This window comes from Macrotis lagotis, chromosome 3, assembly GCF_037893015.1.
Source record: "Macrotis lagotis isolate mMagLag1 chromosome 3, bilby.v1.9.chrom.fasta, whole genome shotgun sequence".
Lineage (NCBI taxonomy): Eukaryota > Metazoa > Chordata > Mammalia > Peramelemorphia > Peramelidae > Macrotis > Macrotis lagotis.
In genome coordinates, this window is record NC_133660.1 from 302,867,950 (window position 1) to 302,940,038 (window position 72,089).

At 33.0% G+C, this 72,089-nt stretch overlaps 3 protein-coding genes across 3 annotated transcripts; all 3 read right to left on the minus strand.

Moving 5' to 3' along the window:
• Positions 1 to 89: 89 nt before the first annotated feature.
• Positions 90 to 1,001, minus strand: LOC141517043 (olfactory receptor 4C11-like). The gene has a single exon (XM_074227978.1). It carries the CDS (start codon positions 999 to 1,001, stop codon positions 90 to 92), a length of 912 nt encoding a protein of 303 aa, XP_074084079.1.
• Positions 1,002 to 26,024: 25,023 nt separating this feature from the next.
• Positions 26,025 to 26,939, minus strand: LOC141519667 (olfactory receptor 4C11-like). Its single transcript, XM_074231842.1, has one exon. The coding sequence runs from the start codon at positions 26,937 to 26,939 to the stop codon at positions 26,025 to 26,027; it is 915 nt and encodes a 304-aa protein (XP_074087943.1).
• A 15,552-nt stretch (positions 26,940 to 42,491) lies between these two features.
• LOC141517044 (olfactory receptor 4C11-like) lies at positions 42,492 to 43,415 on the minus strand. The gene has a single exon (XM_074227979.1). The coding sequence runs from the start codon at positions 43,413 to 43,415 to the stop codon at positions 42,492 to 42,494; it is 924 nt and encodes a 307-aa protein (XP_074084080.1).
• Positions 43,416 to 72,089: the final 28,674 nt, after the last annotated feature.

The window sequence follows — 72,089 nt, forward strand, 5'->3', positions numbered from 1 at the left end:
CATTTTATCATTTAGGAAACAGGCAGAAGGCTGTGAAATGGCATGCAAGACATTTTGGGACAGGAGGGCTATGTATGCTATTTTCCATGTTAATTTGTTCTTTTACTCCATAGCTTCTTCATAGCAGTTTTTACTTCTGCATTTCTCAGTGTATAGATCAATGGATTGAGCAAAGGTGTGCCAATGGTATAAAACACAGACACCAACTTATCCACAGGGAAGTTAATTGGGGGCCGAGCATACATAAAAATACAAGGGACAAAGAATATAATGACCACAATGATGTGAGTGGTACAGGTGGACAAGGCTTTTCGCTTCCCTTCAGCACTATGATTTCTAAGTGAATAAAGAATTAACATATAGGAGGACATGAGAATTGCAAAGCTCACCATGCATACGACCCCACTATTGAAAAGAACCAATAATTTTATCCAGTATATGTCAGTGCAGGCCAATTTCAACAAAGGCTGCAAGTCACAAAAATAATGATCTATCACATTGGGTCCACAGAAGGGTAAATTCAATGCAATGAAGATCTGGCTAAAAGAATGCAGAAAAGACCCTATCAAGGCCAATATTACTAAATTCCTACACGTCTTCTGATTCATGATGACTGTGTAATAGAGAGGCTTACAGATGGCCACATAGCGGTCATGAGCCATGACAACAAGGATCAAGACTTCCATACATCCAAAGAAATGTGATGCAACTAATTGGGTCATGCATTCATCAAAGGAGATAGTCTGTTTTTTAGAGAGGCTGTCTACAATCAGTCTGGGAGCTGTATTACTGGAGAAACAGAAGTCTGCAAAGGATAAATGGCTAAGAAAAAAATACATGGGAGACCCAAGTGTGGGACTAGTCTTGATAGTGACAATGATCAGTAGGTTTCCTAATGCAGTTGCAGAATAGAAAACCAGGAAGATGACAAATATGATCTTCTTTTTCACGGGATCTTGGGTCAGTCCAAGAAGAATAAATTCTGTCACATTGTTTTTCATTTCCGTGTCTTCAATGAAAAAGGGAAGAATATATGTGAGAAGTAATCATTGCATAAATGGAAGACAGTAGTAGAAGGAAAACAGGTATAGAGTCCCTATGTTACAGAATTATTGTCTTTGCCCAAGTATTTCAGTGTACATAATTTATTTGTACCCTTAAAAACATTAAATAGGATCTTACTAATAACACATGGTTGCCATAATCTATTTCAATCCACTCTCCTTATTTCTCTAATTTGTTTATGAAGGATTAAATTTTATGTCAGTTAAAAGGTCAGAGTATAACTTTCCAACTCATTGAAATTAATATTTGATGAATATTGACACCGTCTTTACATATTTCCTATTAAACTGAAAGGGTCAATCTCATTTTTCCTGTTATTATATTTCACATGTGTAATTCATAAGAAATGCACCCTTTCATCAAACTGAAAGATATATCTTTATAACTTATAGCAAATATTTCTATGTTTGATTGTTTCTATATCTCATCAATGGAATAAATTAGGGGGTAAAAATTTCTTCTTTTTCTATGACAATTCTTTAAATGGTTGTAGATATTTTCATATCCTCCTTAAACCAGTTGTTTTAATGAAAATAATTCCAGGTAATTTAAATAATTAGATGATATATAGTATGAAGTATACTCACCTTCTTTATTGTCAGCCTATGGAAGTCTTACAGTTTGTTAAAATGTCTTTATAAAATATAGCATATTGAACTGAACTGGATACTCCAGATGTGGTCCAATAAGATCAAAGCACAGTGTTATTTTCAAGATCTTCATTTTGGAAAAAAAATCACCTATAAGACAGGAAAAATTTCAATAGACATATGTAAATAAATGATTATTTACATGTTTAACAAAATTCATTAATATATGCATACATTCCTAGCTGTGTGGCCTTGGGCAAGCCATTTAACCCCATTTGCCTTGCAAAAACTTAAAAAAATATATATGCATACATTGCCAAGTGTATAGGTTATATTTATATATATAGACACATATGTATTCACATATAAATGTTTGTATGCATATCTATATATTATCAATTCACATATAAATTCATTAGTAATATAACATCATTTTCATTCCATTCACCTTTCATTGTAGTGATCATATAAAATAGGAAATAAGAATTGTATCATGTAAGTTGAACCTACTGACCTTCATTGTTTCCAGTTTATCAATGCATATCCTTTATCAATAGATTTTGTATATCCTTCATGAATTCAAGTCAACCTCATTGGGTAATTTTCAAGAAACAATCTCTTTCTCTTTTGAGAGAATTATTTCCTCTTTATTAAGAACTAAAATAAAGCATCTTCATAAATCTATATTTGGAACTAACCAAATAAAACATTGCATTCAAATTCCTCTTTTTTTATAAAAAGGGAAAGAAACTGTGTATAAAGAGATTTTAAGTGAATTTTCAAGGTCACTTAGGCAGCAAGGGAAAGAGCCAAGAATCATATTTGTTATCTCTGACTCTAAATTTGGTCATCTTCCCAATTTAGCATTGTGTCTTTCAAATAAGAATATAAACTGATAGCTTTCCAGTGAAGAATTAAAAGTAGTTTATTGTCATTTGAAAGAAATGTTCTAAATAAGTTTTGACAAGAGGAATGGAATTTAAAGCAATCTTTTAAACCTACCAGTTTCACTAAAATGTTGAAAGGAAAAAGCAAATAATATTGGATGAGATGTTGAAAAATTCAGATATAAATTCATTGGTTGTGCAATTGAGTATTTATCCAATCATTTTGAAGAGTAATGTGAAGTTATGCCTAAATAATTATTAAAATGTCTATAACATTTGATTCATCAATATTAAACTTATGTTCAAATTCCAGAGATGACTGAGGAAAATTAAAAAGACCTATATTTTCTAAAACTTTTTAGCACTCCTCTTTGTAGTGGCAAAAAATAAACTGAAAAAAAAAATCTGTATGGTCACCTATTGAAGAGCAGCTGAAAAAAATTATGGTGTATGATGAGATAGAACAGTACAGTTCTATGAACAGAGATAATTCACCACTGCTATAGGAAATATGAATTCAATGATCTTAGGGAAAACATGGAAAGACTTTCACAAAATAAGGAAAATAAACAGAATCAGCCAAAAATTGTTTAAATTAATAGGAATGTTTCTTTAAGAATCATTTAAGGCGATCAGTTATTCTGAATATTATAAATACTCAGATAAATTTTGAAAAATACATGAGTAAAGATATCTTCCCCAGAGAAGAGATTAATAGATAAAAATGTATTAAAAAAACTATGTAAATAATTATAATCATAAACGTGTATATTCACATCTATGCAAATACATATCCATATATACACAAATATACTTATGTACACATATGTGTATATTTATGCACTTATTTATGTTCAAGGGTAGCCACATCAAGGGCAGAAAGGGAGGGGAGGAAAAATGAATTGTATATGATGACTTTATTTTATATTAAAAATGATTAAATTTCATGTAACAGTTTTGAGTTTTATTTGTACTCACCATTGTATTATGATCTGATATAAAAATGCTTGTTTTATTCAAAATATTTAAAATACATTTAAATAATTATGTCATGTAATACATTGCCAATTAATTGAAAATGAGCATATTCACATTGATTAGATATATTAACTCTCTGAGGTTATAGATATGGGGAAAAGTATGTTAATGAAAAATAAATAATTATTTCTTTCAAATTTATAGAGGCAGCTAGATGGTACAAATTGATAGAGTCCCAAAACTAAAATCAGTATGTCTCATTTTCTTGAGGTTAAATCTGGTCTCAGACACTTGTTCTACATATAACTCTCATCAAGCCACTTAATTTTACCTGCATCTGTTCCTCATCTGTAAAAATTACTTGGAGAATGAATGATACACCACTCCATTACCTTTGCCAACCAAATTCCAAAAAAGGTCTTTAGGAACAGACACATATGAAAAATGAAAACAATATATGCAAAATGTTCTTCCCATTTCCAAATGAGTTTGTGATATTAGCAAATTAAAAAAAAACTTAATGCAAAATTTCACTTTTTTCATTCCTTCCTCCCATTGATCCTGTCTGCATTCCACACTATACATTTTATAAAATTCTAATAATCTGATATTTACTGGGAGAAGAAAAGGAAAATGTTATAAAGAAAGTGATAAAATTGTGGTGATCATCATTCAAAATCACTCTGAAGGTTATTTGAAAATGACACAGTCGTGAGATTTTTAGATACATCCTAAATATCTTATACCTTGAACATTATACAGTTCCTTAAAATTTGTATTTTGTTGCTGTTGTTTTGCTGTTCCTCCAAGCAAAACTAACAATTTAGACCACAAGGATCTTGAATGATGTCCATGGAAACAGTTGCAAGATTTCTATCTGGACATCTATGAAAAAGGAAGATATGATTTTTATTTTCCTAGTTCAGTGACCAGAATAAGGTTCAGTTTGAAGTGAGTGTTCCTGTGCCTAAATATGTTATTTACCCAAACACTTGCAATTCAAGACTGACTTCAGTCTCATTCCATCTCTTACAGTGCTTTGGATTAGTGGTTTCCCCATACTTAAATCATTCTCACTCAAGTAGGTTTACATACCTTTTTGTCAGGAGAAAATTGGACTGTTTCCATTGCTTTGCTGGTGACTTTGTTTCCCAATCCTTTGCCAGCTGCTGCAAATCTTATTTCAGTCATGTCATCCTAGGATTTACCGGTATGGAACCATTTAATACTATGTTGTGCTGTGTTTAAATTATACAACCAAATCTTGGCAAAATAAATAAAAAAAACCAATAATGTCAATAATGAACTATTATTTGTGATATAATGAGAACAAAAAAGAAGAGAAGAAGAATAACACGAAGAAAAAACTAGAATGAGGAGAAAAAGAATGAGGAGGAGGAGAATAATGATTAAACAGAGTTTTCAAAAAATGGATAATTTCTTGCAAACAGTAAACAATGTTTTTCTCTAAGGCTTTTCTTCACATTTTCTTTCTCTGTAATGTTTCAATGATTAGAATATGAAGATGTTTAAGAGTACGTTTTCATTTTTATGATATTTTCTTAATTATTATTTTTCTGTCTTTATTTTAAAACTTTGAATTGGGATTTTCTCATTCAGGAAACAATAATTTAATAAGTTGTACAATTTTATGTACCTCTTGACTGTGTCCCAGTTTCTTTAGACAGAGAAAAAAGAAAGATGAGAGTGTAGAGCCCTTTCAAGTATTTGTATCTACTTTTGTAATCATGAAATAAAATGCCAAAACTTCAAGGAAAGAAATTGATATTATAGTTATATTTTAGATTATTATAAATTATATTGTTATAGATAGCAAAACACTGAAAAAATCCACAAGTATCATGTTAACAAAAACTGACTCAGAGAGAAGCCTTTTCCAAATCCTTGTGTGCATACGTTTAAAGGGTCATAAAACTTGTCAGTTTATAGGCAAAATTCATACTGTCCATTAAACTGAGAACAATACTTCAAGCAATTCATATGTTTATGTCCTGTATTGCCTTCTCCCTGAAAGAAGGGGAGCTTGTGGATCACTTGATGGTTAATTTGAATTATACTTTTGCAAGCAAATTAATTGATTATACTTCCAGGCAGTAAAAAAAAAAATTATTGGGCTCACCATGAAAAATATTTTATCTAGAATCATCAAAAGAGAAAGTTTAAGAGGTTCCTACCTTTGATGGTAAAAGAATCAGGAACATTTTGTCTTGCAGTTCTCAAAATTTTTCAAGGCCTCAGAAATAGCTAGTATTGAAGCATCTACTTATTCATTGGTACCAGTCCTCCTGCTTATACCTTGCTCTCTGACAAAAAAAAATGACCAAAGTGGGTAAACTATTAGATATTTATATCAAACATATCAAAGTTTATGAGCTCAGAAGAGTGCCCCTGAATCTCCAAGGAAATAAGAGAACTCCTGGCTGGCAGGGTGCATATCTAAAGTTCATATGAGTTTACCCCAGCATTTGGGACAAACTCTCATTTGGGAAATAGAACATAATTTTTTATTTATGTTTACTTCCATTTTTAGAGTGAAAAAATAATTTACAACACAGTTACATGGATCAAAGGAAAATATAATGGGTCATCGTGGAAGCCTGCCAATGCCAGGGTCTTATCACAATAACACTCAATGTACTTTTGATAGGACTTGTGGACATGGGGACCTTAAATTTCTTAGTTTTTAACTATTCCAGTATAATTGGTCTCTCTTAATTCTATGAGCTTTTATTTATGTGTTAATCTGACATGCCATCAATAGCTTTTACCAGACTATCAATGAAATATAAAACCTTTAAGAATGACAGTCCTAGACCTCGCATAACCTCTTTAATCCTGTGGACCTTAAGCTTTTCTAGGATGAAGATTAAAATATTCACATTTTCTCACCATCCTCTTAATTGCTATTTTCCTTTTCACTGTCCTGCAGCTATAACAACAATCATCTTTGTTACAGCATAAGCATCTTGAGAATCTTCAAATAGGAGATTATCTCATTGATCAGATGGCATAGCTTCCTCATTTCACAAAAGGGAAATTCTGGTCCACAAAAAATTTTGTCATCTAAAAATGTGGGATAGAATCGTTCAGGATCAAACTAGATGTTATCCTTTGAAAACCACATTGAGCTATACTGGCTCATTTTGAAGAAAAGAAAAAAGTGATTTGCTGAAAAAACTTTCCATCCTTAATATATAACAATGTTGCTTTGCTTTGTTTTTGTTAATTTTTATATACTTTTTCATGAACTTTTAGGTGTAATGATCAGAAATTTTTATTTCATATATACATGGGATATTATAACCTATTTTAGACATTAGACTTTGTGTTGCATAAACTTACCAGCTCCCCTTAAGTAAAGAACCATGCTTTTTAAAAACCAGCATGGCTTATATCTACTTTTCTAATACCATTGGACATCATTGTCCCTTCATCTATGCTCTGTGATCTGAGGAAAACTTCTCTAAGCTCATAAAAAATGATGTTCTCTCTCTCTCTTGTCCCTTGTCCAAATCTTAATAATGGTCATCTCACATTCTTTAACAAACTAGCTTCAAGAACTTCTCTCATCCTCTTAGATGCAATTCAGGCACCATCAACTGTAAATCTCTTCTGGACCCTCAAAATCCACTATCCCTCCACCTATCCTAAAATGATTGTTTGATTCAATATTTTACAGATCTGTGATTTAATCATCCTTTTATTTGTTTCCTAGAAATAGCCTACAGTTTTAATTTAATGACATTTCCATATAAGAAGAATAAATAATCACTGTCCTTCTACAATACAGTTATTAGGCTATGTTGGTCAGGTCAGTATCAGACAGTTCATCAATGGATATTGAGTAAATCTTTTATCTTTTTTAGAACTTGAAAACATGTGATTAATTGCCATAGACTCTGAGTTTCTTGGCTTATTCAGCATCATTAATTTTATACAATAAATTTTAAAGTTGAGTGTCTATTCTTTTAATGTTCTTTTCTAATAAAGAGCTCACAGAATAATTCTACTACCACCATTTCCACTTTTAGTGCAATACTAATGATGTTTAGTTTCCTATGAGGAAATTAAATTTTCATTTAGTATCTAAAGTTTTCATACTTGCTAACTAGACTTAAATGTTAGGGACAAAAATGCTAATATAAAAAAGTTCAATGATGTCATGGAACACTATTGTTCTGTTAGAAACCAGGAGGGATGGGAATTCAGGGAAGCCTGGAGGACTTTGCATGAACCAATGCTGAGCAAGATGAGAAGAACCAGAAAACCATTGTACACCATAATAGCAACATGGACATGATGATCAACCTTGATGGACTGACTCATTCCATCAGTGCAACAATCAGGGACAATTTGGGGCTGTCTGCCATGGAGAATATCATCTGTATCCAGAGAAAGAACTGTGGAGTTTGAACAAAGACCAAGTACTATTACCTTTAATTTAGAAAAAAAAAAACTGATATCTTATTATCTGATCTTACTATGTCTTATACTTTATATTTCTTCTGTAAGGATTCGATTTCTGTCTCATCACATTCAATTTGGATCAATGTATACCATGGAAACAATGTATACACTGGAAAATTGCCTTCTGTGGGGGGCGGTGAGGAAAGTAAGATTGGGGAAAAATTGTAAAAATCAAAACGAATAAAATCTTTTTTAAAAGTTTAATGTCAGTTTGATTTTCTGAAAAAAAAATCAAGTCCATGTGAAAAATAAAGAACCCTCTACTTGTTTTAGAATCTTAGGGGTCTTCATTGTAATCGTGAGGTGACTGGTATCAAAAGTAGAAATCATCTTGCTAATGATGGGCCTTGAAGGGATGCCACATAATTTAGAAATGTGGGATGATTAGGTATGAATGCTTTTTCTTTCATTAATTCTCTAGATAGTCTTGACCCTTTGTTACTATTTATTCTAGCTTTGTGACATAACTTTTTGGTATCATGATTGGTGTGTCATTGAATAAGTAATTAAATTTAGGCTGAATTTCCATTTTTGTTATATTAACAGTCTACTTCTGAGTAATTGGAATTTTTTTCAGTGGTTTCATTTGACTTTTTTTGTGTGAAAAGTGTTTTGCCATTATATTCATATAGTTTTGGAGTTTGCTTTGGAGGTAACTTCCCAAGTAATTTTTGTTGCTTAGAGTTACTTTAAATGCAATTTCTCTTTCTGTCTCTTGCTACTGGGCTTTCTAGGCAATATGTAGAAATATTGGTCATTCATTTGGGATTATTTTATATTGTTCATTTTTGTTAAAGTTGATAATTGTTTCAAATATTTCATGGCTGATAATCTAGGATTCTTGAAGTATATGATCCTATCATCAACAAAGAGTGAGAGATGTGTTTTCTCATTGCCTATTCTAATTCCTTCAATTTCTTTTTTCTTCTTTTATTGATAAAATAAACATTTCTTAAACAATATTGAATAATAATAATGACAATGGGCAATTTTGTTTCACCCTTGATCTTTTTGGAATCTCTCCAGTTTATCCCCATTGCATATAATACATGCTGATGATTTTACATAGATGCTACATATTACTGTAAGGAAAACTTCATTATTTCTTAAATACCCTCTCATGTTTTTAATAGTATTGAGTATTTTGTCAAAGTGTTTTTCATCAATTACTGAGATAATTATATGATTTCAGTTAATTTTTCATTGATATGGCCAGTTATGAAGATTATTTTCCATCCTTGTGTTTCTGGTATAAATCGTATGCATCTTATTGCTAACTTGCTAAAATTTGCTAAAATTTAAATTGAAACATTTGCATCAATATTCACTGGGTTTATTGGTTTGTAATTTTCTTTTTCTGTTTTGACTTTAGGGATCAGGACCATACTTGTATCACAAGAGGAAATCCACCTATTTTTAAACTAGTTTAAGTATAATTTAAACTAATTTCCTTAACTGTTAGTAGCACTTGTTACTCTAAAGATTGTTTTTCTTGAGGAGTTTAGTTGTAGTTTGTTTAATTTGCTTTTAAGAAATGGTTTTATTTAAGTATTTTATTTCCTCTTCTGTTAATATAGTCATGTTATATTTTTATCATATATTCATTTGTTTAAATTATATTTTCAGATTTGTTGCCCTTCAGTTAGACAAAATAGTTCTGAATTATTAATTTAGGTTGTTTCTTATTGGTGATGAATTCATCTAGGTCATTTTTGATATGGTAGTTTGGTTTTCTTATTGCTTTTTTACATCAGATTATCCAAAGATTGATTCATTTTATTGGATTATAATAAAACCAATTCTTAGTTTAATTTCTTAGTTTATTGTTTTTCCTGCTATTAAATTTGCTCCTCTGATTTTCAGAAATATTAATTTAGCATTTAATTGGGAATTTTTAATTTGTACTTTTTTTCTAACCTTTTTAGTCAAGTGCCCAATTCATGGATTTTCTTTTTCTCTTCTGTTAATTTAAGCATCGTGGCATATAAAATTCATCCTAATAGATACTTTGGCTTAATCCCACAAGTTTTGACATGTCTCATTAATGTTATTTTCTAGGATGAAATTGTTGACCATTTCTAAGATTGATTGTTTGTTGCAATCAATTTGAAAGATTTATTATGTTTCTTGTGAAGAATGGATTAAATATTAGTGATTTTTAAAAATATATAATATTTACATGATTAATGATGATGATTCCAAATAATTTCTTCACTAGAAAATTTAGTTGTTCATTTGAAATGATTTATTGAAAGAGAGAGGAAAGTGGACTGCGTGTATGCCTTAAATGTACAAACATAAAAAGAAAATCATGTATACATCCAAGACATCATGGGTAAAGAAAAATAATGAACAAGAGAAGTATCTGGGGGAAAATGATCAACAATTGGGAGGAGAGAAAGCAGGAGGAAATTGTGAGAGCAGGAAGACTTTTATCATTTCACAATGAAATTGTATTACCTCTGTCATTCTTTTATTATTTATTTATTTTTCACATTACTACAATTGTCTTGTAAAAGTAAACATAATCCACTTTCCTCCTCCCCTCACAATGATAGAGAAATCTCAAGAAAAAAAAGTTTGAGAAAAAAAGTGAGCTTCATTATGTATAGAGTTACCACAAACTCTGTCTCTGGCATGATATTCTTTGTCATAAGTCCATGAGATAATTTACTTTGATATTTTTCCCAAAATGGCTATAGCTAGCTGTATTTCCCTCCATCCTATCCCTCCACATTTCCATCAATTCTATTCTCTCTCTCCTTTCATCTTGTCCTTCCTCAAATGTGTGTTGTATATTATACCCTCTCTTATCTTTACTATCTTCCATTACCTGAAATCCCTTCTCATCCCTTTTCTCCCATCCCTTTTCTTTCCTAATTTTTTTTTCTCTTGAGTGAGATAGGGTGTATGTTATTTCCTCTCTGAGACACTTCTGAAGAAAGTGAAGGCTCACTTATTCCCCCTCTCCATCCCCCCCCCTTCCACTCTGTTGTAAAGGCTTTTCCTTGCCTCTTTTATATTAAATATCATTGTTCATTCTAACTCTCCTTTCCCTTTCTCCCAGTACATCCCTTTCTCACCCATAACTCCTTCTTTATACTTTCCTATTCTTCTCCCTCCTGTACCTTGCCTGTGTGTGCATGTTTATATATATATATATATATATATATATATATATATATATATATATATGTATATATATATATACATATATATATACACATATATTTATATGTTCCCATGCAGAAGGACAAGCAGACAGTCTACCATTATTAAATCTCTCTTAATTTTCCTGAATTTTTTATTGCAGATCAGACTTTCTATTTAACTCAGAGTATTTCAACAGGAAAGTTTCAAAGTTCCCTATATAATTGAATGTCCATCTTTTCCTCTGAAAGAGTATTTTCAGTTTTTCTGTATAGCTGATTCTCAGTTGCATTCCAATCTCTTTTTTCATCAAGAGAAATATATCCCAAGGCCTACCAGGCCTTATATAGATGCTGTTAAATGCTATGTAATTCTGACTGTAGCTTCATGATATTTGAATTGTTTCTTTCTGGCTTCTTGGAATATTTTCTCCTTCATTTGGGAGATGTGGAATTTGGCTCTATTATTACTGGGAGTTTTTATTATAGGATTGCTTTCAGGAGGTGATCTATGGTTCCCCTCTATTTTTATTTTACACTCTACTTCTAGGATATTAGAAAGTTTTTCCTGGAGAATTTCTTGAAACGTGATGTCTAAACTCATTTCCTGGTCATAACTTTTGGGTAAACCAATAATTTTTAAGTTATCACTTCTGGACCCGTTTTCCAGACAAGTTGTTTTATCTAATGATATATTTCATATTTTCTTCTAGGTTCTTTTGTTACTTATTTTCACAAAGTCATCACCTCCCCTTAACTCCATTCTATTTTTGACAGAATTATTTTCTACAGAGAGTTCTAATCTCCTTTTCCATATGGGCAATTATGTTTTTTAATGCATTACATTTTTATAACATTTCAATTCTGTTTTGCATACTATAACCAGGGCTGTCCAAAAAAGCAGCCCACACAATCTGAAAGCCCACAAGGCAATTTTACACCTGCACCTCTAGGGCAACTAAATACTTTAGTAAACAAAACCCAGTTGCCACAGAGCTCAAGAAAAAGGCAAATCATACTATATTGACCATTGTTTCAATATAAGTTGTTTTTATTATTTATTTAAGGCAATGGAGATAAGTGACTTGCCCAAGGTCACAAAGGTAGGCAATTATTAAGTGCCTGAGCTGGATTTGAACTCAGGTCCTTCTGAATTACTTTTAAAAGTAAATTTGGGCAGTCCTGCAATAGTTAATGATTGAGGAAAATTATGCATTACCTATACTAGATAAGGAAATAGACATTGAGGTCAGAAGAGTAAGTTTATGTGTTATGAAGTTTCAGATTTATTAGTTGGAAAGAAAAAGACTTTGTTGGACAACTTAGTTGAGAATGATCACTTTTTTTTCATCACACCATATTATAGCTGTTTAGGAAAGATGATTGTAGAATTTGAAATCTCAGATTATGTAAAGTATCAATGTAAGAAACTACTTTTTAAAATCTAGGGAATGTTAGGATCACTTCAACATATTTCTTAAAAGTTTTCCTAATAGAAGTAATAAGGTAAAATCTCCAAGGAATTGCTTACATTGTCTAGATATGAAATATTAATATATACATATTTTCATGCTTTCAAAGAGTTGCAAGGAAAAGGGATGAACTCATAAACTGTGGTTTAATCCATCTATTCTTAAACTGTACTTCTGTAATAATTATTTAGAGTAAAAACAATATCTTTAAGTCAATAAGAGAGTTGATAACATTCTTGTCTAAATCCATGAACTGGAACAATGGCCTCTTGGTTTCTCAGCCTTACATAAGAAAATTGTGTTTACAGGCAAATCACATTTTTTCACCAAAAATCAAAGACCCTGATAAATTAATCCTTATTTATTTTGCATTCATGCATCAAGTATACTATAATCAATGATTTTCTTTGACAGCTGTTATTTTTCCTCTTTTCCTTGGGAATCAAAATATATCACACTAATGTGATTGAGCATGAGGTAATACAAATATTTATTTGGATGAAAAAAGGCAATTTTAAATTTACATACTTTATTTACTAATGTTTCCTCTGTTATAACAATTATTTTCAGATACTCTCATTTCAAAATACATGAAATGTTGAAATCTTTCTAATAGTGTACTAAATGCTTGGGATATAGAAGGAGAGTCCTTGCCCTGAAAGAGGGTACAAATACATGGTGCAATAAATAGAGTGTTGATCTTGAAGCAGACATGCCCTCTTTTTTCTAAAAGTATAGATGAAGGGATTTAAAAAAGATGTAAAAAGAGTGTAAAAAAAATTCTTCCATATTGTCAAAGAAGGAAGTGGTGGGAGGACATTTATAGTCAAATGTGCATGGAAAAAAATAATGTAAACACAACTGTTATATGGGAGTTGCAAGTGAAAAGGGCATGCCATTTCCTTCAGTGATACTTGTTCACAGAGTATACAGGCTGACCAATAAGAGACAAGAAATAGGGAAAAAATTCAAATACTTATGAACCCACTATTCGCTATCACCATAAATCTACATTCACTTATATCAGTATAGGGTAGTTCTAGGAAAGAGGGAAAGTCATACAAGAAGTGATTGATTATATTGTGACCTTCTAATGGTAATGTTAAGATGAAGGACATTTGGATCACAGAGTACAGGAATCCTCCTGCCCAGATCAGTCCTATAAGCAATAAACTTAGATGTCTGCTCATAATGGTCACATAGTGCAAGGGTTTGCAGATGGCCATGTACCAATCATAGAGTATGATTGTGAGGACAATTATCTTAGCAGCAATAAAATAAATATTTTGCAAAAACCTGAGCCATGCAACCTTCAAAAGAGATGATTTTTTTCCCTCATAGAAAGAGTCTGCCATGACTTTGGGAGCATTGTCTGAGGAGAAACATGCATCTAACAAGGACAAAAAGCCTAAGAAGTACATTCAAGAAGCAAAGAGCTGAAATTAGGCAATTTCATCAAAATCCTAGGCATAATATTAACCCTGCTTGCCATATAGCATCTATTTATCTATTTCTGTCTTCTCTGTCTCCCTGTGTGTTCATCTATGTCTATCTTGCCTCTCTGTTTCTCTTTATCTATATCTATATCTATGTATTTCTGTCTATCTCTTTTGATTTATCCCTTTCATTTTTATCTTGATAGTTTCATTTTCCACAATTGCATATCAATAGAAAATATTTTGAGAATCATTTTACAAGGATATTGTATTCCAATTTTTACTCATTTCCTTCTCATTACCTCTTTGGAAAAAATAATAGGCTTAAAATACCTTTTTTTACTCCTGCAGTCTCAGTTGGAAGAAAAAATTGATCAAATAGCAAATAAAAACAAAAAACTTGAAAACATAAGCTTCAATCCTCATTCATAGTCCACCAGCTCTTTATTAGAATACGAATAGCATTTTCCTTCATGTATCCTTTCTACATGTCTTTGATCATTGCTTTGCAGAGACGACCTGTCTTTCTTTTTTTAATAAATCTTTTTTGTTTTACAATTATACACAAGTTTCTACTACCTATCATTTTTGTAATGTTTTGAATTTTGCAATGTCCCCCTCCCTCTTCTCTCACCCTCCTCCCTCAGAAGACAGTCCAATAATCTGTACATTGTTTCCATGCTATATTGATCAAAATTGAATGTGTTGAGAGAAAAAAAACACATCCTTGAAGAAAAAAATAAAATATTGGATAGCAAAATTATGTAGTATATAAGACAACTTTTCTAAAACAAATGAAGGTAATAGACTTTGGTCTTTGTTCAAACTCCACAATTCTTTCTCTGGATAGAGATGTTATTCTGTCACAGATACCCTAAAATTTTCCCTGATTATTGCTGGAATGAGCAAGTTAGTTAAAGTTAATCATCACCCCAATGTTGCTGTTACAGTGTACAATGTTCATCTGGTTCTGCTCATGAGCTGAGTCTTTCTTAATTGATTATCTCACAATATCACTGATACTATGAAGAATGTTCTCCTGATTCTGTTCCCTTCACTCAGCATCATTTCATGTCTTTCCAGGTTTTCCTGAAATCTGCCTTTTCATAATTTAAAAAAAAATCGTATTCCATTACATTGATATTCCACAATTTGTTCAACCTTCCCCAATTATTGACCATTTTCCAATATATGATTTCATGAAAAAGGATGTTATAGATATTTTTGCACATGTAGTTCCTTTTGCCATTTTTATAAATTTGGGTTACAGATCTAGTAGTGATATTGTTGGGTCAATATCCCTTGATATTCCAAATTTCTACTAAAATGGTTGGATTATCTCACAATAGATTTTGTTATAGTCCTTAACTTTTACTCTGTGTCTTTATTTTATGCATGTTTCCTGTAAATAACACATTGCATGTTTGTAATTTTTAAACTACTTTAAAATCTACTAATGTTTTAGGGGAGATTTCATTCCATTCTCATTCACAATTATGATTACTCCTTCTCTATTTCCTTACATCTTATTCTTCCTCACATTTATCCTTCTCATCAATGGTTTGCTTCTATCATCTTCCTTGATCTCCTTTTATCAGTCAGAAATCATTCCACTTCTCACCCCTTTACGTAATCTTCTCCTCTCCTATTTCACTCTTGGGTAAGATAGATTTAACTAATAGTGCATACTATTCCTTCTCTGAGTCAATGTTGATGAGAGTAAAGTTCAAGCAATGCTCATTGCCCACTCTCCCAATTCCCCTCAATTGTAATGGGTCTTTCGTGTCCCTTCATCTGAAATAATTTACTCCAATTTACCTCTGTTCACTCTTCCCTCATTGTATTCTTCTTTCTCATCTCTTATTTTTTCTATTTATGATTCCTTCAAATTCCCTTATTTCCACAAACTCTATCTATGTTTATTCCATCTAGCTGTACAATTAGTGAGCAAATTTTAGGAATTAAAGAGTCTTCTTCCTGTGAAGGGATGTAAACACCTAATTTCTTTGGAATCACTTTTTTTTCTTTTCCCAGTTTTACTTTTTTTCTTCTTTTTATGTTTTCTCTTTGGTCAAATTTTTGCTTCATTAAATGACCATTTTTCATTTTATGCATTATGCTAAATTTTGCCAATTATGTGGCTCTTGATTATAGCCCTAACTCTTTTGCATTCCATAATATCATTTCCCATGACCTCTGTTCCCTTAATGTTTGAATCAAATCTTTAATTATCTTTATTTTGACCCTGTGATATTTGAATAAGCTGCTTTCTGTTCAAAAGCAGAATTTTTCTTTTGATTGGACAGTTCTGCAATTTGGCTATGATGTTCATTGAAGTTTTTATCTTATGATTACTTTCCTGAAGTAATCAGTGGATTAGCTCAATTCGTATTTTGCCCTCTTGTTCCAGGCCATCAATGTAGATTTCCTTGATATCATTAAGATGCTATACAGGTTCTCCTTATAATGGCTTTCAGGGATTTTATTGATTCTGATATTGTGTCTCCTGGATCAATTTTCCAGGTCACTCCCCCCCCCCCCACCATGAGGGATTCTATTTTTTTTTCATTATTTTGAATTTGTGTCATTGATTCTTGAAGTCTCAGAAAGTCATTAGTCTCCACTAAATATTAATGTATTATTTTCTTCAATTAAAGTTTGTACATTCTTTACCATTAGACCAATTGTATCTTTTAATTCTTTTGGTGCTAATTTTTTCTTTTTGTCTTAGTTCAGGATATTTTATGCCAAATTTGGACTAAAATACGAATTTCACAAGGGATCAATTATAGTGGAAGTTTATATTAGTTTCTTCCTATTATATAAATAAATCAAAAATAATTAAATAAGAAATAAAACTTTCAGAAAACATGTATATCTTCAACTTAATATGCTCCTGTACAGAAATAGTTAAGGCAGTGTTTTCCTGAGTTATTTTTTTAACTACATTTTATTTGATCACTTATTTTTTAAGCAGTCATCCAAGTTGTAGACTATTTTCTTCATAATTCTGGTGTAAAACTTTCATTTCTTTTTCCATTTTTGTCAATTTTCACTCTTACTCTACCACCTTTTTTGTAAAATTAGCTTTTATATGAATTATTTCTGAACTTGAAACTGCTTTGCATTTCCTTTATGTTTACTATAGGGTTTTTGGAGGGGAGGAAGAAAGGCAAAAGGGCTAAGTGACTTGCCCAAGGTCACAAAACTAGTTAATTATTTACTGTCTGAGGCTGGAATTGAATTCAGTTTCTCCTGATTCTAGGATGACCTAGCTACCCATGGGTGTTTTAACATTTTTTATTGTCTTCTGAATTTTGTCTTGATCTTCTCTATCACTATAATAACTTTCTATAGTCATAATATTTTCAAGTTTTGTTTTGTTTTTTACATTTTTGACTCTTTTCCTTTCTTTTAAATTTGGACCCTATTCCCAAGTTGGAAGGGACACTGTCTCAGACTTTGTGTTCTAATGGCTTCAAGCCTTGACCTCATGTTAGTAATGATGTTTCCATGAGACTGATAAGGGACCCTCATGTCTGGTGGTACACTGAACTGGTGAGGTTTAAGGTTGCTGGTGCCATTGAAAGTCATAGGTGTCTATGAGTTTATCTGGGGCTATCAGGTCCTAGTGGTGGCTTCAAGTGTGTTTTGATGCTGGTAGGGCATTTCAAAATTTCTTGGGACTGCACTGAAGTACATGGTTCTTGTAAGTACCTTGTACTAAGAGAATGTTTCATCTACTCTTTATATTGGTTCTAGTGTTCCAAGATTTGCTTGGGGACACTATTTTATGGATATTAGGAGGTGAATATGTGAGAATTAAATCCATTTATTGCTTACTTTGCCATTTTGGCACCCCATCATATCATATAAAGAAATGTATTCTGAGTTGGAGTTGTCCAGGGATGTTTTTTAAATGACCATAATGGAATTTTTAATTTTTAATTTTAATTTTTAATTTAATAACTATTTCTGAAGTAAAGAAATTACAAAGTCATTTTGGTTCACTTAAATATGAAGGGCATGATAAGTGCTACCATTTATCTGAGATTTCTCAATGCAGAACTCTTGGAGTAATAAGTGAATTCCTCTTTTCATGCCTTGTCTTTCATATTCTACCTCTTGACATTTACTGCTCATTAAAGATAATCAAGTCAATCCCATTGATTTATTCATACATCTGTTCTAACTAAAGACTTGTCAGTCCAGCTCAGACTTTGTTCTACTCAAAATATTCTTTCCTTCATAAAGGCATCAATCTCTGGATTGTTTCATACTATAATAATTATTGATCTGATAATGACAAAAGAATAAAAACTTTAAAAATCTTAAAATAACATGAAAATTAAGGTTATTACAAACTGGTTATTTCTTGCCTTTAATCATTTATTCATTTCACCTTCCTCCTTAATTTATAAAGATAATTAAACCCTTATGGGTAAAAATGTGCTTTAAATCCATCTTTGCATTTTTCAATAACATTTTATTTAGGTGAAGTTAGGTGGCACAGTGGATAGAGCACCAGTCCTGGAGTCAGGAGGACCTGAGTTCAAACCTGACCTTAGACACGTAATAATTACCTAGTTTTGTGACCTTGGGCAAGTCACTTTACCCCACTGACTTGCAAAAAAACAAAAAACAATTTAAGTACTAATAAATTTGGTGTCAATAATATTGATGAAGAATCCTAGACCAATTGAAATCTTTTGTGTGACCTTAAGAACAAACTTAAAAGTGGCCTTATGAATGATATAATCTCTCAGACTATTTTCATGTCTATAAAATGAGGGATTTAGGATAAAATAAATCAAATTTTTTCACCTATGAAATTTTTTCACCTACAAAATAATCTTATACCAATGATTGGTGCAAAGTACTACAAAACTTTATCATTACCTATATGTGTTTTGATTTTAGTTGAAGAAGTAAAATGTGTGAAAGTCATATCATAAATGAGGGGAAATGTTTCAGGAGATTTTTCATTTTGTGTATGAAGGATAAATAATCTTTTGATCTCTAGACTTTAGTGTGAAGTTAAATGAAGCTTCTCTTTTTATCTATTGAAGAGATCAGTTTAATGTTACATATTTTGATATACTTCCATATAAAATACATAAACAAGTAAATAAAAGTCTAACTGAAAATGTTAGTTTGGAGAATGCTGATTACATAATTGCCAACAATGGTGCAAATTATCATTGAATCATCAAGTCAAATTATGTCTACCATTCCCTCAAACCTTCTGTGTTTTCCATCTCTTTCCTTCCTTCATTATTTATATATCATTCAAAATAAACTCATTCCTCTATAAAAGATACTCAGAATATTAGTAAATCCTTATGCACATCAGATTTATAAAATAGCTGTATTTTATCTGCAATGCTTTCAGAGGATTGTTATAATCATAAAATTGAAATAGTATTTGTATAGTTCCTTAAAATCCTTATAGGACCAAATAAAATGACAGCTATTATTTTTATTCCAAGATGAAAATGCTAATGAATGAGAAAAAATTAATTAGTTGAAAAAAAGAAACAAGACAGTCTTATACATCTCATTAGTGGTAACAACCACCATCAAATATAGTTCAAAGAAATTGGGATACCAATAGTTTTCCAAACAAATATTTGTTTAAAGCAAATATCATCCCTTTGCAGTTAACAACTAGTATATATTCATTTTCTTTTTTTAATTTATTTAAGGCAATGAGGTTAAGTGACTTGCCCAAGATCATATGGCTAGGCAATTTTTAAATGTCTGAGGCTGGATTAAAACTCCTGACTCCAGTAACAGTGCTCTGTCCACTGCACCACCTAGCTTCCTCTAGTATATATTCATTTTCAAAAAAATTTAATCATATATACTAATTATATATATATATATATATCATATATACTGAGTATATAGTCCAGATAAAATTTAAGAAGCAATATATTAAAAAAGGATCAATAAAAAATCATCCAAAAAATCATAAATTCTTCAAGAAAATGAATAAATAAAAATTCTTGACCACCTTAATCATTATTGGTCTTAATCTTTCAGCTCAATATAGAATGAATAATAATAATGAAAAATTATCACATGAAAATGAATTTAAATTAGGAAACCTGAATTAGATATACTTTCATTCTTTGGGAATGACAACAATATTATATATCAAATGGAAGAACAGTCAAATAGGGAGAAAAAATTGCCCTCCTACACCTAAGATAATATACTCCTTTGTCACCTTCAGTCACTAGGTCAGAGTAAAGTCAGTTGAAGCACATTTTTATAATATCCATGTGCCTAGTAATTTTCTTCCCTTAGAAATATAAGTATAAAATGTCACTTAGCAAATGTTCCAGTTAGAGAATCCAAAGTCTGAACAATTGTTTTGGTAGTATTGGAGAAAGACATGAGGATCCATGGCTGATCTATAAAAGCAAAATTTCTCCTGGGAGGATCAACAAACTTTCCAATGTTCTCTTGCCATGAACAAAATGATATCAGACAATTCAAAGACAGAATCAACCATAGTTAATTATGAGAAAAATATCAAATATATCAAGAGGTCTTTATTAGAATATATATATATATATAATTTATAAACATACATATATTCATATATATACAAAAATATAGTTCAGTATATATAAATGTACCTATATAATATACTATATGTGTGTATATGCATGTGTCTGAATGTATATATGTATATATACATAGATTATTATACATAAATACTTATATATTTAAATAAACATTTTAAATAAATGCCAAAGTTAGATAGGGCACAGGAAATAAGGACCATCAATTTATTTTGTCTTTTTGTTATCAGCTCATGAACTTCTGGACTACTTCATATTTCTGACTTTATAATAAAATAAAAAAAATAATTCTTTTGTCTCCTCTTCTTTGTCCTCTTTTATCATGTTATCTTTTTGGTTTTTTAACTATATCCCTTTGCACTCTAGTCTCTGCCAAATGAAAGTATTATAATTCTTCTGTTAGACAAGCCCAATCTGAATCTATAACCAGCCGGTATAACAAAATTTTCTCAGTTTCTCACATTGAGTTTTTTGTTCAGGTTTTAGTAGATAACAACAACAAACAATTAAATAAAATTTCCAAGCCATTGGCAAACTAATTGTTTTTAGTAACTCTTTTAGATAGGATTTACCTGAAACTTAAAGCAACTGAGTAGGGTGACTGAAGAGTCAGAATATTGCTTCAACCAATTCAAACCATGGAATCAAATGAAGCAAAAAAGAATTTATTAACATAAACTATAACTATATTGAGTTTGGAGAAATGAGATCAACTGCTATTTTCAAGTTACAGGAGGTAATTTCTAGACAGAATCTTGAATCATCATTTAGATATGAACAGAACTGAAGAGTGTTTCAAAAAGATAACAGGATCAAGGGGAGTAAAGTAACCTCAAGATATCCATGTTTATAGATGAAAATACTGATGGTCAGTTAATAACATTGTAAGGTTATTCTAAGCCTCCATAGATCTTGTGGAACAAAACTTAATTTATGTACTTTCCTTAGAGGATTTAATGTTTTGCAACAGTGATGGGGTTTTGATCTACAAGGTCATTTCTATTCATCAACTATAGACAGCGCCCCAGTAAGTCAGGGTTTTGCTAACCTTTCTTAGATCTCTCCTCTCTGATAGACACATTACTCTAGCCACATTATTACTCAGAGTAATCAAATGGACTGTTATATAATCTGGACCTAATTGATTGAGGGCCCACTTACTGACTGAATAGTGGGATATATATTTTCTCCTTTTTTTGGTGCTTCTTACCAATTATTTTAAGCTAACAACAAAAAAAAAGTTAAATTCTAAAGTGATAGAATTTTTCATGTGACAGTTAGTTTGTCCTGAGCAGAGATGGTGTAAAAATGGCTTCTTCAACAAATTTTTCTGCTGCTCTATATATCATCTTACTTGTGATAGGTATAAGATATCATATTTGTAAAGAATTTTCATGAACTATTTCTTTTATTATAGATCAGGGATGAAAAAGGAAGTGCTCTGATCTTGAACACTTATTCCTGAAAACCCATAGTAACAAGGTAAGGGGAGGGAAGATTTCAGTTAAGAAATGAGATTGATCTGATTCATTCTGAGTTTTCTGGAGAGCCCCTTGCTCAGGGATGAACACTCTGCTGGATAAGAAAATGATCTATAATAGTCAGCATATTTATACTTTTATGACTATCTTCCTAATGATGGAATTTCTCAAAATTTCAATCACTTTCTTAATATTGGTTGTGAATATCTATTTTCCTAGGTAAAATAAATCAGAGTTAAACATAATAACTGAGAAAACAGATTAATGGGTTGGCTGTGTATTCAAAGTAGATGATGATGGTGTTTGGCCTTTGTTCTCAAAGAGAACCATGACATCAGGGAGATGATGCCATGATTAATACTTGCATTGGATTTGAGTGTGGGGAGTGCTTGCTATGTCATCAGTCTCACATTCCCCTCCAGGGTCACTGGGGTCCTGTGGCCAGATATGAATCAGGATGACCAGCAATGGTTCTGGATAAAAGGATCAGGTTTAAATGACTTGCCCAGTTAAAGTGACTTGTCCAAGGTCACATTAAGTATCAAGTGTCTGTGGTGAGATTTGAACTCATTTGCTCATTAATCCATGGTCAGTACTCTATCCACTCTAACATCTAGCAAAGTAGAAGAGATCATGGAATAGATGACTTCTAACTACATATAGAATGGTGAAAATGTTTTTGTAAGCAAAATAGATTTTCAGAAGGCACATTGGAAAGAGAATCAGGGTAGAGAAAAACAAGTCTCGATTTCAATAGAGTTGGTATAAAAATGATGGTAATTGTACAGTTACCTCTCTTTTCTATCTGATTTTCATGAACAGTTAAAGAGAATAGGTAGCTTTCATTGATTAGATTCCAGGTCTTAATTGAATATATGGACACTTGGACATGGTGGATGGACAAGAACCAAGATAAAAAAATGTTTGCTATAGGATTCTTGAAAGTTTTTTCTCAAGACCAATTAGGCAGTTAATGTTATGCCCATAAGCAGATTTTCAAATTCTAAGTATATTTGATTTTTTTAAATTGTATAGTTATGAGATTAAGTGACTTGTCCAAGTTCATAGAGCTGGTAAGTTTACAGTGTCTGAGGTCAGATTTAAACTCAGTGTCTCAGGACTCCAGGGCTCTACACACTATGGAACCTCATTGCCACAAATTCTATGTTAATTATAAAAGATAGACAGGAGAAATCTTTTCCATGAATGTATTATGAACATTTGCAGGCAAAACTTTCATTTCTTAAAAAAATATAATTCCTGGACCTTGGTGAAGTTGACAGTGGCCAGTCTAACCACCATTCCCAATTCACTCATTCATGATAATGAGTTCAGTAGCAGCAAAACCCTTCCACAGGAAAACATGTCATCAATAGCATCAAAGATATTTTTGAGGAATCATTAACATGTATGTGCATGACTTCATGGAATGCAACAATTAAAGTTTTAATTATGGATTATTATGAGACTTTTAATTTCATCAAAAGATGCCATCCTCAGAGTGAACTCTCAGCTTTGGTTTCTTCACATCCCCAGTATCAGAAACTATTTGCCCAGTAGTTTCCATTATGAGGGAATTATGTTGACACATAACTTTCAAATATCAATAATTGCTTATTGTTTTATAAATAGATTTTCTTATAGCATATCAATTCTATAATCAATCAACTGTGAATGAGAAATTATTTGTCTTTCAAATTTGAAAATAAACTTTGATTCCTGTGATAAGTTCCTGTGATAAGTGTTGAAATCACTCCAAAAAGTTTCACATTACATATGAAATTTCAATTGTCATTTTTATTTTGAATAGAAGATTCTTCCACTTTTGTAATTAATGCATAATAATTTGTTAGAATAAAAAAGGTCAAAATTTGATTTTAAATATTTCTTTGTAACATTTCAAAGACCTTTCACATCTGTAGTTTTAGGCTCATAAGATAAATGTTGATATATTTATTTCTTGGTATAAAGAATTTTTGTTCTCTTTTCAGTTTATGATGATTGTAATCATTTTTCTTAGTATTGATATGCCATTGAATTTTTCATATAAATCCCATTCGGGAATAATGAAAAACTTTTCTGTCATTTTTTTCTATAGGTTGCTTATTTTTTTAATTTAAAAAAATGCACATTGAATAGAGATTTTTTGCTACGTTTCTCATAATTTTTTTTCTCTCTCCAATTTCTCCCCCCAATAATCTTGACATTTGTAAATTTAATTTATGTAAATGAGACATGATTACAAATACAAAATACAAATCACCATATATTGTAGAAGAAATTGATAATTTGATTAACCCTTTCTACCAAAAGAAACAGGAAAATTTCCTTCTTGTCATATGAGCAGAAGGAATGAGAATAATTAACAGATAGCTAAAAATTCAGTGTCATTTTGTTTTGGAAAAGATCTTATGGCACCATTTCTCAGAAACAAGCAGTACATCAACCATGATGACATTTCCTGAGCATGGCTTTTCCTATATGCTTTCCAAATTACCATTTTCAGCTTCTCTGTAAAAGAGGTACAAGTATTCATTTTTTTTTATTTCCTTTAAAAAATGCTTCATTAGCTATTTGGGTTTCTTACTTAAAATAATTTTGATCCTAATTTGTGAGAAATGTTATGTCAAGACCAGTTTATATAACAAAAAAATTCTAGAAATGTCATGGAACTTCTTTAATTTTATTTACTCCACATTCTTTGTCCAGTTGCAATAACACAGGTGTTTCTTTTTCAATTGTAAAGGACCCACCCATTATTGCATTTTTCATTATACATTCAGGTAATTCACTTCTTTCCATTATACCTGATGTGTTGATTATCTCCATCAAAATGCAGAGGGCAGTTTATGAGTAGAAATTATTTTATACACTTTTGTATTGGTATCTCTACCACATAACACATTGACAGACATATAGTAAGTGCTTAATACAATGTTCTCTCTCTCTCTCTCTCTCTCTGTATTCGTTTTTCTAGCTATTTCCCTATGAACCCATTCTTCTATATATCTCTATATATAGTAGATATATAGATCTATTTAATTATCGATTAATTCACCTATCCATTCATTCATTTGCCTATGTATCTACATATCTATGTATCTATCATGTGTCTGTGTTTCTGTCCATCCGTAAACACATTCACCCACTCACCCATCCATCCATCCATCCACCCACCCATCCATCCTTCATCTATGTATCTATCTATCAGTCTATCTATCCTTGCTTTTCATGTCAATAGTATTTTTCCCATTTAATATCACTCCTCCCAAGAATTATAATTGATTTAATATGTTTTGTTTTACTAAATTGGAGTGAACACTTTCTAGTAAACGAAATCATGTCACTTCAGCTTTGCAGATGCTCCTGGAATTGTTTCAAACATCAAATAGGGAAGAGGAGACAAGGAATATGGTGAATTCCCCCAAAATCTCAGAACTATATCCATATTGCTGCTTTATCGTACATAAAAAAGCACCACTATGAGATATTCAGGCACCAGTCATAATTGGAAACTGTAACCATGCCTAGTGCTCTCATTATGTTAATATTTTGGGCTGAGAATATTAGAATCATTGGTCATTCAGTATTTAAAAGACTACGTATTATGCTTTAATCAGATATCAGGGAAAAGTCCAAGCACATAACATCACTTCTCTACACTGGCTAAATATTCTTGGAAGGGGAAGAAATTAAAAATCATTTATAAAACATCAGTTATATTGCAAGGACTGGGTGAAGCATTTTACAAATATTACCTTGAATTCAAAGAAGTGAGTCATGTGTAATAATTCCCATTTTATAGTTGAGGAAACTGAGGCAGACAAAAGTGAAGTGAGATGCAAAACATTTGGGAGAGAAAGGCTTTGTCTCCTGTTTACCATGTTAACCTGCTTTCTTGCTCCATAGCTTCTTCATAGCAATTTTTACTTCCGCATTCCTCAGTGTATAGATCAATGGGTTGAGCAAAGGTGTCCCAATGGTGTAAAATACAGACACCAACTTGTCCACAGGAAAATTAATTGGGGGGCGAGCGTACATAAAAATACAAGGGACAAAAAATATAATGACTACAATGATGTGAGTGGTACAGGTGGAGAAGGCTTTTCGCTTCCCTTCAGCACTATGATTTCTTAGTGAATAAAGAATTAACATATAGGAAGACATTAGAATTGCAAAGCTCACCATGCATACGACCCCACTATTGAAAAGAACCAATAATTTGACCGAGTATGCATCAGTGCAGGCCAATTTCAATAAAGGCTGTAAATCACACCAATAATGATCAATCACATTGGGTCCACAGAAGGGTAAACTCAATGCAATGAAGATCTGGCTGAAAGAATGCAGAAAAGACCCCATCAAGGCCCATAACATTAAATTCCCACACATCTTCTGGTTCATGATGACCGTGTAATATAGAGGCTTACAAATGGCCACATAACGGTCATAAGCCATAAGGACTAGGATCAAGACTTCCATGCATCCAAAGAAATGTGCTCCAACTAATTGTGTCATGCATTCACCAAAGGAGATGGTTTGTTTTCGAGAGAGGCTGTCTACAATCAGTTTGGGGGCTGTATTACTAGAGAAGCAGAAGTCTGCAAAGGACAAGTAACTCAGAAAAAAGTACATGGGACTTCCCCCAAGTGTGGGACTGGTCTTGATGGTCAAAATGATGAGTAGGTTTCCTATTGCAGTTGCAGTGTAGAAAACCAAGAAGATGACAAATATGATTTTCTTTTTCACTGGGTCTTGTGTCAGTCCCAGAAGGATGAATTCAGTCACGTTGTTTTTCATCTCTATGTCTTCTATGAAAGTGGGAAGAACATATGTGAGGAGTAATCATTGCATAAATGAAAGAGAATAGCATAAGTAAAGCAGACCTAGAGTGCTTATGTTACAGAATCATTGTCTATGCCCAAGTATTTCAATGTACATATTTTACTGGTACCCTTAAAATATTCCATGGTATATTACTAAGAACACACACTTGCCATAAACTATTACTTCCACATTTCTCTAGAATATTTATGAAAGAATAAGTTTTATGTCAAGAAATGATTTTGACTATGTAACTTATTGATGAAAACTGACACTGTACTTGTTTATTTCCTATTGAATGCTAGAGTCAATCTCATTTTTCCTTTTATTATTATATTTCACATGTCAAATCCATAAGAAATATTTTCCTTCATCGAACCTAAATATATATATATATATATATATATATATATATATATATATATATTCATACTTTATTGCTATCATTTCTACTTCTGATCTGTGGAGTAAATTAGAGGAACAATTTCCTCTTTCTGTATGACAATTGTTCAAATGCTTGAAGAAGTTATCATATCTTCCTTAAATCTTTTATTTTAATGAAAAGATTTCCTTGTAGTTTAAATTGCTAAATGGTATATGGTTTTCAATATACTCACCCTGTTCATTGTCAGTCTATGGAAGTCTTACAGCTTGTAACAATCCTTTAGAAAATGTAGCACATTAAACTGAACTGAATACTCCCAGTGTGGTCCAACAAGGTCAAAGTGCAGTGTGATTATCAAAATCCTCATTTTGGAAAGTCTCCTATAATTCAGCAAACATTTCAATATGTATATGTAAATCGATGTTTATATACATGTATAACAGATTCTACAAATGCATGCATATATGAACATGTGTTTTTATATGTATATATACTTGTATGTGTACATATCTATCAATTCACACTGAAATTGATTTGTAATGTCATCATTGTCTTTCCATTCACCTATCACTATATTGATCATATTAAAATAGAAAATAAAATGTTTCATATAAATTGATCTTACTGAACTTCATTGGTCCCAGTTTATTAATACATATTTTGAGAATGAGCACAAATAATACATGCTGCATATTCTTCATGAAATCAAGTTAACATCTTTGTTTAAATTTCAAGAAACTATCTTTTTCCTTTTTGAACAAATCTTTGTTTATTTTATCTAAAAGGCAGTAAAATGTTATTAAAAATTCTGTTCACCATGAGTTTCATTTTTATTAAGTTGGAAAATATAGCAGTTTCACAAACCAATATGTGGAATTGATAATACAGAATATTGCATTCATTTTAAAGGTCAATAAACTGTTTTTAAAAAGATTTTAAGTAGTTTTCTCAAGGTCACTTAGGTGGCAAATGAAAGAATCAAGATTCATATTTGTAGCCTGTGATTCTAAATATGGCCTTCTTACCAATTTACTATTATGTCTTTCAAGCAAAAATTTCATAAATGCAATTTATAAATGTTCAAAGAATATGAACAGACTATATTGTGTTGAATAATTCAAAGCAATTTATTGTAATATAAAAATGCTCTAAATAATTGCTGATTGAGTAATGGAAATTATAACAAACTTGAAAAATATTTTTATCTACCACATAAGCTAAAATGTTGAAACTAAAAAGTAACTTTTACTGGATAGAATGCTGAAAATTGAGACATTAATTCATTATTTGTGGAACTGAGCATTGATTCAGTCATTTGGGAGAGCAATGTACAATTTATGACCACAAAATTATTAAAATGCCTCAATGATGTTAGAAAACACATGGAAAACCTTGCACAAAATAAGAAAAGGAAAAATAACAGAATCAAGGAAACATTGTATAAAGTAACAGCAATATTCTTTTAACAGTGTCTTTAAGAGAATCAGTCATTTTGACTATTGCAAATAATCACATTGACTATAAAGATCATATAAAGAAAGAAGTTATTTGCCTCCAGAGAATGGATTAATAGATATGAATATGTATAGAATAACTTTACGAAAATAGAAGAGTGCCTATTAATATATTAATATACATCTATTTAATTTATAATCTATTAATTTACATCTATTTATATATCTATTAATAATAATAATGCACCTATTAATATACACATATAATTCTATATATATGCACCTCTGCGTCTAATGGTTACCATCTCTAAGGCATGAAAAATTAATTTTACATGATGACTATTATATATTTTTAAAAACTTGTAAATTACATAAGAATTTTGAGTTTCGTCTGCAAACATCCATTTTATTTTTTCTCTGATATGATATTTCTTATTTTATTCCATATATTAAAAATACTTTTAATTAGTTATACCATGTAATACATTGAAAATTATCATTTCCCTATCAGTTGAATAAGATTATATTCGCATTGATTAGATATATTTTCTCTAGGATTGTGAGTGGTATAAAGTATGTTAATGTGACTGATTGTGATATCAAATTTTTAGGGACAGCTAAGTGAGTACCAAAATTGAAATCATCAACTGTAATCTTGTATTTAAATCTGGTCTCAGACATTTGTTCTTTGTAACTCTCATTCAGTAACTTAATCTTGTTTGTATCAGTTACTCATTTCTAAACATGACTTGGAGAAGGAATGACAAACCATTCCATTACCTTTGCCAACAAAATTCCAAGTAGAGTCACTAAGAACAGACACGAATGAAGGAGTGACAACAACAAATCCAAATCATAAATGCAAAACTTTTCCTCCCATTTCCAAATTAGTTTTTGATACTTATTAACAAATAAGACAAAAAAAGTTAAATTTCAAAATTACACTCTTTTCATTTCTTCCTCCCTTAGATAATGTATGAGTTCCAGACTAAAAGTGTTACAAAATTTGTATAATTAGATATTTATGGTGAGAAGGAAAAAGTCAGAGAATATAACACAAAAACAAACAAAATTGTGGTGACCATCATTAAAATTCAGTCAGAAAGTAACTTGAAAGTGACCCAGTTATGAAATATTTAGATATATACTAAATGGCTTTATACCATGAATATTGTATAGCTCCTTAAATTTTTTTTATTGTTCTTAGTGTTGGTTTTTTCCATGGAAAACTTTTAGCCCAGAAGAATCTTGAATTATCTCCATGGAAACAATACTAATATTTCTATGATGACATATCTTTACAAAGGAGGAACAGATTTTGTTTTTCCTAGTTAAGTGACTGAGACAAGTTTCAGTTTGAAGTGATTGTTCCTGTGACTAAATTTTTCATTTAACCAAATCACTGCAGTTCAAGACTGCACGTATTCTAACTAGACTGGGATATCATCACCTGACTGCAATCTCATTCAATCTGTTACAGTGCATTGCATCAGTGGTTTCCCCATACTTAAGTTATTTTCACTTAATTACTTTTCCATACCTTATTGTCAGGAGATAATTGGACTGTTTCCATTGCTTTACTGGTGACTTTGCTTCCCAATGCTTTGCCATATGCTGGAAATCATATTTGATTCATGTCAACCTAGGATTTACTGGCATGGAACCATTTAATATTATGTTGTATTGTGCTTAAATTGTGCACCCAAATCTTGGTAAAATAAAAAATCAGTAATGATAACAGCAACAATGTCAATGATAACTATAATTTTTGAGATAATGTGAACCAAAAAGGCAAAGAACAAAAAGAACAAGAATAGCATGAGGAGGAAAAGGAGGAGGAGGGAAAGAATAAGACAATCAGGAGGAGAGTAATGATTAAACAGAGTGGATTGGAAAGGGTTAATTTGTTGCAATGGCAAAAAATGACTCTCTGAGTCCTTTTCTTTCTCATTTCATTTTTCTTTATGTCATGTTTCAGTGATCAAAATATGAAGAAGTTTTTTTAAGACAATAGTTTCATATTTGTGATTTTTCTCAACTGTTATATTTATTCATCTGTATTTTAAAACTTTGCATTGGGATTTTCTCTTTCAGGAAAATAAAATAAGTTAATAAGTTATATAGTTTTTGTTCCCCTGAATTGAGTCTCAATTCTATATCCCACTTTTCTTAGAGGAAAAAAAAGACAGAGAGAGATAGAGCCCATTCAAGGATTGGAATTTACTTTTCAAATTTAAATTATTATAAATTATTGTTATAGATAGCAAAACACTGAAAAAATTTATGTCTTCCATATTAATAAAAACTGACTCAGAGAGACATCTTATCCAAACCCTGGAGTCTACAAAGTTAAGGGGTCCTAAAACATGTCAGTTCATAGGTGAATATATTGTCCATTAAACTGAGAACAAAGCTTCAGACAATTCATATTATCCAGTATTTCCTTCTCCTTGAAAGAATGGGAGTCTGGAAATCATTTAATGGTTTATTTGAATCATAACTTTGCAAGTTTAGTTCCTCCTTTCAGGAAATAAAAAATATTAGGCTCACCGTGACAAAATATTTTATCTAGAATCCTCAAAAAGGAAAGTTTAAGGACTTCCTACCTTTGACAGTAAAAGAATCAGGAACTTTTTGTCTTCCAGTTTTCAAAATTTTACAAGGATGAAGTAGCTTGGATTGAAGCATTTATTTTTTCATTGGTTTTAATGCTCCAGCATATACTCTGTGCTCTGCAAAAAAAAATGACTAAATGTGTCTAAATTGCAGATTTTTATATCAAGCTTATCAAAGTTTAAGAGCCCAGAAGACTGCCACTGAATCTCCAGGGAAATAAGAACTCCTTCAAACGAGGGTGGATATCATAAGTCAATCTGATATTGACTAAAAAAGAACAAATATCTCTTCCAATTAGTGTGAGTTTGCTCCAGCGAAAAATTATGTCTCCTTTGAGAAATAAGAGAGTACAATCTTTCATTTACGTTTCCTTCCTTTTTAAATTTTATATAGTTACATAGGACAAAGGAAAATAAAATGGGTCATGATGGAAAGCTGTCAATGCCAGGATTTTATCTTAATAACACACTCGATGTACTTTTTACAGAACTTGTGAATACCATTAATTTCTTGGCTTATAACTATTACAGTATAATTGCTCTCTCTTAATTCTATGTGTTTTTATTTTCGTGTTATTCTGAGGTTCTATTAATTGGTTTCACTAGACCATCAATGAAGTACAAAAACTTTAAAAATGACACCTGTAGACATTGCTTAACTTCTTTAGTCCTGTGAAAGCAATGTCTGGACTCCAAGGTCTTCCATAAAGAATATTAAAATTTTCCTACTCTCCTCTTCAGTTCTATTTTCCTTCTAACTGTCAGTCCTGTGATATTCTTTGAAACAGCCTGAGATCATAGAATTTTAGAGGAGGATGGAAATTTAGTGATCAAATAGCTTAAATTCCTCATTTCACAATAAGAAAGTTCAAGTTCATACAAATTTCATCATCTAAAAATATGGGAAAAAATCATTTAGAAGTAAACTAGAAGCCATACTTTGACAAATACAGTCTCATCATTCAGAAGGGAAAAAAAGCGATTTGTTTAGAACAATTTTCCATTCTGAATATATTAGTTTGTTTTGTTTTTCTTTGATTTTGGTAAATTCCTTTTGTAGTTTTTCATGAAATTTAGGTGCATTGACTAGACATTTTTATTTCTTATATATACAGGATGTTATAGCCTATTTTAAATACTAGACCTTGTGTTGCATAAACATTCTATCCCCTTTTAAACAAAAATTTTTCTGCTTGAAGTAAGTGTCTAAGAATACACAGGAATCTTCATTGTAATCTTGAGGTGACTGGTATCAAAAGCAGTTATCTGATTTGTGTTGATGGATCTAATCAAATCTGGTATGACCAAATCACCTTCATTTGCATTTTCTTTCATTAATTCTTTAGATATTCTTAATTCTAGATATTTTGGCCCTACAAATGAATTTTATTACTTTTCCAGTCTTGTAAAGTATTTTATTGTATTATCATTAGTCTGTCACTGAATAAGTCATTAGATAGAATTTTTATTTTTATTATATTTACAATCTACCCCTGAGCAATTGACATTTTTTCAGTGGTTTAAATTTAACTTTATTTGCGTGAAAAGTGTTTCAAAATTGTATTCATACAGTTTCTGAGTTTGTCTTGAGAGATAACTTCCCAAGTAATTTAAGTTATTTACAGTTATTTTGAATGGAATTTATCTTTCTATAGATTGCTACTGGACTTTGCTGCAGCATATAGAAATGTTGATTGAATGTGGGTTCATTTTATATCCTGCAACTTTTTCAAAGTTGCTAATTGTTTCAAATAGCTTTTGGCTGGTTTTTAGGATTTTGTAAGTGTGTCATCCCATCATCTGCAAAATGAGAAATTTCATTTCTCATTACCTATCCTAAATCCTTCAGTTTTTTTCTCTTATTGATACAGCAAACGTTTCTTATACTGTATAATGATGTAGATAATGTGCAACTTTTTTCACCCCTGAGCTTTTTGGGAATTCCTACAATTTATCCCCATTACATATAATGTTTGTTGATGGTTTTAAATAGATACTATTCATCATATTAATCAAAAATTCATTTATTTCTATATACTCATTTTAATAGGAACAAGTACTGCATTTTGTCTAAGGTTTCTCAACTAATATTGAGATAATCTTATGATTCAGTGAATTTTTAATTGATATATCTGATTATGAAGTTTATTCTCCTGCTAATGAATCATGCTTGTATTCACAGTGTACATCCTGCTATTCTTAGTGATAACCTGCTAAATTTGCATAGAGTGCATAGAGCACTGGCCCTGGAGACAGGCAGACCTGAGTTCAAATCCAGCCTCAGACACTTAATAATTACTTAGCAAGTCACTTACCTCCATTGCCTTGCAAAAAAAAAAAAAAAAAACCTAAAAAAAAGTACAAGAGTAAAGAAAAAATATGTATACAACTTAAATGATCAGGGTAAAGAAAAATAATGAACAAGAAGAATACCTGGAAGAACTGAAGGGCAACTGGAAGGGGAGGAAGCTGCTATGAATATTTTTGTGCAAGTGATGTTTTTACCTTTTTTCATTGTCTTTTAAGGGAATGGACCCAGTAGTGGTATTGCTAGATTAAAGGGTATGCACATTTTCATTGCCCTTTAGGAGTAATTCCAAATTGCTCTTCATAAAGGTTGGATGAATCCACAGCTCCACCAACAATGCATTAGTGTCCTAGATTTCCCACATCACTTCCAACGTTGATTATTGTCCTTTCTGGTTATATTGGCCAGTCTGAGAGGTGTGTAAGGTGGTACCTCAGAGATGTTTTAATTTTCATTTCTCTAATAAATAATAATTTAGAGCAATTTCCCATATGACTAGGGTTAGCTTTGATTTCCACATCTGGAAATTGCCTCTGTATATCCTTAGACCATTTGTCAATTAGGGAATGGCTTTTATAAATTTGACTCAGTTCTCTATATATTTTAGAAATGAGTCCATCAGAAATGCCAGTTGTAGAAATTATTTCCCAATTTACTATTTTTCTTTTGATCTTACTTACAATGGTTTAATCTTGCAAAAGCTTTTTAATTTAATGGAATCAAAATTATCTAGTTTGTTTATAATGGTATTATCCATTTCTTCCTTTTCCATACATCTGATAGCTAAACTATTCCTTGATCTCCTAGTTTGCTTATAATATTGTTTTCTATGTCTAAATCCTGTAACCATTAAGATTTTATCTTTTATAAAGTATGAGGTGTTGGTCTAATCCAAGGTTCTGCCTATTAACTTCCAATTTTCCAAAAAGTTTTTATCGAAGAGAGAGTTTTTATCACAAAAGTTCCAGTCTTTGGGTTTGCCAAACAGCATATTACTATAATTACTTCCCACTATCTTTTTTTCATCTAGTTCATTGCACTGATCCACCACTCTATTGCTTAGCCAATATCAAGCAGTTTTGATGATCAATGTTTTATAATATAATCTTTCCTTCTGGTAGTCAGGTGACCTTCTTTTGCACTTATTTTCATTAAATCCCCATAAATTATTGACATTTTATTTCTCCATATGAATTTATTTATATTTTTTCTAACTCATTACAGTAATTTTTGGAATTTTAATTAAATAAGTATTTTTAACTTAAAATTGTCATTTTTATTTTAATAACGCATCCTATCCATGAACAGTTGATATTTACCCAGTTTTTTTAAATCTGATTTTATTTGTGAGAGAAGTGTTTTGTACTTGTTTTCATAGAATTTATGAGTCTGCCTTGGCAGGTAGACACCCAAGTATTTCACATTTTCTGAAATTATCTTGAATGGGATTTCTCTTTCTAGCTCTTCCTGCTGTATCTTGCTAGTCATATATAGAAATGCTGAGGATTTATGAGGGGTTTTTTAATATCCTGCAACTTTGCCAAAATTGCTAATTGTATCTAGTAGTATTTTAGATGTTTTTGAGGATTCTTTACGTATACTATCATGTCATCTACAAAGAGTGAGAGTTTTGTTTCCTTCTTCCCAATTCTAATTCCTTCAATTTCTCTTCTCATTGCTGAAGCTAATATTTCTAATACAACATTGAATAGTAATGGTGATAATAGGTATCCTAGTTTACCCCTGATATTATTGGGAATGCCTCTAGCTTATCCCCATTGCATATTATGATTGTTGATGGATTCAAATAGATACTGCTTATCATTCTAAGGAACAATCCATTTATTCATTTGCTCCCTAGTGTTTTTAGTAGGAAAGGTTGGTGTATTCTGTCAAAGTATTCTTCAGCATCTATTGATATAATCATATGATTTCTGATAGGTTTGTTATTGATATCGTTAATTATACTAACAATTTTCCTATTACTGAACCAACCTTGCATTCCTGGGATTAATCCTGCTTGGTCATAGTGTATTATCCCGGTAATGACTTGTTTGTAATCACTTTGTTAAACTTTTATTTAAGATTTTTGCATCTATAGTCATTAGGGAGATAGGTCTATAATTTTCTTTCTCTGTTTTGACTCTTCCTAGTTTAGTTATCAGCACCATATTGGTGTCATAGAAAAAGTTAAGCAGAATTCTGTCCTCACCTATTTTGCCAAAGAATTTATATAGAATTGGAACCAATAGTTCCTTAAATGTTTGATAAAATTCACTTGTGAATCTGTCCGGTCCTAGAGATTATTTCCTTAGTGAGTTCAATAATGGCTTGTTGAATTTCTTTTTCTGACATAGGCTTATATAGGTATTTAAATTCCTTTTCATTTAACCTGGGCAACTTATATTTTTGTAAATAGTCATCCATTTTTGCTTAGATATCAAATTTATTAGTATATAGTTGGACAAAATAATTCCACATTATTACTTTAATTTCCTCCTCATTGCTATCGAGTTTACCTTTTTTCATTTATGATACTGGTAATTTGGTTTTCAACTTCTATTCTGTTAATCAAATTAACCAGAAGTTTATCAATTTTATTCGTTTTTCCATAAAATCAAATCTTGGTTTTATTTATAAATTCAGTAGTTTTCTTGCTTTCAATTTTATTAATTTCTCCTTTAATTGTTGGAATTTCTAATTTGGTATTTAATTTGGGGTTTTGATTTGTTCTTTCTGTAATTTGTTTAGTTGCATGTTTAGTTCATTGATTTTCTCTTTCTCCAATTTATTCATGTAAGTGTTTAAAGATGATATATCCCCTGACAATTGCCTTGGCTATATCCAATAAGTTTTGGTATGCTGTCTTATTATTGTCATTGTCTAGGATGAAATCATTAACTCTTTCTATAATTTGTTGTTTGATACACTTATTCTTTAAAATGAAGTTATTTTGTTTCCAATTAGTTTTAGGTCTATCTCTCCCTGGCCCATTTTAACATGTGACTTTTACTGCATTATGATCTGAGAAAGATCTATTCACTATGTCTGCCTTTCTGCATTTGATTATGAGGTTTTTATGCCCTATTACATGGTCAATTTTTGTAGGTACCATGTACTGCAGAAAAAAAAAAAAAGTATATTCCTTTCTGTTCCCGTTCAATTTTCTCCAAAGGTCTACCATGTCTAGATTTTCTAACAGTCTATTTACCTCCATAATTTCATTCTTGTCTATTTTATGGTTAGATTTATTTAATTCTGAGATTGGGTGGTTGAAGTCTCCCATCAATAGAGCTTTGCTGTGTATGTCTTCCTGTAACTATATATACGTATATATATATATATATATATATATATATAAAAACTTTTAACATTATAATATTTAATTTAGAAATATTCAGGGATTAACTGTATTTCACTTAAGTTCAAGAAGCTACAATATACTTTATTTATTTTTTTAGTTTTTGCCAGGCAATAGGGTTAAGTGGCTTGCCCAAGGCCACACAGCTAGGTAATTCTTAAGTGTCTGAGACCAGATTTGAATTCAGTTACTCCTGACTCCAGGGCTGGCACTCCATCCACTGCACCACCTAACCACCACCTGCAATATAATTTAAATGGCATTATTTTCATTTTTTGCAAGTCTATGAATATGTGGTTTATACACAAAACTCCTATCAGATAGTGGACAATTTATTGTATTGATTAGGGAAGTTTTTTTATGATTACATTTTTCTGGATTTTGTTTTTGGTTATTTCTCTACTATTCTGAAATCATGTGAATTAAACATCTAGGTTTTCTAAAATCTATCATCTAAATTTATTGTCTCTACACAAACATATTTTTAAAAAAACAATTAGCTTTGTAGGAATTTATGTTTTCCAAAACCTTATTTGTATCCAGTTATAGGACTCAGTGCCCTCTCTCACATTAGCTGCTTCACAGAACTATATGATTCCTGAGAGTCTTTTCGTGTGCATATTTCCTAAAATATATAATTGTATAACACATAGATATTTCAAAGAAAACATTTTATAGATTGTCATAATAAGAAATTGACAAAGAAAACCCTTTTTATTATGGGACTGTTTTCTCTTTTCTTATCTGCAATTCTATCTACAAAATTCATGTTCAAAAAGAATTCAGGGCAAGAATAGAAAGTGGAAAAAAAAGCAGCATGGCATAGTGGAAAAAGCACTAGGATTTGTAATAAAACCCTTGATTTCTCTGTCACTCTAAATATCAAATGGGGTGAAATTCTGTCTTTATATTCTGCAGTTTCTCCATGTATGAAGTGAAAGGTTTGTATTAGATGGCATCTAAATTGCCTTCGCCCCAGAAACCAATGAAGACAATATTGTTACTATGTTAAATCACCAGGAACTGGCTGCATATTTCTTCAGATATGTATTCAGATGTATTCCCCTCCATTTTGCCATCATTTATGGCTTTTAGGATAAAATGTTTCATTGATAACATGGAGAAATAATAGTTCATCGAGAATATTGAAATTCAACCCTCATTAGGAAATATTGCCTACTTTATCTCTGTGAATAATGTTATTGTAAATCTGTGCCTAATATGAAGATTATTGTCACTTGATCTTTGCCCCAACCCGTTTTTCACTTGGAAGAGGTATTGTGTCAGATCCTTTTTTCCTTGTTTTTTTAATTATGATGACCATCAAATTGTAACTGGTCAAACTTTTTCTAGATAGCTTCAGAAATTTGGAGACCCTCAAAGTCATTTCATGAAGAACAGACAAGATTCTTGTTGGAGGAAAATGTGTTTGATTTCTTTGTTAATCTATTAAAATTCATTCTAACATGTCATAGGATTAGTGATTCCTTACTTTCTTCCCTTCAAATAGACCTTCTGCCATAGTAATCCTTGGAATCTATACTCCCTGTAGAAAAACTTCTATATTTGTGCAAGATAGACAATCCTAATGTTTTCTCATTTGATTTGAAAGAAAATTGCTTAAGAAGATACTGAAGTCCTTATAGTTAGCTCAGATTGGCTAAACTGAATGGGCTGTGCAAATCAATATCTTTGCATTTCCCATTCAGTTTAGCCAATCTGAATTAATTGTTAGGACATCCATTGACTAGAGAACCTGAATCTTCTTCCTATCTCCATTTCATACCATGGCCAGAGTTCCATCATCGGGATCCTATTCTTCATCTTGGCTAAGATCCTTTTGAAAGTTGCTAATAGGGGCAGCTAGGTGGCACAGTAGATAGAACACCAGCCCTGGAGTCAGGAGTACCTGAGTTCAAATCCGGCCTCAGACACATAATAATTACCTAGCTGTGTGGCCCTGGGCAAGCCACTTAACCCCATTTGCCTTGCAAAAATCTAAAAAAAAAGTTGCTAATATACTTGGAATTCTTTCTGATGATGGTGACCTTCTAAGTCACTAATTACAGAATGCATGATAAATGAGAAGAGTGATAAATAATTGCAAATGATCTCCAAATTTATAATTGGGTCATTTCAGAAAATAATGCTTATGGTTCCTCATATACTTGATACTTACTTGGAGAAGTCAATTAACCCTGACTGCCTTGTATCCAGGGTCATTTCCAATTCCTCTAATTAATATATGGTCACTGGACTCAGATGGCTTCAGATGAAAAAGGGTGGTTGGTGATTTAGTACAGCATCCCCTTGCTCAAATGTAATTCATTTCCTTTTCATGGCATCAATTTTCTTATAACATGGAATTCTTTTTGAAAGAAGCTCAAATACCAGCAGCAGCTGAAATTGTTATATACCAAATTCTTTATCACCATCCGATATATTTACTGATCAATCACTATATTAAGGTGCCCCCATATGATCATATCACTAAAGTGGTATGCTAATAAAATTTTAATTACTAGTTTTTGATAAATTATACATTTATAATTATATAAAGCCATGTAAGTATAGGCAAATGCATATATTTATGAATAAATATGATGTATGTGCCCATATATGTACATATATGCCTAAGAAGGCAACAAGAATGATGGACATCAAGACTAATGGGCCACAATAGTTGAATTATTTGTTTCTGGCAGTTTTTAGTATTTTCTCTTTGACTTGGTTGTTTTGGATTTTGGTTATAATATTCCTGGAAATTTTTCTATTAGAATCTATTTCAGGAGGTGACTGGTAAATTTCCTCAATTTCTATTTTATCCTCTGCTTCTAGGATCTCAGGGCAATGATTGATTAATCCTTGAAAATTGAAGTCTTGGCTCTATTCTTGGTCATGAATTTCAGGTAGCCCAATAATTTTAAAATTATCTCTTCTGTATTGGTTTTCCAGGTCAGTGGCTTTCCAAAGAAATATTTCACATTTTGTTATAATTTGGGGTTTTTTTTTTTGGTACAGTTTTATTTCTTCGTGAGTTCTTGCAAAGTCATCGGCTTCTATTCGGCATTTGAAGGAGTTATTTTCTTCAGAAAGTTTTTTTTTTAATCTCCTTTTTCAGCTGGCCAATTCTGCTTTTTAAAGCATTCTACTCTTCATTTGCCTGTTGTTCTGCTTTTTCCATTTGTTTTTAAACTGGATTTAAACATATTATCTTCTTCAGTATTTTTTTTTATTTCTTTCACCAAGTTGTTGACTTTGTTTTCATGATTTATTTGCATTGATCTCATTTCTCCTTCCAATTTTTCCTCTACCTCCCTTAATTGCTTTTCAAAGTCTTTTTTTGAGCTCATGCATATCCTGAGCCCATTTTCTATTTCTCTTGGAGGTGTGGGTACAGAACCTTCAATTTTATCATCATTGGAATATGTATTTTGATCCTCCATGGAACCAAAGTAATTTTCTATGGTCATATTATTCTTTCCACAACCTATAATTGATTCACTGCATTTCCAAGGCTTTGTGTTTAGGGGGCGATCCACAGGGATCTAAATTCCTCCAAGGTCTTATGAGAGGCTGTGACTGCTCTCTTGCCCATGTTCAGCCCCCACCTCCTTCCATGAAGCTGTGAGAAGTGTCTCTGCTTGGCTATGGTGGTCTTGTGGGGACCCAGATTGGGACCTAGATCTGAGTGTGGACAAACTGCTGAGTCTTGACCCAGGGAGAGCAGAGAGAGCTCAGCAGTCTCCCTTGACCCCTTTACCATGTATGTGCTGAGAGCTCTGGAGGTGCTGGGTGGCTCTGCTGACTTCCACTGCAGGTTCTAACTGTAGGGCTGCTCTGAAGCCAGAATTCTGCTCTTCACTCACTCTGATGTAGCAGAGTTCTCTTACCACCCCTTCCAAATGTCCTTGAGTATTAAACTGCCCCCTCTGCCACAGACCCAGGTGCCCTCCTGGCTGTGCTACACTGTGGCTGAGGCTCCAGGTTTGTCCAATGCCTGGTCCTGGTGGAACAGACATGTCCCGGAGCTTTTCTAAGTTGTCTTGTACTGGAAATTTGTACCACTCAGTCTTTTGGGGAGTTCTACCCCCCTCTAAATTTTAGCTAGAATCATAAGTTGACATCTTTTGGGAGAACAAGTTTCTGGGAATTCCTACCTTCAAGCCACCATCTTGCCTCTTCCCACCTATCCCCCTTTTTATGTTTTATTTGGCTTTTTTGGATATCTTATTTAAAAATGATTTGTGAGAAGCATTAGGTCACAAGCTTTTTATATGTAATCAGTAATTTTCAGAATATGCCACAGAGTTTATTTCTTATTTTATTTACTTCACATTACTTCTCAAGCTTTGTTAAGAGAGGAGTGGTATGTTTTGGAATCAAAAAGGCCCCATACTGCATTTCTTTGCTTATTCTATATTCAGGTACCTCTATTCTTTCTATTATGCCTTCAACAGAAATTGTCTTCATCAGAATACAGAGGGAATTTTTAAGACACTTTTTTATATTTTATATATGTATTTATCTTTCTATCAAGTGCTTAATAAATATTATATCCACCTAAATTACACCTCTCAATCTATCCATCTTGCACTATCTATAAACCTGTATAAACATTCATTTATGCAACTATTTACTTAGTTATTCATCAACTCATCCATGCATCCATTCATCTATATATCATCCATCTATCTATTTTTCCATCCAAAAGTGTGTCTTTCTATGTATATGTCGGAATTTTTCATGTCACTAATATCTTTTTTCCCATTAAACATAAGTCCTCCTATAAAATAAAATTCTTCTAAAATATTTTCTTTTGGTGGCTTGGAGTGAAAAACATGCATTCAGTTAAATCATGCCACTTGCAGCTATAAAGATGTTCAGGAACTTCTTTAAACATAATATAGGCAAGAAAAGACAAGAATTATGGAGAATTTCCCTTGAATCTCATAGCCATATTCATAGTGCTGCCTCGTCTTACACAAAGATGTAGCAAAATGGATTATACAGGCAGTAGTCATATTTGGAAACTGTAACCATTCCTAGTGCTGTCATTATCTTGATATTTGGAGCTGAACATAATAGAATCATTAATCCATCTGCATTTAACTACCTACATATTATAGTCCTAATTTCAGACATCAGGCACAACTACAAACAGCTGAAACCTGTTCTCCATATTGTTCCACATTTCCTTGAAAAGGGGAAGATGGTAATAAATATTTATTAAACATTTATTATGTTTCAAGTGTTGGATCAAGAAATTTAAAAAAGTATCTTCTGAATTGATCCTCACAAGAACCCTATGAAGTCATTGCTATTTTTCTCATTTTACGATTGAGACAACTGTAGACAACTGTGATTTGGCATGTAAAATATTTGAGAGGTCAGGTCTACGTATACTATTTGTCTTGTTGACTTGGTCTCTTGCTCCACAGTTTCTGCATAGCAGTTTTTACTTCTGCATTTCTTAGTGTGTAGATCAAGGGATTGAGCAAAGGAGTTCCAATGGTATAAAATACAGACACCATTTTATCCACAGGGTAGTTAATTGGAGGTCGAGCATATATAAAAATACAAGGAACAAAGAATATAATGACCACAATTATGTGAGTGGTACAGGTGGATAAGGCTTTACGCTTCCCTTCTGCACTATGATTTCTTAAAGAATAAAGGATTAAAATATAGGAGATCATGAGAATTGTAAAACTCACAATGCATATGATACCACTATTGAAAAGAACGAAAAGTTTTATCAAATATGTGTCAATGCAGACCAATTTCAATAAAGGCTGCAAGTCACAAAAATAGTGATCAATCACATTGGGACCACAAAAGGGCAAACTCAATGCAATGAAGATGTGGGTGATAGAATGCAGAAAAGATATAATCAAGACCAATATCAATAAATTCTCACACACCCTCTGGTTCATAATGACTGGGTAATGGAGGGGCTTACAGATGGCTACATAGCGGTCAAAAGCCATGAGGATAAGGGTCAAGATCTCCATGCATCCAAAGAAATGCACCCCAACTAATTGGGTCATGCACTCATTAAAGGAAATAGTCTTCTTTTTAGAGAGACTGTCTGCGATCAGTTTGGGTGCTGTAGTACTAGAGTAGCAGAAGTCTGCAAAAGACAAGTATGTCAGTAAGAAATACATGGGCGACCAAAGTGTGGGACTGGTTTTGATGGTGATAATGATGAGCAAATTTCCTACCATAGTGGCAATATATAAAACCAAGATGATGGCAAATATGATCTTCTTTTTCACCGGGTCCTGTGTCAGTCCAAGAAGAATGAATTCAGTCACGTTGTTTTTCATTTCTATGTCTTTGATGAAAATGGGAAGGATATATGCAAGAACTAATTATTAGAAGAATGTAACAGAAGAAAAACAGTACAAAACACCAAATATTACACAATCATTGTCGGTTCTCAAGTATTTCAATATACCTTTTTTACTTGTAACCTTAAAAATATTCCAGGGAATATTTCTATGAAAACAAATTTGCAACAATCTATTGAAATCAACCCTCCTCATGGCTCTAGTTTGTTTATGAAAGATTATGATTTTATCCAAAAAAGACCAGATTATCACTCACTTAATGACTGAAGTTAATATTGGCTGAAAATTGACACTTTTCTTACTTTTTATTATAAAAAATATTTCACAGATTTAATTAATAAGAAATTTTCCCTTTCACCACACACAAATACATATTTTAGTGACCTACAGCCTTCTCTGGAGTAAATTAGTGAGGAAAGTGCCTTTTTCAGTATGCTACTCTTCAATGCTTCAGGATTTTATTATGTCTTCCTTAAATCTTTTATTTTAATGAAAGGAACTGCTAGTCATTCAAGTCTTTAAATGGCATATAGTATCTGATATACTCACCTTTTTCATTGTCAGTCTTTGGCGGTCTTATAGCTAGATAACAATGTTTATATAATGTAGCACATTGGATTGAACAGAATGCTCCAGATGTGTTTCAACAAGTTCAAAGCACAGTGTGTTTATCAAAATCCTAATTCTGGAAAACAAAGTTCCTATAATTCAGCAAACATATCAATATGCATATGTATATAGACATATATGGAAAATGCTATAAATGTATATATAAATCTGCACATGTGTATAAGTATGTACACATTTGAATATCTATATATATAATCAATTCATACATAAATTCTTTTGTCATTCATTTATTTATCAATTCATTTATTTATCATTCTAGTGACCATATCAAAGTCAAAAGTTCGGTTTCATATGAATTGAGCTTACTGAAATTCATTGACTCTTGTTTATTAATACTTTTTTGAGAATGATCAAATATCATTCTTAAACCACATTTTTTGAATGAATTTAAGTCATCCTTATTGTCTAAATTTTAAAAAATCCCTTTCCCCTTTGAGAAATCAGTATTTATTTTATCCAAAAGGCAAGAGAATGATATTAATTATTGCTATTCATGATGAATTTCTTTTATTTTAAGAGGGAAAATTTAAAAACTTCCTAAATCTGCACATGGAACTCATACAATATATCTCACTAATATTCCTTATTTGAAAAGTAAAGAAACTTATTATAAAGAAATTTAAGTGACTTTCTCAAGGTCATTTAAGTAGCAAGTGAAAGAACCAGATTCGTATTTATGATCTCTCATTCCAAATTCAATTGACTTACCAATTCCCGAATGTCTTCTAAGGAAGCAAATTAGTAAATGCAATTAATAAATGTTCCAAGAATATGAACAGGCAGTGTTCCAGTGAGGAATTCAAAATGACGAATTATCATGTGAAAAATGTTCTAAATTATTGTTGGTTAGAGTAATGCAAATTAGAACATCCTTGAGGTATAATTGTTATTCCAAACAGATTAGCTAAAATGATAAAGGAGAAAGTAATTTAAATTGGATGAAATGTGGAAAAATTGGGACATTAATTCATTTGTTATGGAATTGTGAACTGATTCAACCATATAGGAGAGTTATGTGTAATTATGTCCTAATAATTATTAAACTGTACATACCTTTTGATTCATATACATTAATGCTAAGATCTCTTTCCAAAAATATTTAAGGAAAAGAAAAAGAACCTCGATTTTTGTAAAATTTTTATAGAAGCTCTTTTGGTGGTTCATAAATTACATAAAAGACTTGCACAATGTAAGGAAATATAAAAAGAATATAATCAAGAGAATATTGTATAAAATAAAAAGAAATATTCTTTGTAGAATGGTTTCAAGAAAATCACTTGCTCTAAGTATTATAAATACCCAAGGAATGGACCCAAATAATAAATACCAAATAAAGAGCATTAAAGAAAGATGTTGTTTTCATGCAAAGAAAGGATTAATAAATAGAAGAATGCATAGAATATATTTGAATATATATATCTGCATATAGATAGATATATATTTACATAAACACACACACATATACATCGATTTTTTGCCTAATGTTTGTGCTTTAGAGGAGAAAAGGGAAGAAAGAGGAAAAATAAATTTATGTTATGACTCTATTATAAATTAAAAGGATCATTATGGTTTTCATAAAAGATTTGACTTTCATATTCAATCATCTTTTTTATTTTATTCTTATATAATAATGCTTATTTTATTTTCAAATAAAAAAGTAGATTTGAGAAAATTATTATGTGAATACAATGAAAATGGTAATATTGCCTATCACTAGAAACAAGATTATACTCATACTGATTAACTATATTGGCTACCACTGAGGTTGTAGATATGGGCAAAAAGAATTGACATGCAACTGAAAATAGATATTAATAATTTCTGATATCAAATTATGGCATTAACTGGGTGATTAAAGAAATAGAGTGCCACACTAAAAGTTAGTAAGACCATCTTACTGAGTTCTATGCAGAATTTAGACTTATTCTCTGTATCTACCTGGTCAGGTCATTTAATCTTCTGTCCATTAGTAAGTCATCTATAAAAATGACTTGGAGAAGGAATGACAAACCACTCTATCACCTTTGCCAAGAAATTCCAAATAGGGTCAGTAAGAATCAAACACAAATGAAAAAAATTACAACACAAAATCCAAATCATAACTACAACAATCTTCATCCCTTTCCCAAACCATTTTGTGACACTTTTTTTTAGGTTTTGGAAAGGCAATGGGTTTAAATGGCTTGCCTAAGGTCACACGGCTAGGTAATTATTAAGTGTCTGAGGCCAGATTTGAACTCAGGTACTCCTGACTCCAGGGTTGATGATCTATCCACTGCACCACCTAGCCACCCCTGTTTTGTGACACTTATATAAGCAAATAAGACAAAAGAATTAAAATTACAAAATTGCACTCTTTTCTTTCCTTTCTTCTTTAGATGATGTATGAGTTCCAGATTTTATGTGCTATAAAATTGTAGAAAATAGATATTTATTTTATGAAGAATGACAGGTAGTGTTATAAAGATAGGGACGGATTTGAGATGTCTACCATTAAAATACAATCTAAGAGTAAACTGAAAGTTACCCAGTCAGGTGATATTTAGATACATACTAAAATTCTAATATCAAGAGCATTATATAGCTACTTAAAATTTTTCTTTTTTCAAAAGGAAACAAGCAACTTTGCCCAGAAGGACTTTGAAGTTTGCCCAGGAAAATATTCCAGTATATCTATGATGGCATATCTACACAAAGGAGGATCAGACTCTGATTTCCCTATGAAATGACTGCTCCTGTGTTTAAACTTTTCATTTAACCAATGCTTTGTTGTTCAAGACTGTCATTACTCTAGGGAAATTAGCATCTCCTGACCAGGCTTCAATCTCTTCAATATGTTAAAGTACAATGGATCAATGATTCCCTATAATTAAATCATTTTCACTTAACTACTTTGCTGTACCTTTTGGTCAGGAGAAACATTAGAAGGTTTCCATTACTCTGATGATCTCTTTGCTTCCCAATGTTTTGCAATATGCTGCAAATCATATATCATAATTTGGTCCACCTAGGATCTACTGACTCAGAATCATCTAAGAGAATGTTGGTTTGTACATGAATTACACACCCAAATTTTGGCAAAATAAAAACAGAAATAAAAGGACAATAATATCAATAATTACTATTTTTAAGATTGCATTAACAAAAATTAGAAGGAAGAGAAGAACAAGAAGATTAAGAACGAGAACAAAAATGAGGAGGCGTAGGAGGAAGAAAAGAATGAGGAGGAGGAGAATAATGATTAAATTACTTGAGAATGGTATAATTTGTTGAAATGATAAACATTTGTTGAAATGTTTTCTTGCACTCTTCATTTTTTCTTTCTCTGTGTTGCAATTCATTGATTAGAATACAAAGATTTTAGAAATTTATATTTGTTTTATTTTAATTAATTGTGATATTTCTCAATCATCACTTTAAAACTCGTGCAATGGAATTTTCTCTCTCTTTAAGGAAAATAACATAAGTTAATAATTAGCTTTACATTCCCCTATATTATGAGTTTCAGCGCCATAGCCCACTTTATTGGGCAGAGAAAAAATAGTGAGACAGAGAGAGAGGATAGAGGATTTGCAATTATTTTCGGAATCACAAATGAAACTGCATAAAATAAAATGCTTAAAATTGCAAAGCAAGAAAATGATATTGAAAAACATTGAAAATAATTACAAATACCATGTTAATAAAAATGTATGCAGAGAAAAGCCTAATTCAAACCACAAGTTTCAGAAAGTCTATGGGGCCAAAAATATGGCAAGATCTTTGCAAAATACATATTGTCCACTGAACTAAGAACAATACTTCAGATCTAGGGTTTTCCTTTCTCTTAAACAAGGAGAAACTGGGGGTCATTTGATGGTTTATTTGAATTATTGCAAGTTTAATTATCCCTTTCTGCAAATTCAAAACAAAATTCAGACTCTCCATGAAAAGATAGTTCATCTACTATCCTCAAAAGGGAAAGTTCAAGAGGTTCTTACCTTTGACAATCAAAGAATCAGGAGCATTTTGTCTTCTAATTCTCAAATTTTTATAAGAACAAAGATGTAACATGAATTGAATCATCTACTTATTAATTGAATCCAGTCCTCTGTCATATGACCTGTTCTCTGCCAAAAATTACAAAATAGTCAGATTGTTATATCAAGAGTCTCAAAATTTATGAGCCCAGGAGACTGCCTCTGAACCTCCAGGGTAATAAATCATCTCTCTTATGGGATGGTGCATTCACGAATTCATCTGTTGTTGGTCAGAAGAATAGAAACATCTCTGACCAATTAGTGTTAGTTTGTGCTAGCACAAGACTATAACTCTTTTGGGAAAAGAAGAGTAGACTCTTTAATTTATTTTTCTTTCCTTTCTTCAGAGTAGAAAATCAATTCACATCAAAATTATATAGGCCAAAGAAAAATAAAATCGGTTAGGGTTGAAAGTTCTTATCATCAGAGTACCCAGAGTATTTTTGAAAGGGCTTCGATACCTGGAGTCCATTAATTTTTAAGTTTGTATTATAACTACTACAATATAATTATCTTCCCTTAATTCTATGCATTATTATGTCTGTGTTATTCTGAGATGTCATAATAGGTTTCACAAAAAAGTCAAGAAAATACAAAAACATTAAGAATGACAATTCTAGATTCTGATTTACCTCCTTAAACATGTGAAGGTAATGACTGTACCCTAAATTCTCCTAAGATGCATGTTAAAATTTCCAACTGTCCTCTTCAATGTCATTTTTCTTTGTTTCTGCCCTATGGTTAGAATCATAATATTCTTCGTTACAGCCTGAAGACCATAGAATCCTAGAGTAGCATGAAATCTTAGAGATCAGAAAGTGTAACATGCCCATTGCACAAAAAGAAAATCCTGGTCCACACAAATTTAATCACTTAAAAATGTGGATTATTCAGAAGGATTCAGGGTTATTAGAAAGTAAACTAATAGCCATACCTTGCAAAAACACAGTGAGGTGTTTATTGTCCTAACATTCAAAGAGGAAAAAAAAGTGATTTGCTTTAAAAAATTTCCATCCTGATAGCATTGGTTTGTTTTGCTTTGCTTTGGGGAATTCCATGTTATATTTTTCATGAACTTTGAGGTAGAATGATTAGATATTTGAATTAAGCATATACCTTTTGAAGTATAAGTTAAACACTAGACCTTGTGTTCCATAAGTTTACTGGCACTCATTAAGCAAAGAACTCTATTGTGTTTAAACTAGAGGACAAAGAAAACATTAATGGATCAATTCTTTTCAGACTGAGCTTTTCATCATTATTTTTTTATTTATTTAAGGGAATGGGGTTACATGACTTGCCCAAGATGACACAGCTAGGCAAATATGAAATGTCTGAGATCAGATTTGAACTCAGGTCCTCCTAGCTAGAGGTCATTGCTCTAATTCTAAACTTTTAAAACTCATCAAAGCACACAATTGTCTACTACCCCGTGCTCTATAATCCAATGAGACTGCACAATGTTCAAGACAAATGATGCTCTCCCTCTCCTGTCCCCTGTCCAACCCTTAACATTGGTCATCTCATATTCTTTTAATTAACTACCTTCAGGAATCCCTCCCCTCATCTTAGATGCAAATTACACAGCATCATTTGTTTGCCTTTTCTGAACCTCTAAAGCTATTGTCCCCCACCCAACATACATTAATTGTTTGATTCAATAATTTAAAAATATGTGATGCTTTTACCTTTTTCCTGGAATTAGTCTATATTTTTTATTTCATTTCATGGTATTTCAGTGTAAACAAAAAAAAGTAATACTCATCACTATCCTGCTACAATCCAGTGATAAGGTTATGTTCTTCACTATGTCAGGTAGATCAGCAATAAACAGTTAGTAAATCTGTAACTTTTTAGGATCTGACAGAATGTGGTTTATTGACATAGGCTGTGAGTTTCTGGTTTATGTAGTATAATTTACATAACACAATGAGTTATTATAGCTGAGTTACTATTCATTTAATATATTTTTCTAACATAGAGCTCACAGAAAAATCCTACTTAGCATCCTCACTTTTAGTGCAATAGTTGCATTGTTGTTTAACTGAAGTTTCACTTAGTATGAAAAATTTTCAAGTCATAAATGTTAGGAAAAAATATCAACTAATATAAATTGTTCAGTCTCAGGTTTGATTTCCTAAAGAAGATTTCTTCCCTTATAGTTCAAAGTACCAAGGATGAGGAAAGACACCTACACTTATTTGAGGACAGGGGTGTTCAGTATAATCTAGAGGTGACATGGGTATGAAATGCAGGAATCTGATTACTAATGATGGGTTCAGTATAATTTATACAATATGAGATGACAATTGGAAAAGGTTTTCCATTTCCTTTTGTGATGTATGTATGCAGGGTTTACAGGATGACCCAGTAAGAGACAAGCAGAAGGAAAAAAATAAAAATACAAATGAGCACACTATTGATTATCATCATAAATTTAAGGTAAGGGGTGGCTAGGGGGCGCAGTGAATAGAGCACTGACCTTGGAGTCAGGAGTACTTGAGTTCAAATCCGGTCTCAGACACTTAATAATTACATAGCTGTGTGGCCTTGGGCAAGCCACTTAACCCCATTTGCCTTGCAAAAACCAAAAAAAAAAAAAACCCAAAACCAAATAAATTTAAGGTATACTACAAGGGAACAAGTCACACAGAAAGTGATTGATTATGTTAAGGTCACATAAGAAGTGAATGATTAAGTTGTTATCTCAGAACAATAATGTTAACATGAAGAACATTTGGATCATGGAGTGAAGGAATTCAGCAGTGCAAGCCATTCTCAGGAGTTAGAAAGATACATGCCATGTCATAATGGTCCTGTAGTGCAAGAGTTTGCAGATGGTCATATACTGGTCATAAGCCATCACTATGAGGATATGCATCATAGCACTAGTAAAAAAAAATATTCTTCAAAAACTTGAGCCATGAACCCTTCAGAGAAGATAGTTTTTGTCTCATAGAAAGAATCCACCATGATTTTGAGAACAATGACTGATGAGAAATATGCATTCAAGAAACACAGAAAAAGTAAAAAAATATTTACATGGGGGAAGAAAAGAATGAAGAGTTGCTAGTAGCAATCACAATTATAAACAGGTTTCCTGCCAAAATTGCAAGATTTAACAACAAAAACACAATAAACACAATGTTCTAAAGTCCTAGGTTTTATATAAGATTCAGGAAAATGAACTCAGTCACTGGGTTTGATTTTCCATGATATTGATAAGTTGGCTGGTATTTGATTGACTATATGTGATCTGTTACCAAAAGAAAAAGGGAAATTTTCAGTGTAGATTGTATTCAAGGAAGACTAGTGCCTCTAATGTGAAGGTTGCTTAATATTTTTCAAGGCTCCTTTATACCTTTGAACTCTAACTGATCACCTTTCAGTCACATATGACTCTAAGAAGCTGAAGCATGAACAGTGGCCACTACTGTGTAAACAGTTTCAGTAGATGAGTTAAATCAGGTTGAGACAAACTAAGGGAGTCTCAAACTCATCTGTGATTTGGGGGTGGAGGATGTATCTACCCCAAGCATGTGAAGGCATTCACTGGTGGATGAGCACACTTTCATTCCAATGGCCATGAAGACTGCTGTAGCAGGTGAAGTAGGTGCTATAGAATGCTGAGTTAAATGCTGAGTTAATGCTGCTTCAACATAGAATATGCTCATCCACTGAAAATAGAGCACCTACCAATTGCTTTGATTCTGAAGTCAACAACTTTCTGCACCTCTGCCTCATTTCAATACAAAATACATAAGAATCAAATGACCTCAGCCATAGTACTTTATCATTCCTATCTCAAAATCCTATGGTAACAGGAAAGTGATGAAGTAGCATTTGTGATATGTGGTGAGTACATAGGAGGTCAGGCCACAGAGTCTTCTCCTCACTGAAAGCAGGAGTGGGACTCAACAACTTCCTGGTAATCTGAGCAGGCTTTTTTAAAGTCTTTTTTTAAATTTAAATTTACTTTTATTTACCCCAGCTAACATGCCAAAGCAAGTTTTAATATTTGTTCCCAAACCTTGAGTTTTAGATGCTCTTCCTCCCACCCCTTTTAAAGGCTCTCCCTCCCAGTCACTTCAATGAGAAAACAATTGAGAAAAAAGTAAGTTGAGAATGTGTAGACATCTTCTGGCCAAGATGGTGGAGAGAAGGCAGTCACAGTTATAAAATCTCCTGATATTCCCCCATATATGAAATGAAACAGACCTTATAACAGAAATCCAATCAACAAAACCCAGAATGAAAGCCAGGGAAAAGAACATCTATCTCAGGATCTGTCTTCCAGGATTGTGAGTGAGTCCAGGCACAGAGGGAGGATTCTGTCAGGGGCCAGGATTGGCCAGGGATTGGCATGATTAGCAGTAGGTTGGGAGCATGGGAGCCTGAGGTCCTGAGAACCAGACCTGCTTGATCAGGGGCATGACTAGAGCCTGGCTGAATGCAGGCTTGGGTCAGCTAGGGAGCTGAGGCATTGGTGTTGGTCATGACCCACAGTAGCTTGCTTCAGGGCTGGAAAGAGAGTTTTGGTGCAGGAGATTTGCAGACACCATCTCTGGGCTCCTCTGGCCCAGAGGAATTCTTAGTTCACTCCTGCATTTTGGGTGAAGCATCTTCCCAGAAAAAACACAATTAAAGACCTTATGCTGCAGGCTAAGGTCAAGCAGAAGAACCTGCTCAGCTGACAATAGGGAGAGTGATGACCTCATGCCAGTGTGTAGCCCATCAATGATCAAAGAAAAAAGTATTTAACAGCCTCAATCACTCCTGCCAGGTCAAGGGAGAGAGCCTCAATCAAGGTCACAGAAACTCCAGAGAAAGCAACCAGCACCCTCTACCAGTTTATCTGGGGAAATTATACTCAGTGACCAAAGCCTCTAGCACCCCCTACTGGCCAGCTGAAGATATTACACTCAGTGAGTAAATCCTCTAGGGATACCAACATCAAATGTCTGTGAACCAGCTCCTGCCCAACTCAAGGTCTTAGCAAAATGAAGAAAGGTCAGGGGAAAAAGAGGGTCCATAGAAAAATTCTTGGAAGGAAAAGATCCTAACTCAGAGATACCTAGAATCTCTGAGGAGAATATGATCTGGTGTCCAGCACAGAAAGACTTCCTTGAAGAAATAAGGAAGGAGTTTAAAATTCAATTGGAAAATTTGGGAAAAGAAACCCCAGAGAATATTAACACTTGGCAACAAGAAAACAAATCAGTGAAAATAAAATTGAACACATACAAAACGAGAATAATTCTCTCAGATCCTCAATTGGGCAAATGCAAAAAGAAAATAATTCTCTCAAAACCTCAATTGCTCAAATGGAAAGTTCTTTCAAAAATAGAATTGACCAATTGGAAAAGGAGTTGCAAATGGTAAATGAAAAAACTATTCTCTAAAAAGAAGAATGGAGTATGCAGAAGCTAATGACTTCATGAGACAACAAGAGCCTGTTTAACAAAATCATAAAATAGAAAAAATTAGAAGAAAATGTAAAATACCTCATCACCAAAAAAAACTGAACTCGAGAATAGATCGAGAGGGACAACCTGAGAATTATTAATCTTCCTGAAAACATCAAAGAGTTAAAAAAAAGCCTAGATTTGATAATACAGGATGTAGTGATGGAAAATTGCCCTGATAACATGGAACCAAAGACCAAATATTTATTGAAAGAATACATCAATCCCCTCTGGAAAGAGATCCTGAAATGAAAACACCAAGAAATGTTGAGATCAAATTTGAGAACTATCAGATAAAAGAAAAAATGCTGCATGCAGCCAGAAAGAAACAAATTAAATACCAAAGGGCTACAGTAAGGATTATGCAGGACCTGGCTGCATCAACATTAAGGGATCAAAGGGCCGGGAATGAGATATTCTGAAGAACAAAGGAACTCAGATTTCATCCAAGAATCTACTACAAGGCAAAGCTGAAGTTTCTTTTTCAGGGGAAAAGATGGACATTTAATGAAATGGAAGAATTTCAGTTTTTCCAGATGAAGACCAGAGATAAATAGAAAATATGAACATCACACTGGAGGTTCAAGAGACACATGAAAATATAAAATAAAAAGTGGGTAATGAAAAATAACTGCTATCCAATAAGATGAACCAGGCATAGGAAAAATATTTTCATAACTCTTGAGAATTTTAATTCTAAAAGAGAGAATATACCTAGCCAGAGGTGATGGACACTCATGACTTATCCATGAGATTGCTATCCAATGGGATGAAACTGGCTATAACCCTACTTGGGAGAAAAACTATAATAATTCTCAAGAATTGTAATTCGATTAGAGAATATTAGAGAGAATTTACTTGGCCAGAAGTGATGGATACTCAGAATTTTCTATGACTCCGATAGAATGATTTAAAAAACAATTCTTCCTTAAAAAGGGGGACAGGAAGGAGACAGGAGGAAGGAGGGGATAGAATGAGGTAAATTTCATTACATTAAGAGGTAAAAAAAAAAGACCTATGGTAATGGAGGGGAAGAAGGGATGATGTGAGAAACACCTGAATCTTCCTCTCATCAGACTTGGCTTAATGTTAACTTACACACAAACACACACACACACACACACACACACACACACACACACACACACACATACACACACACTCAGTTAACGTAAAAAACATCTTACCTTTCAAGTATTAAAAAGGGAAAAGGGCAGGGGGATGACAGGGAGGGGAGAAAAAGGAGAGCTAACAGAAGAAAGGGAAGGGAAAAGAGAAAAAAGGGAAAGGGGAAAGAAAGGGGAGGGGTAGATATAGGAGGACAAACAAACTGAAAGGGGTGGTATTCAGAAACAAAATACTGCAAAATACAGATAAATGGAAAAAAGGGAAAAATAAAAACAGAGGTAAGATAACATGGAAGACAATAAAAAGTTAGTAATTATGATTTTGAATGTGAATGGGATGAACTTTCCCTTAAAACATAAGCAAATAGCAGAGTGCATTAAAAGCCAGAATCCTACAATATGCTGCTTATAAGAAACTCATTTGAAGCAGAGAGATACATATAGAGTAAAGATAAAAGGTTGGAGCAAAATATATTTTACTTCAGCTGAATTGAAAAAAGGAGGGGTAGCAATCCTTATCTCAGACAAAGCAGCTGCAAAAATAAATAGCATTAAATGAGACAAGGAAGGAAACTATATCCTCCGAAAAGTTACCATAGGCAATAAAGTGATTTCAATACTGAATAGGTATGCAACCAATGGGAAAGCATCCAAATTCTAACAGGAGAAGCTGAAACAACTATAGGAAAACATAGACAGCAGAACTCTGCTAGAGGGAGAACTCAACCTCCCTCTATCAGATTTAGATAAATAAAATCATAAAATAAAAGAAAGAAGTTAAGGAGGTAAATAGATTGTTAGAAAAACTAGACATGATAGACTTATGGAAGAAACTGAATGGGTATAGATATAACATACCTTTTTCTCTGCAGTACATGGTACTTTTACAAAAATCAACCATGTACTAGAGCATAAAAACTTAATAATAAATTGCAGAAAGGAAGAAATAGTGAATACATCTTTCTCAGATAACAATGCAATAAATATCATATGCAATATTGGGCCAGGGAGATATAGACCCAGAACTAATTGGAAACCAAATAAGCTCATTTTAAAAAATGAGTGTATCAAACAACAAATTAATATAAATAATTAATTATTTCATCCTGGATAATGACAGCAATGAAACAACATACCAAATGCTTACATAAATGAATTAGAGAAAGAAGAAATCAATGAACTAAATATGAAACTTAAAAAATTAAAGAAAGAACAAATTAAAAATCCCTATCGAATACAAAATTAGAAATTCTAAAAATTAAAGGAGAAATTAATAAAAGCAAAAACAAAAATGTTGTTGAATTAAAAAAAAACAAGAGTTAGTTTTATGAAAAAAACAATAAAATTGAAAAACCTCTGGTCAATTTGATTAAAAAAATAAAGAAGAAAATCAAATTGCTAGTATCATAAATGAAAAAGCTGAACTCACTACCAATGAGGTGGAAATTAAAGTAATAATTCAGAATTTTTTACCCAATGCCAATAAATTTGAAATTCTAAGTGAAATGGATGAATATTTACAAAAATATAAGTTGACCAGGTTATAAAAAGAGGAGAGTAAAAACCAAATCCATCCTATCTCAGAGAACAAAATTAAACAAGCCATCATTGAACTCCCTAAAAAAAATCTCCAGGGCCTGATGGATTCACAAGTGAATTCTACAAAATATTTAAGGAACAATTGTTTCCAATTCTATATAAACTCATTGGAAAAATGGGGGAAGATGAAATTCTGCCTAACTCTTTCTATGACTCCATTATGGTGCTGATATCTAAACCAGGAAGAGTTAAAACAGAGAAAGAATATTATAGACCTATCTCCCTGATGAATATAAATGCAGAGGTGTTAAATAAAATCTTAGCAAAATGACTGTAAGAAGTTATGACTAGGATAACACATTGTGACCAAGTAGGATTTATGTCAGGAATACTGGGTTGGTTCAATACTAGGAAAACAGTTAGTGTAATGACTTATATCAACAACAAACCCATCAGAAATTATATGACTATATCAATAAATGCAGAAAAAGATTTTACCAAAATCCACCACCCATTCCTACTAAAACACTAGGGTATGTAGGAATAAATGGACTGTTCCTTAGAATAATAGGCAGTATCTAGCTGAAACCATGAACAAGAACTATATTCACTGGGGAGAGGCTAGAGGCATTCCCAATAAGATCAGGGGGTGAAGTAGGGTTGCCCATTATCACCACTACTATTCAATATTGTATTAGAAATGTTAGCTTAAGCAATAAGAGAAGAAAAAGACATTGAAGGATTTAGAACTGGGAAGGAAAAGATAAAACTCTCACTCACTGCAGGTGACATAATGGTATACCTAGAGAATTCCAAGAAATCATCTACAATACTGCTAGAAACAATTAGTAATTTTAGCAAAGTTCCAGGATATAAAATAAACTCGCATAAATCCGCAACTTTTCTATATAAGACTAGCAAGATTCAGCAGGAAGAGCTAGAAAGAGAAATCCCATTCAAAGTAACCTCATACAATATAAAATACCTAGGAGTCTATTTGCCAAAGCAGGCTCAGAAATTTTTTGAAAAGAGTTACAAAAAACTTCTCACACAAATTAAATCATATTTAAGGAACTGGGCAAACAACAACTGCTCATGGATACATCGAGCTAATATAATAAAAATGACAAATCTTTCAAAACTAAACTATCTAGTGCCCTACCAATCAAAATTCCAAAAAAAATTACTTTAATGTGTTAGAGAAAGTTGTAAGTAAATTCATACAGAGAAATAAAACATCAAGAATTTCCAGGGATTCAGGGGGCAGATAGGTGGCACAGTGGATAGACCACTGGCCCTGGAGTCAGGAGTACATGAGGTCAAATCCCGCCTCAGACACTTAATAATGACCTAGCTGTGTGGCCTTGGGCAAGCCACTTAACCCCATTTGCCCTGCAAAAACCTAAAAGAGAAAAACAAACAACAACAAAAAAAGATTTTCCAGGGATTCAATGAAAAGAGTGAAAAAGAAGGTGTCTCAGTCCTATCTGATCTAAAATTATATTATAAAGCATTAGTCATCAAAACTTTCTGGTATTGGCTAAGAAATAGTTTGGTGGACCAGTGGAATAGATGAGGTTCAATAGCTGGAAATGATTATAATAATCTGCTGTTTGATAAACCCAACATGTCCAGCTATTAGAATTAAAACACTTCCTTAGATAAAAACTGCTGGGAAAATTATTAGTTAGTATGGAAGAAATTTAGACTAAACCAACATTTCACACCCTATACCAAGATAAGATCCAAGTGGATACAGGATTTAGACATAAAAAACCAATATTATAAGCAAACTAGATCAAGGATTAGTTTAGCTGTCAGATCTATGGAAAGGGAAGCAGGTTATGAGTAAGGAAAAGATTGAGAACATCACTAAAATCAAACTAGATGATTGTGATTATATTAAATTAAAAAGCTTTGGCACAGACAAAAACCACTGTAAAAAATTTAGTAAAATGGGAAACAATCTTTACAACTAATTTTTCTGACAAAGAACTCATTTCTAAAATAGAGAACAGAGTCAAAGTTTTTAAAAAATCCATTCCCCAATTGACAAATGGTCAAAGAATATTCAAAGGCAATTTACAGATCAGGAGATCAAAGCAATCTATAGTCATATGAAAAATTACTCTAAATCATTACTTATTAAAGAAATGCAAATTAAAGCTTTTCTGAGTTATCACCTAACTCCTCTCAGATGGGCCAATAAGACCAGAAAGGATAATGATTATTGTTGGAAGGGCTGTGGGAAATCTGGGACACTAATACATTGCTGGTGGAGCTGTGAACTCATCCAACTTTTCTGGAGATCAATTTGGAACTATGCCCAAAGGGCAATAAAAATGTGCATATCCTTTGATCCAGCAATACCACTACTGGGTCTATACCCTGAAGAGATGATGGAATGGGATAAAAAACATCACTTGTAGAGAAATATTCATAGCACCCCTGTTTGTGGTGGCAAAGAATTGGAAGTCTAGTAAATACTCTTCAATTGGGGAATGGCTTAGCAAACTGTGGTATAAGTATGCCATGGAACACTACTGTTCTATTAGAAACCAGGATTGGATGGGAATTCAGGGAAGCCTTGAGGGATTTGCATGAGCTGATGCTGAGTGAGATGAGCAGAACCAGAAAACCATTGTACAACCTAACATGAGTCTGGTGATCAACCTCAATGGACTTGATCATTCCATCAGTGCTACAATCAGGGGCAATATGGGGCTCTCTGCCATGGAGAATACCATCTGAATGCAGAGAAAGAACTGTGGAGTTTGAACAAAGACCAAGGATTATTCCCTTTAATTTGGAAAAAAAAATTGATATCTTATTCAATGGTCTTGCTATCTCTTATACTTTATGTTTCTTCCTTAAGGATATGATTTCTCTCTCATCACACTCAATTTGGATCAATGTATACCACAGAAAAAATGTAAAGATTGTCAAATTGCCTTCTGAGGGCAGTGGGAGGAGGAAAGTAAGATTAGGGAAAAAATTGTAAACCTCAAAATAAATAAAATCTTTAAGACGGAAAAAAATAAAATAAAAACAAAAAAGGATGTTATTTTCTTCAATTTTTTTGCAAATCCTTCACCAAGCTGCTGACTAAGTTTTCATCATTTTTCCACCTCACTCTCATATATCTTCCCAATTTGTCCTCTGCTTTGCTTATAGGATTTTTCAAAATATTTCTATGAACTCTTCCATAGCCTGAGACCAATTCATTTTCTTCTTGGAGGTTTTAGACACCGAAGATTTTACTTTGCTATCTTCTGAATGTGTATTTTGATATTTCATATTGCCGATGGTTAATTTTTTTTTTATTTTTTCTCATTTTCCCAGCCCATGACTTAATTTAAACTTTTTTTTCTTAAGGGGGTGAGGTGAAGGACCTATATTTCTAGGTTGGAAGACACACTGTCCAAAATTTTGAGTGTTTTTGCAGGTCTTTGGATTACCACAAACACTCCCCTCTGCCCTGGAAGTATGAGAGTATCTGTGCTCCCCTACGGCAATAAAGTTCCTTTTCCTGAGATTGGGGTCCCCGACTGAGACTTGTATCTGAGTATGGACAAAGCCTCAGAGACAACAGAGAGACCTCTGCAATGTTCCCTGACTGATTGTTGAGGAAGCAGTTGCTAGCTGGCTCCCAGCAGGGGGGCTCTCCTATACTGCTATTGTTTCCCCAGGACCATGACTATGCTAAGGCCTAAGTTAGGCTGGACTCCCCTCTCACTCCGGTGTGGCAGTTTTACAGCTGCCCTTCACAAATATTCTGAGAGGTCTATAAACCACTGCAGTTGCCACAGACCCAGGCTTCCCTAGGGATATTTCTGGATGCCCTAATTTATTTTGCTCTGGTGCAGCCTAGACTGTCCTGCAGTCCCTTTCTTACTCTGATATTACAGAGTTTTATAGTAGATCTTCTAAGTTGTCTTGGGCTGGAGAACTACTTCACTCTGTCTTTCTGTAGTTTCTACCACTCTAGAATTTTGTTAGAGTAATTATTTAAAGATTTTTGGAGTGATCTGTGGGAGAGTTTGTGGAAATTCCTGTCTTCACTCCAACATCTTGGCTCCACCCCCCCACCCCCACCCCCCACTCACATAAACAGTCTTTTAAGGATCTCACTGCTCACCTCCTGGTGGGAGTAAAGGCTAGAAAAGGTGTCCTAAAAATTGTCTGCTTATCCAACATAGGCTTATACTGCAAGAGACAAGGATTCCACACTGCTATAGAAACAAAGACACACACACACACACACACACACACACACACACACACACAAACAAACAAAACAAAATGTACAAAAATGTCTTTAAACACAATTCTACTCCCCATTGGTCCATGGAATGTGTGCCCACTCATAGACAGCACAAGATCCAATAGACCAAAAAGGTGAACAATTCTTGTTGTAAGAGAACTCACCAGGTATCATATCTGAATGCAGGCCTTGAGGGAAGGCCAGATTGCAGGCTCTTATCAGAGCATGATATAGGTTTTTCTGAAGTGACTGCAGGGTAGGTGAGTGTCTCAAATCTTTTGTGGATTTTACAATCAAAGCTAAACTACTCAACAAATGTGTATGTCTATCAAAAAGAGTGAATAAGAAGGGGCAGAGCCAAGATGGCAACAGGAGTCTCTCTTAGGTGCTCTCTCTCAAAACTTATAAAATAAGTACTCTAACTAAATGTTCGAGAGACAGAACCCACAGAGGGATCCAGTGAGGCAGTTCTCCAGCCCAAAGTAACCTGGAAAAGAGAGGAAAGGCTCGGCTCCACAGGGTTAGGGGGTGGCCACCAGATTGAAGGAACTTCAGCCTCCTGGAGGCAGCCGCAGGGCACTGGGAGCCACAGCTCACACAGTGGGGACATTTTCCTGTCCTAAACCCCAGGGAGCACTAGGTACAATTTGGAAGATGGGGAGGGTGGCTCTGTCAGAGTGAGCATGTGAAGCCCAGCTTTCAGGGCACCCAGCAAGCAGTGTGCCCACAGCAGCCCAAATCTAGAAGCTGGAAGCAGGCAGAGACAGTAAGCAGGAGCCCCCAGGCTTGAGTGTTGAGCCTAGGTAGGGGAGTGGAGACAGACTGCTGAGTTCTGTCCTCTGTACCTGGAACAGGACTCTGGGCCTCTGATCACATTCAGATTCTGACCACAGTCTAAGGCCCCCAACAGAACAGCAGCCCCCCACACACACCTCAGCCCCATGACAGGGGGGGATGCTTGTGGTCCATTAACATACCAGGAGGGAAGACAGATCTTCACACACTGAGATCCCTTTGGGGGGTATTCCAATGATACTCAAAAGCTCAGGAAGCACCCCAAAACCAGGCATAGGCTGGGGAAATGAGTAAACAGAGAAAAAAAGAGGAACACCATTGAGAAATACTTTTTCTCTGATCCCAAGAAAAATCAAAATACTCAGTCAGAAGATGATGAAGTCCAAGCTCCTGCATCTAAAGACTCCATGAAAAATGGAAATTGGGCTCAGGCTCAAAAAAGATTTTGAAAATCAAGTGAGTGAGATAGAATAAAAATTGGGAAAAGAGCTGAGATTGATGCAGAAAAAACATGAAAAAGAAGTCAGCAGCTTAGTCAAGGAGATCCAAAAAATGCTGAAGAAAATAGCATGTTAAAAACCAGCATAGGTCAAATAGATAAAAGAGTTCAAAAAGTTATTGAGGAGAAGAACACTTTAAAAAGCAGAGTTGGCCAGATGGAAAAAGAGATAAGAAAGCTCTCTGAGGAAAACAAATCCTTCAGAACTAGAATGGAGCTGCAGGAAGCTGCTGACTTTATGAGAAGTCAGGACACAATACTTCAACTCCAAAAGAATGAAAAATTAGAAATGTGAAACATCTCATTGAAAAAAGCAACTGATCTAGAAAATAGATTCAGGAAAGATAATTTAAAAATTATTGGGATACCTGAAAGTCATGATCTGGAAAATAACCTTGATATCATTTTTAAAGAATTCTTACTGGAAAATTAAAGAAAATTGTCCAGATATCCTAGAAGCAGAGGGCAAAATAGATATTGAGAGAATCCACGAATCTCCCTGGAAAAGAGATCCGAAAAAGCAACCCCTGAAATAGTATAGCCAAGTTCAAGAACTCCCAAGTCAAAGAAAAAATATTACAAACAGTCAGAAGGACACAATTCAAATATCATGGAACTGCAGTCAGGATCACACAGGACTTAGCAGCAACTACATTAAAAGCTCATAAGACTTGGAATATAAAATTCCAGAAGGGAAAAGAGCTCAGGATGCAACCAAGAATCAACTACCCAGCAAAACTGAACATCCTTTTCCAGGGTAAAAGACTTTCAATGAAACAGCCAATTTCAAATGTTCCTGTTGGAATGGCCAGAGCTGAACAGAAAGTTGGATCTTCAGGTACAGGACTTAGGTGAAGCATAGAAAGCCAAGGGTAAGGGTAAAATATGGGGGACTTAATGATGATGTACTACATGTATTCTGGCATAGAAAAATGATACTGATAATACTCATAGGAAACTTCTCATTTAACAGAACAGGTAGAAGGAGCTTTTATTGATGAAGCACAGGAGAGAACTGAGTTTGAAGATATAATTTATTGTAAAAATTGAGTCAATGACTAAAAGAGAAATGCAATGAGAGTAAGAGAAAGAAGAGGTAGAATAGGCTCAGATATTTCATTACAATGAGCTATTGCAATAATATGGAAGTTGCAGAAGGCAAAGGGAAATGAGGGAATCTGCTCTCATCAGAAGTGGCTCAGAGAGGAAACAGCATATAGACTCAATGGGGCATAGACATCTAGAATAAGAAGGAGAGAGGGAGGACAGGGGGATAGTGGGGTGTGAAGGATGGAGGAGGGGGTAGACTGTGGGGGAAAGTGGTCAGATATAACAGAATTTATTTTTTACTTCTTGCAAGGGGCTGGGATTGAATGGCCTGTCTGGGACTACAGGGGTGGGTGGTTGCTGGGCCTTAGGGGTGGTAGGTGGGCTCAGGACCTCTTGGCCCCAGGGCCAGTGATTAGTCTTCTGTGCCAGTCAGCTATCCTACAGCACAATTAAGAAGAGGGACAGAGTGAAAGGAAAGAGAAAATATAGTGTATGTATAGTGTATGGTAGTGGGGAAGTATGAATGGAGAGTTGCAGCCAGCAATGGCAACAGTGGAAAATTACGGAAGTAGATTTTGTGATGGACTTATCCTAAAAAATGTGATCCACACTCATCAGAGCAGGTAGTGTTGGAACACAGACTGAAGCACAATTATTATTATTATCATTATTTTATTATCATTATTATTTTTTTCCTCTCTCCTTTACTTTATTGCTCATGAGGGTCTAAATTTTTTGGGGGGGAGGGTGTATTATGTTTACATTTAAACAAAAATATTTTAACAATGTATAAAAACATAATTTGTACAAAAATAAATATAAATTTTTTAAAAATATGAATAACAGACTCATGAAAGTGATATTGTGACTTGCAGGAAAATGTCATGACACCCAAATCAATACCTCTTCCCCACCATGAGGAACACCGATGAAGTCAAAGAAAAATTTTATGAAGTCCTGGACACCCTTACTATCACTGTACCAAAAGAGGACAAGTTAGTAATTCTGGTTGACTTTACTGTTAGAATAGGCTCAGATTATTAGACATATCAGGGAGTACTTGGGAGGATTGGAGTTGGAAACAGCAAGAGCAAAGATCTACTACTGAAGACTTATGCATTTCATGATCTTCTCATCTCAACATTTAACTCAACACAAAGCTTCCTAGATGCAATCTAACAGTGTACCATTTAATAGAGGAGAAAAAGGGTTGACAACTTTCAGACATTTGGTGAACAACACTGAATTTGTTCATCTACATCAGAACATTTACAAAGATCCAGACTTGATGAAAGCAATGGGGAAATATAGAAGCTGCTAAATGAAAATGAGAACTCTTCAGGGTTTGACACTAGGAAAGCTCATCCATTTTCAAGAAGGCAGCATTTAAATCCATCAAAACTTAAGTTCAAATATAACTTAGAGAGATGGAGAGCTCTTGGGTCAATAAGAAGGGAGATGAAATTCATTTTTATGGAGATACTAATAGTCCAAAACATTTTTGATGAGCATGCTGAAAGGTTTATATGGATGAAAGACATTTAGTTCATCTCAGCTAGTCAGTGATGATGGAGCCACATTTACTTGTATTAGTGATAAGCTCATAGGACTTAGCATCTCCTTGGTGTTCTTCACAGATTATCATCAGTCAATGCAGAACTCTATGATCATTTTCCTCAAATTGCAGACAATCCATCAATAGGTGAACTCACAACTGAAAAAGAAGTTTTCAATGCTTTTAGGTTTCTTTCATGTGGCAAAGCACTCATGATGATGATTCTATTCCAGCTGAGATTTACAAGGCAGAGAGTTCATGGCATATCCAAAAGCTGATTGAAATTTCTCAGATCACATGGTATGCAGAGGTTAGACTCCCATGAATTCAAAAATGAGACTTCTAGCCAAATATGGCAGAGAGAAGCCACACATTGTGCCAAGGCCTCCTGGCTTTCCCTCAGAAATAACATGAAACAAACTGCTAAACAAAAATTCAGGCAACGAAACCCAGAGAAAGATTCTAGGAGAAAACAACATCTGTCTCAGGGGAGCATGAGTGCGCCAGGGCCAGAGAGCTGAGATCCGGTCCAGGGGTGGCTGAGTGAGACCTGGAATTAACCTAAGATCAGCACGAAGGGTTTGGCTGTGTGAGCTGTGGTTTGAGGACCTCCAGAGGGCCTGGAGGAGGGTTGCAGTACAGAGAGTTGCAGAGTTCAGCTGGAAATTGATCTGCTCAACACCAGGCTGTGGGGTGCATACTTTCAGCTGAGCCCTCTTAGCCAGAACAAACACAGTAATAGCTCCTAACCCATCAAATCTTGGATAATTTATTGCAAAGAACTGAAAAATATTTTGATGCTTTTTTCTTTGGGTTTTTTGGCATTTCTCTGCTATTCTGTAATCTGTCAATGAATTAAGTCCTCATCTTTTCTAAAATTCAGCATTGACCCTAATTCAGGGATTTATCTCTGCACAAAACATTTTTTAAAATTGAGATTAAAATTATTGCCCAAATTTATGCCTTCTTGCACTCAGCTATAGAATTCAGTGCCCCCTATCACATGTGGCTCCTCCAGAAAACTACTCTATTTATTCTAAGACTTCTTAAGAACTAAACAACAAACAAAAAGTTTTAGTCTCCTATGAAGAAAGGACACAGATATTTCAAAGAAAGCATTTTTAATTGTCATAGTAAGAAATAGCAAAAGAATATTTCCTTAGTAGAAGTAAATACTTTCTCCTTTCATATCAATACATTTTATCTCTAGATCTCAATAGTGAAAAAGATTCTAGAACAATAGAAAGGGGACAAATGGATTAAATTGAAGTATACCATAATGAAAATAGCCCTAAGATTTTTTTAAAAACCTCATATATTTCTGTCTCTTACTATAAATACCAAAGTTTTAAAACCTCTTTAGCCATTATGGTTGTCATTTCCTCCATATAAAAAATAAAAGTATTACTTTAGATATTCTCTAAGTTCCCTTTTTTTAAGGTTTCTGTTTTTATTGCAAGGCAAATAGGGTTAAGTGACTTGCCCAAGGCCACACAGCTAGGTAATTATTAAATGTCTGAGGCTGAATTTGAACTCAGGTACTCCTGACTCCAGGGCTGGTGCTCTATCCACTGCACCACCTAGCCACACACCAAGTTCCCTTTTTACTATTTTCCTATTTAGGATTATATATTTCAACAACATATATTTCTTTAAAAAGCAAGTATGTTTCCCTCCCATTTTTCATCAGTTATGTCCTATGGGTCACAAACTTTCCTTGAGATCAAGGAGAAGCAATAATTCATAATGTTGTGATCTAACCCAAATTATGCTAAAATATCTGCAGTTTCCATGTGAGTAATCATCTCATGATTATGAGGATTATTGTGATTTGATTTCTCCACAACCTATTGAATTGATAATTACTAATTCCTAATTAATAATTACCAAATTATTAGTGTAAGGCCTCTTCAATATGTATGAAGGCCGTAATTGAGGCAATGACCGGTATATGAACTCACCATCTGGAGTATGCCTTATGTGATTTGGCTGTATTTCTGTCATCCCAGGAACTAGCCATCCCTGGGAAAGACAAAATAGGATTGGGAGGAACTGGCTATTCTCCCAATACTGATATTTAATAAAAATAAACCTTAGAGCCCCATAATGGCATTTCCTTAAAAAATAACCTATTGATTCAATCTATACCTGAAGCCAAAAGGGAATTGGATCCCATTCAACTTAGATGGCTCTGAACCTTCTTTGTCCTCAAAGGTATAAAAGTTGTAAGCCCCTTCTCCTCATTGGAATCTCACCCATGGAGGAGACGTCCTGCCTGGGGTATGAATGTGGTCTCCTAATTCGGACCTCGAGGGTTGATGAAAACTGGGATTCCCTGACCTGACATCTCTAGAGTTGGTGCTCCCCGAATTGGTGATGTTTTCTTTTTCTTTCTCTTCTATTTTGATTATAGTATTAATAATCCTTTGTCTTTTATGTATTATCTGCTGTATTGGATGCTACTGTAAGCAATCTATTCCTTGTATTGTATAATTAAAATACTTTCGTTTTTAACTGAGAGTGTCATTTGCTGGAACGAAGCCGAACCTCATTAAAATCACAAAACACCTATTTTTAACTGAAACAGGGATTGTACCAGATTCTTTTGTTCTTTTTAATTAATTATTACCCACTATCAAATTTTATTAGCTAGCTTCAGAAATATGGAGACACTGAAGTACATCAAATCATTCCATGTGGCATAGACAAGATCCACTATTTGTATTGTTACTCTTGTTGGAACAAAAATTATTTGATCTCTATGTCATTCTATTAAGAATTATTCTTACATTTCACAAGGTTATTTATTCCTTTTCCTGCCTTCCAATAATACATTCCCACATAATAATCTAGGGTGTCTACACTCAGTATAGACGTTCCATATTTGTGCAAGCTGGACAGCTCTAGTGTTTTCTCATTTGATTTGAAAGTCAGATCCATCAAGGTCTGCCAATACATCACTATCTAGGGAGACACTAGTTTGCATTACGCATTCTTCTTTCTGGGAAATGTTGAGCTATTCAGAGGGAACCACAAGGGCCTCAAGTGGTTAAAGACCCGAGATCTTATTCCCATCTACATTTCATGCGACAGATTGAGATTCATTATCAGGATCATAAAAATCAGCCTTCTTCATATTGACTGGGAACCTTCTGATTATTGTCTAATATATTTCTAATTCTATCTGATGTTGGTGGCTGAGCATGGCACCCCCTCACTCAAATGTAATTCATGTGCTTCTCAAGGCATCACCTCACTGGTATCACGGACTTCCTTTTGAAGGAAGAAAAACATAAGTGGCAGCTACGGTTATTATGTACTGATATCACTATTTGACATATTCACTAATCAATGAGTGTGCTAAGATTCTGATTCTAGTGTTGTGCTAAAACAAAGTAACAACTAGCTGAAATACACATTTATAATCATATATGCTTATGAAAATGTTTACATGCACATATATGTGATGTATGTGTGCAAATATGTAGACTTGTATCTATTTATATTTAAGCCAGAAACCAGCAAGAAGGGTAGACATCAAGACTAATGAATAATAGTTTCTCAGGTAGGATTTAGTTATAATGTAAGGAAGCTGGGTAGGAACACTTGCAGAACATTGTTTAAATGACTTCAAAGTATAGGATCAAATAAAGCAAAAAAGTAATTATCCAGCCAATACTATGATAGCATTGAGTTTGGATATGGAGTGCAGTTTTCAAGGTGTACTCTGTCTTGTGTCAACATTTGAACATAAATGGATCCTGAGTGCTTCAAAAATAAGGATCATTGAGTTAAAAAAAAAAACCTTAAGAGATCCAAGTTTAAAGATGAAAACTTTGATGGTCAATGAGTATTATTGTGGTGTATTCTCCAGACGTATAAATGAAATATTCATAGATCTCATGGAATCAAACTAATTTTTATCTTTTCATTAGAGGGTTTAAAATTTTGTTCCAAACTGAGGAAGGCTTTATCTATAAGGTCATTATTATTCATCACTGATAGGTAGTACTTCATTAAGTAAGTGCCTCTCAAAACTTTTCTTAGAACTTTACTCTCTCATCAGAACTTTTCTCTAGCCTCGTTAATATTCAGAGAAATAAAAGATGCCTTTTGAACAATCTTGGTGTCATTTATTGAGGGAAAGGTTACTGAGTGAATAGTGGATCTAGGTTCTCAACTTCTCACTATGTGTCTTCTTTGCCATTTTTTCAAACAGAATGTTTCATGAGACAATTCCTTGCCTTAACTAGAGATGAAAAGCAATGAATAGTAAAAACTTCTATGCTTTTATGACATTTCTTATTTGACTTTGATGGCTGTTATCTATGTGAAGAATTGTCAGCAATTTTTGTTATTCTAGTAAAATGATGGAAAAGAAAAGGTTCTGATTTTGAAGAATTACTACTAAAAACACATGGTAAAAGTGTATGGGAAGGAAAGATTTATAATAGGAGATGGATCCTCAGTGTACATGTTGTGACTTTTCAGGAGTGTCTTTTCCTCATTGATGAATGCTTTCAGATTATAAAAAGAATTCTGCCAACATTCTGAAAATTTATAGTTTTATGACTGTCTTCCTTACACTAGGTCTTCTCAAAATTTCACTCATTTTCAGGAAACTGGTGGGGAATAGCTCTATTCCTGGTTGAAGCAGATCAGACATTCATAAGAACTGAAGAGATTCAATAATGAAATTTCTGTGTATTCAATAAAGAAGAGATAATGAGATAGAGAAGTCAACTACAAACAGAATCTACTACAATGAAGAGAAAAGATTTGGACATCAATGATTCTTAGAACAAGCATCCAGATGTGATAGAATGCATTGAATAAGAGAAGAGTCACTATCCAAGCAATGGTTACAGAGACAATTTTTGAAATTGTCAGTATACAGGAGCATGTGAAAATTTATTTGGGGTACTATTTCAAAATGTATTTGAGAAAAAACACCAAGTATTGGAAGAGAAACTGATTGTTTTTTGTCTTTCAGGGAAAACAAAAATGTTGGATGAATTTTAGAAAAAAATATATTGAGTTTGAAAGAGTGTTTGTTAATAGAAGAGAAGAATTCCAGAAGGAACATTTAAAAGGCTAACTAATTGAGACATAGTTTGGGGAAGGCAAACATAAGTTCAATAGAATGAGTATAAAGACAATGAGGATTCTACTGTTATTTCTCTCTCCTACCTATCTTCCATGAACCCTAAAAGTCAGGAGCTATCCTTCATTGATTAGATGCCAGGACTAACTTGTATACATGAATGTTAGGACCTGGCGGAAAGACAAAGATCAATATAAAAAAGACAATTATCATGGTATCCTGGAAGTTGTGTCTCAAAGATCAGGAGATGACATGAACTGAGTAGGTAGCAAATGTTGTGCTATACCATATAATCTAATTTTACATTAAATCAAGAGGACAAATAGAAGAAATCTTTGATTTACCAAATCTTTAATTTTTGTACATTTTCAGAAAAAAAATTCCATTTCATTAGCAAATAAAACTGCTGGAACATAGTGGCATTGACAATGTGAAAATAATCCCAATCATCCAATCATGAAAATGATTTCAAAAGCAACAAAGCACTTCTATAGACTGTCATGTTTTCCAACTACCCAAGATCATTTTACTCAATTATTAACATGTAGATACATAACATTTGTGGATATAACTACTTAGAGTTGCAATTGTGTGATTTTGTGTGATTTTTAATATTTTAATATAGTGTGATTTTTAACCTCCTGAGAATGAACCCTCACCTGTGGTTTCTCCAAAGACCCAATATTAGAAATCGTTTATCTATTTGTCCATATTTGACATATCATTGTGTGGGTTATCAATAAAAGTATGACTTCATTATATATTATGATGTTAACAGGCTTTCTTAAAGTATATCAAACACTGTGAATGAGAAAGTATTTGTCTAAGCAATTTGAAAATACACATAACTTACAATTGGTTGAAATCACCCTATAAATTGATGATATATATATACATATATATATATATAGCATCAATTGATTTTATATATATTTTTGTAAACTTCTGAAGACCTTTTACTGCTTTAATTTTACCATCCTGAAATAATTGTGTATCATATTTATTTCTATTTCTATTGTAAAGGACTTTTGTTCCCCTTCCAGTAGAAGATGTTGATAATCATTTTTCCTATCATTAATTGATCACTGAATTTGTCCTATAAATCTCATTTAGGGATTAGGAAAAACTATGCAATTTTTATAGGGCACTGATACGTTATTTTCAAAATTAGCCATTTAATAGTGGTATTTTGCTATATTTGTCATGATTATGTTATTTCCCTCTTCAGTTCCTTCCCCAAATGATTTTACCCCATTTGCAAATTTAATGAGAAGTGTTTATGCAAATTAGACATCCACAAATCTAAAATAAATGGAGTCATATATTCCAGGAGAAAATGTTCATTTGAATAACCATTAGTACACAAGGGGTTAGAAAAAATTATTCCATATAAGTCATAAGAGCAGACGGAATCAGAATGATTAATAGACAACTCAAAATTGAGGAATTTTATTTCTTTTTGGAAAGATCTCACGAAAACAGCACTATATCAACCATGTATCGAATCTACTAAGCATTGCTTTTTCCTCTATGTCTTCCAAGTTGCCATTTCCAACTTCTCTACAAAAAGGAACAAGTATCTCTTACTATTTTCTTTTGCCTTTAAAAAAAGTTTACTTTAGTTACTTGGATTTCATCTTAAAAATAATTTTGCCTCTAATTTGTGAGAAAGGTGATGTAAAAAAATATTCATATCTAATCAACAATTGTCAGAACATACCATAGCATGTCTCTCATTTTATTTACTTCACAGTTTTTCTCAAATTCCAAAAACAGAGATTTTTTTTAAATCATAAAGGGTTTATGCAGAATTATATTCTTCATTTGACATCAGGCTAGCTCCATTCTATCTATTACACTTTAAGTCGAGATTGCATCCACCAGAATGCAGAGAAAATTTTGAAGATACTGTTTTATACATTTTTGAAACTTGCATTTGTATCTCTAGTACATAGCACATTGACTAGAATATAGTAAATACTAAATACATGTTTATCTATCTAATTCATATCTATCTATGGAGCTATACACATCTCATCCAATATACCTATATATTCATCCATCAGTATATACTTAATTCCTTAACGATCAACCAATCTCTACATCCAGTCATCTAAATATCATCTATCGATCAGTCTATCTGTATATCTATCTATCTCTCCATCTACATGTTTGGCTTTCTATATATCTGAATTTTTCACATGAAGATCATTCCTCCTATAAAATAAAATTATCTAATCCATTTAGTACAGTTAAGTTGGAGTGAAGAATATATATTCATTTATATCATATCACTGTCATGATATAAATAAATATAAATTTAAAAAATGATCCTGGAACATCATAAGGGAAAGAAGAGACAAGGATTATGACAAATTTTACCTGAGTTCCATAGCTATGTCCATATTGATGCCTCATGTTACATAAAGATGCACCTATATGGGTTATATAGGGCCAGTCATAATTGGAAACTCTAGTCACTCCTAGGGGTTGTTATTATTTTGATGTTTGGGGCAGAACTTAATAGAATGATTTATTAATCTCTATATAATTGCATATACATATATATATATATATATATATATATATATATATATATATAT

Bases quoted from the DNA above. Each gene is read 5' to 3' on its own strand.
- LOC141517044 (XM_074227979.1), bottom strand. From the start codon at position 43,415: ATGAAAAACAACGTGACTGAATTCATTCTTCTTGGACTGACACAGGAC.
- LOC141519667 (XM_074231842.1), bottom strand. From the start codon at position 26,939: ATGAAAAACAACGTGACTGAATTCATCCTTCTGGGACTGACACAAGAC.
- LOC141517043 (XM_074227978.1), bottom strand. From the start codon at position 1,001: ATGAAAAACAATGTGACAGAATTTATTCTTCTTGGACTGACCCAAGAT.